We start from the raw sequence: 72,089 nt of genomic DNA on the forward strand, positions 1-72,089 counted from the left end.
GAAATCCTCTCTTCACCATCCAGAAGGCTGCAGACTCCTCCTCGACGCGCTCGGGACCGAGCACCATCGCGCAGCGCAGCAAGAAGCGGAGGACGCCGACGCCGGAGCCGCTCGGCGCCGAAGGTCGCAAGCTCCTCCTCTGACTCCTCCTCTAGCTCCTCCCCCTTGAGGAAGCAAAGTAAGATGGGGAGGGCTCAGAATGGCCCAGGAAGTAACGCCCGCACATCCAGATGGATGGATGTGCAGGGTCAGCCCTCAACCACAGATATAAGTCAAGGAAGCCAAGGCTGGAGGAATGATATCCACACAAACCAATGCCAGCCACTGCCTCCATTTATGTCTTATGGGGGTATTAGCCAAGGGGGTCAAACCCAGCCTCCTATTCCATTTATGAATCAAGGAGGCATGATTTAAGGAAATCAATGCCAGCCCTCCCAAATGTTTTTGAACCAGGCAGGGGTGATACAAGGAGGGCCATTTCAACCCCCACCTCCTTTTATAAACCAAGGAGGTTTTTGGCAGATGGCACCAAATGGACAATTGTTTTATTGTGGAGCACCTATGCTCACGCAATGGCCTTCATCTAATACCAATGTGAATACTGGGTCCGCTGTTGGACAGACTCAGAAGAAGAAAACACATTCTGCTAGGGCTAAGAAAACTCACACTCTAGCCTCTGAGCCAGTAGTTCCGCAGGACCAGTTGTCACCTCTTATACATACTGAATGGATGAATTTCCATCCTCTGAAGAAGATGTTACCATTCAAGATAATTATGGTGAAATGGAGCAGGATGCTCTCAATGAGGAATACACGAAATTCACCTCGTTAATAAATAGAATGGTCCGTGCACTTGAACTTCCAACTCCGAAACAACCGGAGTCAGTGGAAGACCCAATGTTCCCTGCAGAACAACAGGAATCGGTGACTTCAACCGCTCTTCCAGCACTACCTTACTTGCTAAAACTTACTAAAACACCTGAAGGTTCTCCTTCATTGACCCCTGCAATTCCAAGAAAGGTGGACAACCTTTATAGAATTGATGTATCCTCATCAAACTGGATAGCTAGACCGCCTATCCCTAATACGGTTATAGCTGAAGTAGTGAATGGTCAAAAAGGCAAGAAATTAAATCCTACACCTTCTGATAAGGAAGGAAGAAAAGTGGATGCCATGGGTAAAAAGGCCCACATGGCCGCTGGACTCTTCACTAGGATGGCTCATTACGCCACTTACATGAGCGCTTATCAGACTCATTTATGGAATAAAGTGATCCCATACATAGACCTCATTCCAGAAAACGAACAACGTTTTCCACGGGCATTCCACTCAGAAGCATTGCTGTTAGCGAAGTTCCAGAAGGACTTCGCCAAGCATATGGCTGAAACTGCTGGGAAACTTTTCAGTAATGCTACATCAATAAGAAGACACGCTTGGCTACGTGCATCAGCTCTGTCCGAGGAAGGGCGCTCTTTAGCGGAACACCTACCTCTCCACGAAGACGGCCTTTTTCATCCAACAACGGATGAGAGACTGAAACATAATCAAGAAATGAAAAAAACTATGCAGATATATGGCTTCCCAAAACAGGGTTACTTTCAACAAAAACCTCGATGGCAGTCATCCCCATCATACTACAGAAGGAATTCTGGAAGTTTCTATGGAGGCCAGCAACGTCAGCGTGCGCTTCCGAATTCTAAGCCTTATGTTCCACGAAAACAAACCTATGGGCAAAGAAACAAGTTCCAGCCTTACCAGAATAAGCCTAACCGCCAAGGGGGAGGCAAGCAGCGTTTTTGACATTCCCACTGTAGACGATGGGGAGTTTAGTTTACCTGATTTAGTCCCTTCTATTTTGTTACAAAGTTGTAACTTTGCTGTTTGTGAGAATCTGAAAACTGTTAATTCAGACTTACCTTATTTTGGGGCGCGTTTAGCCCCTTTTTATGATGCATGGTCAGGCATAACTACTGACTCCTGGGTACTTCAGATTGTTAGATTTGGTTATTTGATTGAATTTGAAGATTTGCCGCCTGTAGGTCTGATTAAGACTACGCCTCCCTCTCCTGCACTTTTAGAGGAGATTGAGACTTTACTGTCTAAAGGAGCAATAAGTCCAGTATCTCCATCAGCATATGGACAATGTTTTTTCTCCCGTTATTTTTTGATATCTAAAAAGGGAGGTGGCTTACGCCCAATATTGGATTTACGAGGGGTGAATAATTTCATAAATACTAGAAAGTTTCGTATGGTTACATTGAAGATGATCCTCCCGTTGTTAAATAAAGATGTTTGGTTTGCATCGGTAGACTTAAAAGACGCTTATTTCCATATTTCCATTAATCAGCAACACCGTAGGTACCTAGCCTTTAAGGTCGGTAATCGAGCCTTCCATTTTAACGTTTTACCTTTCGGCTTGGCTACTGCACCAAGGGTCTTTACAAAATGTATGGCTACAGTAGCAGCGTACCTCCGCACATCTGGAATAACGGTTTTTCCGTACATTGATGATTGGCTGATTGTGTCAAATTCGAGAGAGAGACTCCTATTGCATATCGACAAAACGTTGTTTCTCCTCCAGTCCTTAGGTCTAATAGTGAACTGGGAGAAATCCAACCTCGTCCCATCAAGACGAATGCAGTTCATCGGAGCACTCTTGGATTCGGAGACTCAGAAGGCGTACATACCCGAAGACCGCTTCAAGAAACTGCAGAGTCTTATACTCCAGATAGTAAAAAGAAACATCGTAAAGGCCAAACAAATTCAAGTAATATTAGGGCATATGGCGTCGACAACAGCGGTGACTCCACATGCAAGACTGCATTTCAGACCCCTTCAGTCATGGTTCCTGTCGGTTTTCAACCCATTGTTACACAGTTCCAGTATGCTCCTGTCTTTGCCTGTGCAACAACGCGAACACCTTTTATGGTGGACGGAACGCCACAATGTTTGTGTTGGCCTTCCCTTTCATCAACCCAAGCCTACCAAAATATTGACAACAGACTCCTCACTCACGGGTTGGGGAGCACATGTAGATGGGTTAACAACCCAGGGGACATGGGCTGCTGTAGAAACCTCATACCATATAAATCTGTTAGAGCTGTTAGCAGTAGAGAAGGCACTGAAGGCTTTCGAGCCAATTCTGAGGCATCAGGTAGTCCAACTGGTAACAGACAATACTACAGTAATGTATTATGTGAACAAACAGGGAGGAACTCATTCAAGGGGTCTACTAGAGATAACACTCAGGGTGTGGAATTGGTGTATAGACAAGGGCATTCATCTCTTGGCAATACATCTGCCAGGGGAGCAGAATGTGTTAGCGGACTTTTTGAGCAGAAACCCCCTCACCTGCCACGAGTGGACTCTGAACAGGCAGGTTGCAGCTCTACTATTTCAAGCTTGGGGCAGACCAGAATTAGATCTATTCGCTTCAGCCCAGAACACACAGTGTCATCTATTTTGTGCCAGGAACTGCCAAAAGCTGATGCCCAATTGCTTGGGCGACGCTTTTCTACTACACTGGGGAGAGTGGGAAGTTTATGCATTCCCTCCATTTCCCCTCATACATCGGGTAGTATCGAAACTAGCCCAAGACCGGGCTCGAGGGATCCTTGTTACCCCATGGTGGCCCAGGCAACCATGGTTCTCCCTAGTACTGGAAATGTCCCAGAGAATATTCAAACCACTTCCTCAGAGGGAGGACTTACTAACAGAGAAGGACGGCCGGGTGCTGTACCCAGATGTCCAGAAGTTGAAACTAACAGCCTGGCGCATATTTCCAGCCCAGTAAGGTTAATTATGGAAGCAGCCCAAAGACAGTCTACGAGAAGGTCATACATCTATAAGTGGTCGAGATTTTCGAACTTTGTTCAAAATAAAGGGGCAGATCCCGTTAAGGCTCCAACTTCTTTGATATTGGATTTTTTGGCCCATTTAGTTGATTTGGGTTTATCTTGGTCATCTTTAAAATGCTATCTAGCAGCATTATCCTGGTTTAGGAGGAAGGCAGGTTTGCCATCATGTTTTAGTGACCCGATGGTGAACCAATTTATGAAGGGATTGAAGAATCTAAGGCCTCCAGTAGCACCAATTGCTCCTTCATGGAGCTTGGAGATAGTACTCTCGGCTTTGATCAAAGCCCCATTTGAACCACTGGCGACGGTGGATATAGCATATTTGACATGGAAAACAGCATTTTTAGTTGCTGTAACGTCAGCACGTAGGGCAGGAGAACTATGTGCCCTTAGGTGCGACGAGCCCTACATGAGAATACATAGAGATAAAGTGATTTTGAGACCTGATATATCCTTCCTTCCGAAGGCAACGAGTAAGTTCCATTTGTCACAGGAAATTATACTACCAGCTTTCTTTCAAGACCCAGCCTCTTCTTTAGAAAAGAACTTGCATATGTTAGATGTACGTAGGGCTCTGGTGTATTATATAGATAGAACAAAGGGTTGCAGAAAGACAACCAGGTTATTTTTAAAATACAGAGAGGATTCTGCAGGACTTCCTGTTTCCTCGCAGAGATTTTCATCTTGGATTGTTTCAACCATTAAACTTGCTTATCGGTTGTGTAGGAAAGACTTACCTTTATAGGTAAAGGCGCATTCCACAAGGGCAATGGCCACTTCGACAGCGTTTTTGAAAGGCGTTCCGCTTGATACTATCTGCAGAGCAGCCACTTGGTCCAGACCTACGACTTTTGTGAAACATTACAAATTGGATGTGCAGTCGAAAGCGGATGCAGCATTTGGTAGAGCGGTGCTTTTTTCGGCTGTGGCATGACGCCCTCCGTCCGGGTTGCAGGTTAGCAGCTCGCTAGTCTACCATATGTGTGTAAATTGCAGTGACCACGCAGGGAAAATATGGGTTGCTTACCTGTAAACATAGTTTCCCTAGTGGTCACCTGCAAATTTACACAACCCGCCCTTCCTCCCCTCCTGTTAGAGTGTCATGCCCCAGCTCTTCTGTTGTGATTTTAGCGGCGGAAGAACTGACCGCAGCCTCTCGGGAGGGCTATTTATAGAGGAGAGGGGGGCGGGAGGGGCTGCTCCAACGGACTTTAAAGCTCGTGAACTTTCCGTTGCTGCCGGCGCGAGCGCCGGATATTACCATATGTGTGTAAATTTGCAGGTGACCACTAGGGAAACTATGTTTACAGGTAAGCAACCCATATTTTCCTCGACTATTTTTCTTTTTAGCAGCCCATAGTATCCATAGAACTCTTCTCCTGCACAATTCAAAAGAATTGATTTTCTTCCCACCAGCTTTCTTCACCATTCAACCTATCTATCTTTTACGCCTTCTAAACAACCTACTGAAAATTTGATTTTCCCCATCACAGTATATACCAGATCCCAGCACAAGAGGGAGTACTTTAATGAAAGATCTTTCACACAGAATAGGGAAAAGTGGCATCTCAGTGACTTCAAAATGTAAACAATTAAGAATCTGAACTGGAATGGCTGGAGAAGCCACAGCTTCCTATCATCCTGTTTCTTTTTTATTTATTTTTTTCCAGTTGATAAATCTCGACATTTAACAAAGTTTTGCAATATAAACCTCATCTCAGTATACATTATTCCAAAATATTCCTTCAATGGCACTTCTTACATTCCTTGGATGTGTAATGTGTCATTAAGGAATATTTACTTTTGGAATAATGTGTACTGAGATAAGGCTTGTATGGCAAAACTTTGTTAATTGTCGAGATGTATCAACTAAAAAATAATAAAAAATCATGCTGTTTCAAAAATGCAGATAGGAATTTTGGAGATCAACAAAAGCATGAAGGCCCAGATACAACCAAAGTTGTATGTTTGTGAACAATATATAACCTCATCCACACTGTGGAGTAAATAAATATTATTCCAACATTTCTAAAGATAGTTAACAGATAGCAAACTAACATTTTATTTACATTTATTTCTGTAAAAGATGCAAGATGAATTGACTCAATTATGTCACACATACAGAACAATAATTTTTTTATCAAACTCAACATTCCCTAATGACAAAAATAGTCAATTGCTACAAAAAGGAGGTTATCTTGTACAGAATTCTTAGTTTACACAGACTAGCAAACGTGTGCAAAGAAAGGTATGCAGTACAATTCCATTAAAATTATATTTCAGAATAGTTGTCATTCTTGTCCCTTTGAGGGAAAAAAAAGATGAAAAGTAATAAAAAAATCTTAGCCTCCATCTTCCCACGAAACGAACAATCTTTTCAACAAGAATCACAGTTATGATAATCCTTTTACGCAAGGGGCTTCCTTTTTGAACTTCAGTAGACTGCAGTATGTTGGCGTGCTGAAAATTACAGTAGCTCTAATTAAATGTAATTAACAAAGTTCTCACGGGGAAAGGAATGCCTGCTAAACCTACTTAAGTCTATGAAGTGGATAATTGACTAAGCAATGCATTTGTTTTAAGCTTTGCCTGAAAAGACAACCTCATCTCAAAACACCATACATTACCAGATGGGGCCTTCAAAACATTGAACAATGTTTTTCTTAAACTAAAAGTCTTCAAATCCCCCGATGGCTGGAATATTCTGTGAAAAAAGGAACTTTTCAAAGCTCTGCACTCTGTATGGTAACATTTTGATACGCTTGTAATTGGAATATTTGTAATTGGGTGCTAGGAACATCTTTTAAGTACATCCCCATTGTGAGAACTTTCTAAATGCAAATTGTACTCATAGGTACTTCAAATGGCATGAACTTTTTTTCTTCAGCTCGTGTTTTTGATCTCTGGCAAATAGAACAAAACAAAAACTCGGATGCTGCTGGGACAAACTCTTCCCAACTTCTATTTCAACATCTCCAAAGTGTTGCCGTCTTGCTGTTCCAACGAAATACTTCAGCATTAAATGGCTAGGAATAATGTAGACAAACATGATGGAGGAACCAGAACGTAAGGCTAGTTCATATAAAGTTTTCTGAAAAGTACTGTTGTCACACAAGGAATTTTAAAGCCCCAGTTTTATAAAGGAAAACTTCAGCAAAGTCAAAAACATGCACAATTTGCAGTGTCAACCAGAAATCTTGGGAATGCATCTGTCTCTCTGATACAGTTAAGTCCACTAAATTTTACACAACATACATTATTGGTTCTGCTTAGGAAATGATATAAAACCAGTGGGAAAAGCAGGCAGAAATGAGCTGTTGGATGTGGGGACTGTATCACATCACGTTTATCTATAGACTGGGAAGAAAGGCATTTATGAACCCCTCACTGCTTAAATATTAAAAGATTGCATTTGGTAATCAAGGAAGACAGGTCATATGAAACCAATGAGCTAAAATCTCCATGTATCCTAAGAAACAACTGTATGAACTAGTGATGGTCTAATTCCACATGACGATCATCTCAGGAATTCATGTTATCAGCTTGTCCCTTGCAACTCCATCTTTAACACTGAAGTGGCACCCCAAGGCAATCTCCCAAGTTGTTGCCACATAATGCCAAACAAAACACAATTATGAAAGTTAAAGATTTATTCTGTTGGAAGTAACTACTAATTAAAAAGGCAGGTTGACCCTGGAAAATTCCAAAACAACTTTATGGATGGTTCCCCCTGCAACCGATAAAATCCCATCAAGTTAAACGGAAAGGGGGGGGGGAGCGGGACACATTTGCACGCTTTTTTGGGGGTGTGAAAAGGAAATCTTGTAATTATGTTAAAAAGACTTGGGAGGTAACCTCAAAGACAAGAAAGCAAGCAATAGTATTTGAAGGAGACTTTTCCCTTCAAGACCACTTTCCAAAATGAAAGGCATCAATGAAGTACAGGAAGATTTCCTCTACTAGTGAACAGTGCAGAAAACTTCATAGCTAAAGCAAAATAAGGCTGGAGATGGACGAGAGTGCTTTTCAGAGTTGAAGGTATTTTGCGAAGAAAGAGATAATTATTTTCTTTAGGAAGTTTTAGATCCAGGCTATTTGTCTAATTGCATCTCTCTATACATTCCATCCCATGCACTGCGGTCAACGGAGGAGGCCCTCCTCTCAGTCCCACCCCCGTCACAAGCCTGTTTGGTGGGAACGAGAGAGGGGGGCCTTCTCCGTGATCGCTCCCTGTCTCTGGAACTCCCTCTCTAGGGAGGAAGTATAAATGATCCCCATCCTTCTCCTTTAAGAAACTTCTAAAAACACATCTATGTACTTTAGCATATGGAGAGGAGGAGGACTGAGACACTTTAACTACTTGGAATGCTAGCCAGTTCCACTTGTACTATATGGCTGCCATGTTCTAATGAACACTAGCGGCAACAATTTTGAATGTAACTGTATTTTAAATTACTTTTAGGGTGTTTGTTGTAACAGTTACTTATGTTTCAGTTAACTATGTCTTATTAGATTGTTTTGTTTTATTTTTCATCACAATGCTTAAATCTTCATCATAAGCTCACTGTTATTACAGTTGCTCTACTGTGTATTATTTTGATACACTGATACTCACTTGAGGCATTGAATGCTTGCCTTTTTTGTGTATGTAAACTGCCCTGAATCCCTTCGGGGAGAGAGGGCGGTCTAGAAATAGTTTTATTATCATCATCATCATTATTGTTATTATTTATTATCTTCTACCATGACTCTATGATCAACTTTCACTGGAAGTTTGCCCCAGAATTGCACCGGAGGACCTAGATATTCCAAGAGAGATATTCTCTCTTAAAATCACGAGGTCCTCAAGCAATGACTGGAGGAAGCTGAACATAATTGACGATTAGAATTTACATATCCTAAATCATTTTAAAACTAAATCCATGAATAATCAAATCTGCAAGAGTCAAAACTTCAAATGTAGAGGGAGAACTATATAGGTATTCAAACCAGAACTTTGGGAAGAAGGTAGCAGAACTCCCATAGTTGCTCCCAACCACAATCCTTTGAGAATTTCACCCCCCACCCCAACATCTTTAAATCCTTTTGGTCAATGATAAACATTAAAAAGAAGTGAAGGAAGTTACCTTCTACAACATGAAAAGCACTGTTTTTCAAAACTATCATGTATTCCCAGTCTGAGTATATATTCAAGTTTAAATACATCTCAGTGGAAACCAATACATGTCTTTCTCCTGAATTGATTGTTATGCTTCATAGGTACTGAAATGGATACCTATGATGTAACTACTGCATGTTTTTTATGAATATAGGTAGCAGAAGAATAATAGAATTGTCTGGTTCAGCACTATTTGTGCTGCCTTTCTGTTACAGTGAATACAGCTGAATACATTTTACCACACAGAGAACCAGTTGAATGACTCTTTTTATGTGCCGTGAAGCTGGAAGCGCAACTTTTCCAAGACAGTGTTAACTCTTAACTTAATACATAACAACTTTGTGTAAGTCTAGATGTGGGACAAGAACAACGTTATTCATGTCCCAAATTTCAGCAGGCACTTCACAAAAATGACTTTTCAAAAAGACACAAAGATAATTATTCCCGTCAAATAATTCTTAATACATAACAACTTTGTGTAAGTCTAGAAGATGTGGAACAAAAACAAAGTTATTCATGTCCCAAATTTCAGCAGGCACTTCACCAAAACGACTTTTCAAAAGCAACACAAAGATAATTATTCCCTCAACCGAAGCAACCCTCAGTGTAACAGCACACACACCCCATTCCTTGCATCTATTTCTTGGCATTGGAAAGCAGACAAATATTTTTCTAAAACATTCAAGAAGACACACACAATGTTTGACATTCCCCAGATTATTAACAAAAAATATTTCCCCTCAATCCACAAAACTAAGACAAACAATCAGAGGATGTTGCTTTTGGATCCATCTTGGAAAGGAAACTGTTATTTTGTTCAGTATGGTTTGGTTCAATTCTTCTACAAAGAAAGACCACGCAATGTACAGTGAGGCAGAGGGTGAGTGTGTTGCCACAGCACTGATATTACAAGGCGTGTTTTATCGTGGAAGTGATGTCTCGAATCTTCTGTGCGTAACAGTGAAGTAGCGGCAATGTTTAACTAAGTTCTTCCCATTAAAAACATTTGCAAAAGTGGTCATTGAAAAAGGCAACAGTTGTGTAGTCTCTTTCGAGCTCTTCATCTGAAACACTCTGAAGTATCCCGATGGTGATACTCACAGTCTTGCTGGGAGGTGGACATCAAGAAACGAATTAGACACTGTAGTAAATTGTCATCAATTTTTTACATTAAGGCCTATTTTGCGGGATGCTTGTATGGGGGAGTTTCACCTTTTGTTTCTTTTGAGAACTGACTTTAAATGATGGCATCATGTTCATCACTGCAAAAAGAAAAGACAATATATTAGTATACTAGCCGTCCCCTGCCACGCGTTGCTGTGGCCCAGTCTGTGTATACGTGTGTGTATATATTTGTGTATATGTGTGCTTGCATGTATGTGTGTGTAGATATATATATATGGTTTTATGCATGCATTGTAATGTAATTTTTGTTTTTTGCCTTTTAAAATCTCTTCTGCTGTGTTTTTCAGTGTTTTTATGAGTGATGGTCACTCGTTGGCCTGATAGGTGTATTGTGTCCAAATTTGGTGTCAATTCGTCCAGTGGTTTTTGAGTTATGTTTATGCCACAAACAAACATTACATTTTTACTTATATAGATGGTAAGTAGCGCCTGAATCTTCAGTAATAACAATTGGGCAAGTGGGTTTATTAACAAAAGACCCTCCTTATAAATGCACAGCAGAGTAACATAAAAACATGACCCAGCACCAATAGCCCAAAGTGCTAAAAAGAACAAAAACACACTGACCAATGTTATCTCTTCCATAGTAGGGAAATAATATGGTTACAAAAACAATTTTTCCATAACACAAATAAAGTTCAACCTTGACAATGGAGCTTCACACGTGAGGCCTTCTCATAATGAGGCTTACCTCACACTCAGGCCTACTATCAATGAGGTCTATTCACCCACTGAGACGATCTCTCACACAGAGAAGTTTCTCTCACACAGAGAGGTCTCTCAGACTTCTTTTTTTCATGGCAGAAGTGACTTGAAAAACTACAAGTTCCTTCTGGTGTGTGAGAATTGGCCATCTGCAAGGACATTGCCCAGGGAACACCCTGATGTTTTGATGTTTCACCATCTTTGTGAGAGGCTTCTCTATAGACTGAGGAATTACTAAGCAACAGGCACACCTGCTTATATTGAACCGCAGCTTTGCTAAACCATTGCATAGATTTAACTCTTTCAGTGCTTGACTCACATTTCTGTAATTAAAAATACCTAATTAATTGTTAATATTTCTGACAATAACAAAGGTTGAAATTAATTATTACGTAGCCTCCTTGGACTTTAATCTGTTCTGGCAAAGACCTATAACTGAGATTACAATTGATAACTAGTCTTCTAGGTCTTTTTTGGACTACTACCTATATCAATCTCAGCAAATGTGGGATTATGGGAATATTAAGTCAAAAATTGAGGAGGTGGCCCATTGTTGGATCCCTAACAACTCTGGAGTTATGGTGCACATGTTAGCTTCACCACTTACAGTTTGCTACTGGGTTTGTAATGTGATCCAAAGTACTCGAAATACAAATCCTCATTCAGACACAAAGTTTGTCTTCGGCCTTTCGCTATTTCTCAGATTTGTCTACTACACAGGGCGATTAGAAGGATAAGAGTGATGAATCTACTCCAAGGTCAGGATAACTGAAGATTGTGACTGTGATGAAGCAGGGGAGTAAAAAAAAAAACAATAATGGAAAATATTGGAAATTTGCATTGGCTCCAGGAAATGATTCTGCAGAAGAGGAATATGGACAATGTTGAAGACATACATTCCTTATTTAGTGAAAGGGAGTGAGGGGATTTGACGACAATTGAAAGCTCAAAGATGCATCTACTAAAAACTACTATATTTAAGATTTCAGCTGTTCCACTCCCCACATGGTCTTTCCTTTTTATTTCCTAAGTCCTATCTGATCCTATTTATTTGAGGATAATATGCAGAGATTGGGCTGTTGAGGCTATACTAACCAATTAATGAACAGCTCTACAGACTGAGCAGATTGCAAGGAAGATGATGATAATATTTATTTATAGCTCACTTTTTCTCCCCATAGGGAGACTCAATGTGGTGATGGGCAGAATTAATCCAGGTTGACACATTAACTGCCATGACTCAATGCTATGGAATCCTGGGAGTTGCAGTTTTACAAGGTCTTTAGCCTTCACTGCCAAAGAGTCCTGGTGCTTCACCAAAGTACAAATCTCAGTGTTCCATAGAACTGAGCCATGGCAGTTAAAGTGTTGTCAAACTGCATTATTTCTAAAGTGTAGATGCATCCTAGGAGCCCCTGGTAGCGCAGTGGGTTAAACCGCTGAGCTGCTGAACTTGCCGATTGAAAGGTTGCAGGTTTGAATCCGGGAACCGGCGTGAGCTTCCGCTGTTAGGCCCAGCTTCTGCCAAACTAGCGGTTTGAAAATATGCAAATGTGAGTAAATCAATAGGTACCACTCCAGTGGGTAGGTAACGGCATGCTATGCAGTCATGCCAGTCACATGACCTAGAAGATGTCTATGGACAATGCCGGCTCTTCGGCTTAGAAATGGAGATGAGCACCAACCCCAGAGTCAGACACAACTGGACTTAATGTCAGGGGAAAATCTTTTCCTTTACATTAACCTAGATGCATCCTGAGATAGAAAAGTATATAGGTACTATAGGATGCAAAACTGTTGAAAGGAGACAAAGTAAAAGGTGTCCTACAGGACACACAATTTGGCTAGTGATTTCATCATCAATACCTCCATGATGAATGCATAGAGGTATTGCCTCTATGCATTCATCCTAACAGATATGTTGCAAGGACATGAGAGAATAGAAACAATGGGAAGACTAAAGAGCTGTTGTTAAGGAGGAAGTAGGAGATGAGACAGCTGTCTAGACAAGACAAGGAACGCAACGTCAGGTATTTATCTCAAGAACCTGCTGAATGGTTATGAGAAGTGTAGTCCAAAAGGTAATTCTCCAAGTTCTGCACAGAGTTCAACTTGAGAGCATCAACAGCAAAGCAAGACAGTCAGGAGCAGATGGACCCTGAGAATAAATCCTGCAGGTGGCCTAACATTCCTTGCAGAAATTGGAGCCTATGGCCATATGGGAATCAACAACTGCAAAAACAAAAAGATAAAACAGGATCTGAACTTCATTGTATAGAATGGAAATGCCAGTGGTATTTACTACAAGCCACTTCCTCCTCTTTTATTACAGGTATTTTAAATAAAACAAAAAACAATATAAATGAACACAAAATGAACTATTCCACCAAGATTAAAGAGCTTTCAGAATGAAAACTGAAAAGGGGAAATACTATTCCCATTTGGGATCAGACTACGTGCATAATTGTAAGATGTGTGTTTTGTCAAAAGTAGCAGGGGGTACGGAAACTTGCTGCTGATTTGCAAAGAGAAAAGGTACAAGTCTAGCAAATAGCTAAAATAGTTCAAAAGACGGGATGTTGCAGAGGATCTACACTTTACTGAGGTTGACTAAATCAAAGGAAGTCATCTCAGATCAAGAGAAAAGCTCTCATTGTTAGAAACTATTACAAAGTTAGTGCAACTTCCCCACTACTACAAGGGAGTGCTACACTTGATATAACAGGAAGACCCATCACCACAAAAAAATCACAGTTAGAAGGAAGGCAAGGAAGGACATGTAGACCATGTTCGTATGCTTTCCTGTTACAAAGACTCTCGAGGAGATGAGTAAAAGAGAACATTTGTTGCTCCAGTTTTAGAGATAAGACTTAACTTCTACTACAGCCTCTGCCGCTTGTAGCACTGTGTAAGTTTGTATGCCCATCAGCAGTTTGTGTTTTCGGTTTTACTCTGTTGTAATTTGTTGCAATTTGTTGTAATTTGGGCAAGATGGATGGATGGCATCCTTGAAGTGACTGGACTGACCTTGAAGGAGCTGGGGGTGGTGACGGCCAACAGGGAGCTCTGGCGTGGGCTGGTCCATGAGGTCACAAAGAGTCGGAGACAACTGAACGAATGAACAACAACAATTTGTTGTTTGGGCTTGGGCCCGAATCCCCAACGGGGAGATGGTGGTGGAGTATAAATAAAGATGATGTTGATGATGATGATTATTGTACAAATGTAACAAAAGGATATTTGCATATCATTGGTAGGGTACACATGGTGCTTTTGGAGTCTGCTAGAATCACAGAAGATTTATTTTACTTATTTATCATGTCAGAAGTGAATTGAGGGTACAGTTATACTGTATTTAAAAAACACAAATCAAATTAAAAACTTGGCCTTATACTCAGACTGCATTGTAAGACGACGTCTGTGGTTTGCTCTTCTCCACACACTCCCATGTCGTGGACTCCACTTTGTAGCCCCATTTCTTAAGGTTGTCTCTGCATCTCGTGGTGCCAGAGCGCAGTCTCTACAGCACCTTCCAAGTTGCCCAGTCCTCTGTGTGCCCAGTGGGGAGTTTCTCATTTGGTATCAGCCATCGATTGAAGTTTTAGCCTACCACTTTTGGACTCTTGCTTGCTGAGGTGTTCCTGTGAATATCTCTGTAAATCTTAGAAAACTATTTCTTGATTTAAAGCACTGGAGTGCTGGCTTGTATCTGAATAGGGGCTGGGACAGAGATGTCACTGTCCTGGTCCTTTCATTATTGGCTGCTACTTCCCGGTGGATGTCAGGTAGTGCAATACTGGCTAAACAGGATATTGGTGTGGTGTGTAGACATCCTGTGATAATGTGGCATGTGTCATTAAGAGCTACATCCATGGTTTTAACAAGGTGAGATGTTTTCCACACAGGGCATGCGTATACAGCAGCAGAGTAACGAAGTGCAAAGGCAGGTGTCTTCACTGTATCTGGTTGTGATCCCCAGATTGTGCCAGTCAGCTTTCGTATGATATTACTTTTAGCACCCACTTTTTGCTTGATATTCAAGCAGTGCTTCTTATAAGTCAAAGCAAGGTCCAGAGTAACTCCCAGGTATTTTGGTCTTCAGCAATGCTCCAGTGGGAATCTTCCTAGGTAATCCTCAGTTTGAGATGCTTGGCTTTTCTTAAGGTGAAAATCACATGGCTGCATTTAAATGGATTAGGAATCAACTAGTTTTCCCTGCAATAGGCAGTAAGAGAACCTAAAGCTTCAGAGAGGTTCTGTTTAACCATTTTAAAGCTCCCTGCTTGGGCGTTGATGGCAGTGGCTGTTCATTTGTGTAAATATTAAACATGGATGGAGCAAGCACGCTCCCCTGAGACTACAAAACAGGAGCTTTTTTTGCTGAGTTTTGTTTTCTGGTGAAAACAGAAAAACAGCCTGCCTCAGGGGATCACAGAAGATAGGAACATAGGAGAAAGCTTTCTAGCAAGTGAGGTCATAGAATCATGGAATCATGGAGTGGAAGCCATCCCCTGCTATGCACATAACCAACACATAATCAAAGCACTCCCAACAGATGACCACTAAGCCCCTGTTTAAAAATCTCCACAGAAGGAGCCTCCAACATACTTCAAGGCAGCATATTTCACTGCTGAACAGCTCTTACCATAAGGAAGCTCTTCATAAACTCTTTTCTGCAATGTGAATCCGTTGTTCCATGCCCAATACTCCAGAGCATCAGAAAACAAGCATGCCCCCCTTCCTCAATATGACATCCTTTCAAATACAGTAGTTAAACATGGCTAACATGTCCCCTCTCAGCCTTCTCTTCTCCAAGTTAAAACATACCCATATCTTGAAGCTGCTCCTTATAAGAATTGGCTTCTAGACCTTTGACTATTTTGGTCACCCTTTTCTAGACACATTCTAGCTTGTCAATCATTGCTCAATCTAGCTCAGGTGGTGGAGACGTGCATTTAGTGGGAGCGGTGGTGATGATGATAAAGATGATGGTGTATCATCTTTGTGCTTACGGTATCTGTCAACAAAGAACCTCCCACACCAACTTACATGGTCCGATACTGAACACCCCTTTTGGAATGGTAGGTTTTGCATCCAACGTAGCCAATCGCCAGAAGTCCTAATGTCAGCAGAATGCCTCCTATAAAGCTGGCGGCACTGAAACCTGATTGCGATGCTTGAGCGGCAGCAGCTTTTGGAGTTACTAAAAAAAGACACACAAACATACAAGCATCAATACATTTCTGCTGCAGTGTATATCTTCCAGCACATTCAACGAACTCAGCCCATTTAATTCCCTTCAACAAAAACCCTGTATCATGCTTGATAGAACTTGCAGAAAAAAACCTACTCAGTTCAGTTCAGACTATTATTTTTTTTAAAAGGGATCTCATTAACCTCCTTTTAACTTTGTAGTAGCTCAGACTGTTTTGGGGACATTCTTACCTTACTATACTTTGATTTGGGAGTTCAATCAGTTGTAAAAGTATCTTCCAAAATCTGATTTCTCTCTCTCTATGGCAGTGGTTATCAACCTGGAGTCCCCAGATATTTCTGGCCTACAACTCCCAGAAATCCCAGCCAATTTACCAGCTGTTAGGATTTCTGGGAGTTGAAGGCCAAAACCATCAGGTTGAGAACCAATGCTTTATAGGGCAGGTAAGTTCCAGTACATCTTAGGTGGCTATTAGGAGGTAATTCCCATCTTCTTTATATATGTTAGTGGGGATCTACTAGTTGCTTCTTTTCAAAGAAACAGCATCAACCCTCTTAAGTTGGAGGCTGGTGAAACCTTTATTTACGTTGGTCTCTATAACCCTTGAGCAAGTGTTGGGATACTTGGCTCTTGACCACAATGAATAGTTTGTGTGTTTTCTTTATTCACAATTTTGTTTTTATAGTGCCTTTGAAATAACAATGCAGTTTTCTATTAAGTCTCTTCCTGTGCACATGTTAAGACACCAACTCAAAAATGAATGTGAAGTGTAAACCTACACCCATATAGTTACTTAGTGGTTGCAACATACCATCTGTTGCATACTGACATTGTGCAATCAACTGTCCTTCTTTTTCTTGCTGCATTCTATACTTTGGAATATACATGGGTTATTTCTCCATTCCCATTGAACCAAGTGGTACAGCTAAACAGCTACACACAATTCAAGAAGGTGCAACTGTGTAGGTGGTCAATACTATCTAAAGAAGATCCACTGAATGGTGAGTCAACCTTGGTAAATTTGATTGATTTAAAGCTTCTAGTTCAGTGGTTCTCAACCTGTGGGTCCCCAGATGTTTTGGCCTTCAACTCCCAGAAGTCCTAACAGCTAGTAAACTGGCTGGGATTTCTGGGACTTGTAGACCAAAACACCTGGCGACTCATAGGTTGAAAATCACTGCTCTAATTGGAACTGAGCAACAGGATTTCTGCCCATATGCAGCTAATGCATAAGAACCAGCATGGAGTATGATTGGAGTGTTGGACTAGGAAACTGGGAGACCAGGCTTCTAATCTCCATTTAGCCATACAAAACCCACGGGGTGACCTTAGGTCAGTCACACTCTCTCAGCCAGTAACACCTTTGCTTTCTGATGGTTTGATGTACATATATTTTGTTTCATATACAAAATTATTCAAAATATTGTATAAAATTATCTTCAGTGCTGTATATAAGGTGTAAATGCATCATGGCTCACCTCCAAGATATGCAAATACATGTATTTCAAACATTGAAATCTCAAACAGTCCTGGTTCCAAGCATATTGGATCAGGGAAATGCAAAATTAAAATGTGTTTTAATTTTGAGGGATTTTCCCCCCTACTGTTTAAAACAAACAACCCCTAAACAGCATCAAACTGAACTTCCAAACAGATTGGCACAAAGCAAATGTCATTCAAATAACAACACATAAAACACTTTTGAACTCAATAGGAAGGGAAAGATCAGCACATACCTATCACAGTTACAGAAGGCAATACTGGCTTCGGAGTTGTGATGGTCACATTAGGCTTCGCTGGTGTGGGTTTTACAGCTTCAGTAGAGACATCTTTGGAAGGAGATGTGGGTTTGGAGGTTGCAGTGGTCTTGGCAACAGTTGTGGGTTTGGCTGTGGAATTAGAAATCACAGAAGGGGCACCTGTGGTGTCCGCTGCTGGTGGAGTGGGCTTGAAAGTAGCATTGCTTGTTGAAATTGAAGGACCTGTCAACGTTACACAACAAAGGTCAGATTACTCTGTAGCACATAGGAAAAAGAATTGCACAACACAGATATTTCAGAAAAATAACAATATAAGTTAATTAAGTATGAGAATTCAAAGGAGTTATATATCCCTTGTCTTGCAACAAAACTTATATAAAGCAGAAAACACTTGAACAGGGTTATACAGGAATATATGTATCTGTGAGCAGAGAGGAATATATGAGAGGAAACATGATGGCCATGTATAAATATGTGAGGGGAAGTCATAGGGAGGAGGGGGCAAGCTTGTTTTCTGCTGCCCTGGAAACTAAGATGCAGAACAATGGCTTCAAACTATAAGAAAGAAGATGCCACCTAAAAATCAAGAAGAATTTCCTAAGTGAGAGCTGTTCAGCAGTGGAACTCTCTGCCCCGAAGTGTGGTGGAGGCTCCTTCTTTGGAGGCTTTTAAACAGATGGTGGATGGCCATCTGTTGGGGGGTGCTTTGAATGCAATTTTCTTGCTTCTTGGGAGGGGGTTGGATTGGATGACCCACAAGGTCTCTTCCAACTCTATGATTCTATATCAAATGTGCTGCTTCTTAAAAAAAATCAGAAAATACATGCCAAATGTAGAGACTTGGAACTAGGGCACCATTACCAAGAAAGTTCCAAAATTGAGCTACTATCTCCCCAAAGCAGAGATATCTCCAGATTACCTTAAAGAATAGGCAAGTTATATGGAGATGCTAATACCGATCTGCCTTATAGAACCGTAACGATAAGACGATGTGTAGAAAACAATTATCTTGCCAGACATTGTCAGCCTGCAACTTCTGTCAGGTTAAGCCCATGTCTCCTCTCAGCCTTCTCTTCTTCAGGCTAAATGTGCCCAGATCTTTAAGCCTCTCCTCATAGGACTTGTTCTCAAAGTCACACTGGAAGTCTTAGAGAGATACTCTCTCAGGTTAAAAATATTATGTTTTTTTATTTGCAAAGACTTTTGTGGGGATTCTGTGTCCTAACCTAACAAAGTTTGTTTTCTGCTGCCCCGGAGACTAGGATGCAGAAGGATGGCTTCAAACTACAGGAAAGGAAATTCCACCTTAACATGAGGAAGAACATCCTGTGAGAGCTGTTTAGCAGTGGAACTCTCTGCTCCAAAGTGTGGTGGAGGCTCCTTCTTTGGAGGCTTTTAAACAGAGGGTGGATGGCCATCTGTCAGGGGTGCTTTGAATGCGATTTTCCTGCTTCTTGGCAGGAAATTGGACTAGATTGCACCATGAGGTAATGGTAAATATTATTGGAATGTGTTGTTGTAGGTTTTTCCGGGCTATATGGCCATGTTCTGGAGGCAATTTTTCTCCTGACGTTTCGCCTGCATCTATGGCAAGCATCCTCCGAGGTAGTGAGGTCTGTTGGAAGTTCCAACAGACCTCACTACCTCTGAGGATGCTTGCCATAGATGCAGGCGAAACGTCAGGAGAAAAATTGCCTCCAGAACATGGCCATATAGCCCGGAAAAACCTACAACAACCCAGTGATCCCGGCCATGAAAGCCCTCGACAATACATTATTGGAATGCCTAGCATAACTCAAGAAAGAATATGCTTTGCACTTGAGGCCTCAGAAACCATGGATAAATATTTTAGTTCCAGTTTCACATTTTTCAACCTAAAATCTGTTCCTGTGGTTCCAGTTTCTGAACTTCTAAAACTCTTGACAGGATTTCAGGGGTTTACATACCTTTCTCCTATGATATGACATTTTATCTCATATATTTCTGTATGAAAATCTCCTAAATATAATGAAGAGCTGCATGTTATGTTTCACTAATGTATTCATTTGATTCCTTTAATACCAATAAGCCACCCTTGAAACTTCAGAAAACTGCAAACGTGTGTGTTTCACTTCATGCTCTGTTCCAGAAAGTCTGAACCAGGCAGTTTCACATTAAAATGCACAAATGTCTCCCCAACTTGTGATCGGACATGTGCCTACTCCCTCTGATATGCACATATAAAACTGCTGATTATAATTTAAGATGAGGGGAAAAAAAACCCTGCACTTAACATTATCAGTTTCAAAGATGAGAAAAAAGCAAGGTGTCAGCTAGAACTTGTGAAGCCACATTCCATTCTCTCTTTCATCCTTGGCAAGCCAAACTTTGTCTCATAGTCCTCCCCATCCTTTTTGGCCCCTGTCAAATTTGTACCAAGGAGAAAAAGAAAGCATGAGGTGGGGTTACAAACATATTAAATGCAGATTTATTGATGAAGACAGCCTCATTATTTAAATGAAAAGCATGCCCTGATATCAAAAAGAGGCTTAGAGAAAAAGTATGCAAGCAGAAAACTAGCAGATTAAGGGAGATGTGCTCCAGCACAATTACGAGGGTTGAATGAAAAGTAATGCCTCCACCTTCATAACTCCTCAACAGATGGCAGTACTGGTATGCAGCAGGTACTGGCTTGTTCTGTAGACTCTCCTCTACAGTTCCATTTTGACGGGAAGCCTTAGCATTGAACGGTTGTGTTGTTAAAGTGTAAAGTATGGAACCCTGCACAGATGGTTGATTAACGTGACTTAAGCAACATGCAGTCATTGAATTCTTGACAGCAGAAGGTGTCACCCCAAAGAAGATTAATCAGAGAATGCAAGCTGTTCATGGTGATTGTGTTGATGTGAGTACTGTGCACCGTTGGGCGAGTAAGTTTAAAGCTGTTGAGGTGGGAACATCTGATTTGCGTGATAAACAAAGAGTTGGACGTCTTGTGATAGCAACCACAAGCAAAAGGTTGACAGACTGATCGTTGACAGGATGATTGTCGTATCACTCAGAGAGAAATTTCAAGCATAATCGGCATTTCACAAGAATGTGTGTGTCACATTATTTTTTTGCTTGGTTGTTGGAAGATCTGTTCATGATGGGTACCCAGAATGCTGATGCCTAACATGAAAGCGCACAGACGTCTTCCATGACGGCTTCAGAAAACTTCTTCATTGCTGGAAGAAATGTATCCAATTGTCTGTGATTATGTGGAAAAGTGAATAGTGGTAGTTAAAGAGCACATTATAAGGATTATTTCTGTGTTTGATTTATTAAAATATTCCCATCCAAACCCAAGTAATGAAGGTGGAGGCATTTATTTTCATTCAACAACCATATTTCCTCGTGCTACTTGACAAACACACAGCAAGGACTTGTGAGTTCTTATAGCCCAATTTTGTGGTTTATGTAAAACAGTGGTTCCCAACCTTTTTTTTTTTTTTTTTTTTGACCAGGGACCACTCTCCAACATTACTACCAAAAGGTTTACAAATCTGTTTTGGACAACTTTTGATTCAGTTTGGTTATTTGGGGTGCTGATTCAGAAAATTGCATTGGATAGACCCACATCAGCTCTAGTTTCTGATACAGAACATATGCCTTCCAGTAATCGCCATCTGCTCACCCACAGAAACCAAATTTGATAATCTAGAGCAGATGTGGTAGTAGCAATCTTTCATGGACAGTCAACCTCTTCCCTCCCAACATCCCTGTTGCCTTGGCACTATAAGAGGATTTCGCAAGACCAGTTGCTCATGTTGTTGTATGGTTTCGAAGCAATCATATAGAAATGGTGAGACCACTGACCATATTTTCGTTCTTACAGACTACTGGTGGTCCACAGACCACAGGTTGGGAACCACTGATGCAAAACATGCAAATCCAGAGTATTCAAAAAGTTGGGTCTTCAACTTCCATTTGCAAAGAGTCAGTGTGGTGGAGTGGTTTGATCATTTGAATCCCAATTCGGATATGGAAACCTATCTGCTTTCTCCTTTTCTCTCTACTTTGCCAGTCCTTCATGCACAGCAAGGGATTCTGGAGGCAGCCTATGTTTATTTTGAGTGTTTTAGGTAAGCATGCACAAGAGTAGAATTGGCTAGAGCAAATCTATTTTCCACAACTCATGCACTGTAGACACAAAAGGTCTTCATTCCTTCAGCCAGTCTTCTTTTACTGTTCTCCCAGTGCCAAATGCTGCTAGAAAGCTTCCAGCTAGACAAGACGACAAGGAGAAAAGTGGAGCCCAAGGACTTAAAAACACTTTGTAAAAAGGGGCTTCTTTGCCAGAGGTTTTGTTAACAGAGGTATGCAAATGAAGAGTACATCTGCACCCGGTAAGAGCCAACTTGGGCCCTCCAGGTGTTTTGGACTTCAACTCCCACAATTCCTAATAGTTGGTAGCCTGTTAGAGATTATGGAAGTTGAAGTCCAAAACACCTGGAGGGCCAAAGTTTTTCCATGCCTGATCTATACTGTGGAAACAATGCAGTTTGACATGACTTTAACTGCCATGGCTCAATGCTTTGGAATCCTGGTATGTGCAGTTTGATGAGGCACCAGCACTCTTTGACAGAGAAGGCCAAAAACCATGTGAAACTGCAGCTCCCATGCCTTCACAGCATTGAGCTATGGCAATCAAAGTAGTAATTCTGCAGTGTAGATGCACCCTAATTCATCATTAACAGAAACCATGTTTTTTTTTTTAAAAAAAGAGTTTTTCACATGACAATGTTGTCATACATTTCACAACAGTTGTCACGTATATAGGAATGTTAGTTTCAATCTGGAAAAGCAATGTTAAACCACAATCTTCATTTGCAGTTGGAAAACGGGAATTACAGTTGAAATGGGGGCACTGACACTAAAGTGTTGCTGCAAAATGCAACTCTAGTGCATTTTTCAGCAGCTTTTTGATTTTCAAAAAGGAAGTTGTGGAGAACATTGTAAACAGAACAGCTGCGGTTTCAGAAATGAAACTGCACGCATCCCCAAACAGGTTTCATCATGTTCTTTTGATGCAAGCACTTGTTTAATGGCCTCCAAAATGTAGTTCAAACCAGTATTGCTTAATACTGAAACACCGCAGGGCTTTTTCATTGAAGTACTCACCTTGTCGCAAGTAGGAATGTCAGCTCCTTTGCAAAGCATGGATGAAATACAGGAATACATGAAACACATTTGCCAATCAGAGTTTAAAGGCAGATAAAGCAACCCCCCAAAAGAGGACAGACTTGACTGAGTTTTATTGAACACATGATTTCAATACTTTCTTTTATATACATATACATATACATATGCATATACATACATACATACATAAGAATGTAATGTTTGTTTGTGGGATTAACAGAACTCAAAAACCACTGGACGAATTGGCACCAAATTTGGACAGCATACACCTAACAACCCAATGTATGTCCTTCACTCAAAAAGTTTTGATTTTTTCATTTGGGAGTTGTAGTTGCTGGGATTTATAGTTCACCTACAATCAAAGAGCATTTTCAACTCCACCAACGATGGAACTGAACCAAACTTGGCAACAGGACTCCCATGTCTAATAGAAAACACTAGAAGGGTTTGGTGGGCATTGACCTTGAGTTTGGGAATTGTAGTTCACCTACATCCAGAGAGCACTTTGGACTCAAACAATGATGGATTGGCACAAATACTCCATATGCCCAAATATGAACACAGATGGAGTTTGGGGGAAAAGATATCTTGACATTTTGATTTTGAAATTTTGATTTTGTCATTTGGGAGTTGTAGTTGCTGGGATTTATAGTTCACCTACAATCAAAGAGCATTCTGAACCCCACCAATGACAGATCTGGGCCAAACTTCCCACAAAGAATCCCCATGACCAAGAGAAAATACTTAAGGCCATCCAATCCAACTCCCTTCACCAGGGCAAAAAAACATAATCAAAGCCCTCCTGATGAAGAGCTATCCAGCCACTGATATAGATAGATATGATTCACACACACACACACACACACACAGACATAGTATCATAGAATTGAAAGGGACCCCTAAAGAAGGACAATTATATGTTACATGTTCCAGAGTATGCAAACCAGACAATCTTTACCTCAACACTAACAAAGAAACAACAAGAAATACCTACAAGCATAATGAAGTTACATATATTAGAAACCGACACTTTATTTTCCAGATCACTAGACTGGGCCACAGCAACGCGTGGCAGGGGACAACTAGTATATATATAAAAGTTAAACTCACAACTCATTTTCTTAGTTTACAATTACCAGAATCCAGTATGAGCAAGTAGCCTTGCTGGGCAAGACTACCGGCTTGAGAGTTGTGGTCCTTTATCGCAGGTTTTCTAAGCTTGAACACATACCTCACACGAAACAGACCTGTAGACATATCTGTTGCACAAACAAGAAAATTGGTTTTGGATCTCCATAAAACTAGTTTCTGCTTTACCATGATACCTTTTGGGCTGCCATACTTTTGTAACTTTTTGTTTACACCAAAACAAGAAAGTTGACTTTGATATCGTCTGGGACAACCACCTGCAGGAAGGGAAGCAATAACAATATCCTTCTCAGCGGTTCCTTGCCAAGTTCCCATTCCCTACGGGATTTTGGCACTAATATAAAACTTCCATAAAATACTGATGAACTGCATATTATGTAGCACTAAGTGGCATCTTCCAGGCCCCAAATTTATTTCCAAAAACTGCTTGTGGGATACATCACATACCAAAATGAAATTAAGTGAAATTGTTTAAAAAATAAATTACATAGTTTAAGTCAGTGGTTCTCAGACTTCCTAATGCCGTGACCCCTTAATACAGTTCCTCATGTTGTGATGGCCCCCAACCATAAAAGTATTTTTGTTGCTACTTTATAACTGTAATTTTGCTACTGTTATGAATTGTAATGTAAATATCTGATATGCAGGATGTATTTTCATTAACTGGACCAAATTTGGCACAAATACTCGATATGCCCAAATTTGAATAGTGGTGGGGTTGGGTGGTGGTGGTGGTATTTGATTTTGTTATTTGGGAGTTGTAGTTGTTGGGATTTATAGTTAAGCTACAATCAAAGAGCATCCTGAACTTCAACGACTGAACTGAACCAAACTTGGCACACAGAACTCCCACTGATGGGCAGTGGTCTTGAGTTTTGGAGTTGTAGTTCACTTGCATCCAGACAGCACTGTGGACTCAAACAATGATGGATCTTGACCAAACTTGGCATGAATACTCAATATACACAAATGTGAACACTGGTGGAGTTTGGGGAAAATATACCTTGACATTTGGGAGTTGCAGTTGCTGGGATTTATTGTTCACCTGGAATCAAACAGCATTCTGAACCCCACTAACAATAGAATTGGGCCAATTTTTCCACACAGAACCCCCATGACCAACAGAAAATACTGTGTTTTCTGATGGTATTTGGTGACCCCTCTGACACCCTCGCGACCTCCCCCAGGGGACCCGACCCCCAGGTTGAGAAATGCTGCTTTAAGTTATTTAAGTCTATGTCTGATTTGTCCCTCTATATCCACAGTTTCAGTATCCACGGATTCAGCCATCCATGACTAGAAAATACATCTTTTTTCACAATCAATCCCCAAAGGAAACCCTGACTTTGCCATTTTATATAAGGGACACATGGCTATCAGCTCCCCTTCTTAATCTTATTTAAGCTAACCATACCCATCTCCCTAATGTGGATTTTAAGAACAGTAGCATAAATCAAAATATGTTTTCAAAAACAACATTTTAAATCTGCACGACGCCATTTATGAATTCATCCAGAGTGCTGAGCTGTTTTCAAAGAGAAAGGTAAATAAAAAATAGGGAAACATGAATGACTCCAAAATAGAAGTCAACTAGTTTTTTCTGGGAAAAGGGAAAGGAATGATCAACCGCACCATGACTTGCTCTGACTTGCATGTGGCACACTGCCTGACCGTGGCTCTTTCCAAGCATATAATGAATCCATGATGAAACACTTATGTGTGGTTTCCTTTTGCCTTCGATCTCTTTGTTGTACATCCAAATGCAGAAATCGGAGATATATGTTTGGGCACTGATCAACAAAATAAATAATAACTGTTTGTCAAAGCAAGCCAAACAACCAACAGCCCCTTTTTGCTCATAATGCAATAGCCTTGGCATAAAGGGTTCAATAAACACATACAGAACTGGAGAGAGAAAGAGTCAATCTTTCAGCAAATGAATCATAACATTAATTATGCTTTTTCTACTAACAACAAAGCAGGAATCTAATCTGTGATTTTTCACTGAGTATCAAACAGAATAATATCTTGGTGATTTGCAACAAGAGATTTATGTCAAGTCGTATTCTTAACATTCTAACAGGAAGGCAGGTCCAAAAAATACATCGGAAAGGAGCTTAATTTGTTTTTTTGATGCATACCAAATGAATCACCCATGATGTTTTCCCCCCAATTCAACCTACCGCCTTCTACTCTACTGAGCATTATTCTGTCTGATCTCAAAACCATGCAGAATCAGTCCTGGTTAGTACTTGGAAGGGAGACCACCAAGGGATACCACAACATCAGGTGCTGGAGGCTGTATCTTCATCTATATCTGTAGGCCATTCATCTTCTGGTCCCAATTCAAGGTGCAGGTTATTACCTATAAAGCCCTGAACGGTTTGGGATCCGCCTAACTTCGTGACCACATCTCCCTCCACCAACCTGTACGATCCCTTCGATCCTCTGGGGAGGCTCTCCTCTCGCCCCTTCCTCTATCACAGGCACGACTTGTGGGAACAAGGGAGAAAGACTTTGGAATTCACTACCTGGTGAGATTAGGCAAGCCCCCACCCTAGAAGCCTTTAAGAAAGATCTGAAAACTTAGCTCTTCTGATGTGCCTTTGGAGGGTGACCATTCACCCCATTTCTGTTGTTCTACCTACAGTGTTGCCCCTATGATGCACTAAGTAAGTAAGTTTCTTTTCTCTAAAATCCTTGGGGCTCAGCTTAACTTGCCCACAACCTATTCTGAGTATGCAGACTTCAAGACTTCAATCTCAAGTCAGCCCATTTCCCCTCCTTCCATCTCCCCCTGGTTTACTTAAGATCCAGTTAAGAGAATGTGAAAGCTATAAATACTTTTTGGCAACTTTTAAATTGGAGTACAAAATATTACACTAATACAGATTTTTCTTCTTCTTCTTTCAGCCAACAGAATTATCTTGGCGCCTTCTGTGATTTGACCAAGGCTGAAGAAGACCAGATCAATATCATCTTGTATTTATTTATTTATTTATCTATCTATCGTGTCAGGAGCAACAAGACATTTATATTACATTTTTAACAAAACAAACAGACAAAACACAAAGTTTGCAAGCTTGGTAGTTGATTAAATGTCCTTTGACCAGTATCTGGCCACTTGGAGTGCCTCTGGTGTTGCCCCAAGGAGGTCCTCCATTGTGCATGTAGCAGGGCTCAGGTTGCATTGCAGCAGGTAGTCAGTGTAATAATGCAGAAGTTGGCTAGCTAACCAAATCCAAGACTGTAGTCACTTCTGCTAAGCCATGGGGTAGTCCAAATTCAAGAGTAAGATATGATAATAAGTAATGTATTCTTAGACATGCCCCAACCACGAGTTCTTGACATCTAAAACAAGGAGGGATGGTGGCTTGATTTTAACAGGGAAGGGAGAAATTTAAAGGCACTGCTGGAGATTTTGCTTAATGGTAAAGTATATACAACCAAAAGTCCCAAACTGCCAAATTTTGTGGCTGCAGCTCATGATCACTTAGGAGCTTGGAAGTAAAAAATAAAATAAAATCCAAAATCTGCCTGTTGGGAACTGCAGCACAAAACCACCTGAAGATCTGCACCTGTCAGCAAGGGTAGTCTTAAAATGGAACCCCCCAAAAGCATGTGTCCTAATGTAGCTTTTTAAAAAAAGTTTCCACAATTTGAATTTCCAGTTAGGCTGTCATTGAAAAAAAAGCTTTTATTAGTTAGTTATTAATTAATTATTATTCTACTAGTTTGTATTAGTACATACAGATACAGGTTGTGCCTGGAGACACTGGAATGGGAAGGAACAGAGGCTAAGAAATGACTTACCTGTTATTGAAGAATTTGAAGGAAGCGCAGGAGGGGTCTCAGGATTATTTTCATCAGATTTTACTGAAACAACACACAAATATAGATGTTATATAGTAGCATTACTTTCCCCATTCAAAGGTCTGAATCTTGATGCTCCTAACAATTTCTACAGAACTATTTGAGAGCTCCACAAACATTTCAAACACCATACATTATATTTACACAACTCAAAAATTACTAACAATCGCCTCGGTGACTATCCCCTACATACACAAAATTTGGCATTTCTTTCTTTAATATCTTGTATTTCTCCCAATTACAGAAGCCAAGGGAACTTACAGTGTAAGTTAAAAACAACATACAGACGAAACAATTTGTCATACTAAAGTGAAAAATAAATCAAAATCAATCAATTATGTGCTGGCCCACAATGTTAAAACATTGAGGATGGTTTCTATTAATTTGATAGGTTGCTGTTCTTATATTGATTCATTGTTTTTATTGATGAGTGTTTTTTGTTGATTTAATTTGTTTCTGTTGTTACGTAATGATTTTGTTCATTGTCTGCACTGTTATTGTGGGTAAGCCTCTCTGAGTCTCTTAAGGGAGATGGTGGTGAGATAAAAATAAATTATTATTATTATTATTATTATTATTACTACTACTACTAAAACTTTTAAAAAATAAAGCAAAGTAATGATAATATAACTATAACATTACGAAGGGACAAAATACAATACAGTTCCTGTATCAACGGGAAATATGTTCCCAAATATGCAAATCATGGGTAACAGTAAACCCTACTGAAATGAAGGACTTCCGGTCTGAAAATGCCAAGGGTTGCCCTGGATGCAGGAGTCATACTGTTTTTCGCACTCAGCTATCCACTACTAATTGGAGATGTCTCCTGAGTAACACTCACCCAATTGAGGAGAAGAAAGGAAGTCCCACTAAGGTCAGTGGGGCTAAAAATCAGAGCAGGGAATAAGAAATTTTTTGGACTACAACTCCCAAAGTTTTCCCAGCTACCAGACACATAAGTACATTTTCAAGTTCTGCTAAAACGACTCTTTTCTATATTCCTTCTATACTTAGTGAAACCTGGAGTATCCACATTTATCTCCACTAGCTTGGATTTAAAGTAACCAACATCAAGCTATCTGACTGAAAGAATGACAGCCTCATGCTTCCACCCTAGAACATCTTCATGACTTAGCTGAAAGGCTGTGCTTAAATCTGAATGGGATTTCCACACCACCATGCACAATGCCTTTGATGACAAAACTGTCTGGAAAAGAATCAGTTCTACTACATGCAACCAAGTTTCTTTCGGAAGATGTGTATGACATGCTTTTTGACCAAAACTATACAATCTAAGGTTTCTTTCACACTGTACATTTATAATAATTTGATACTACAATATGACCTCCGTATCTGTGAGGATATATTTCAAGACCCCTTGTTGAATACCTGAAACTGTGGATAATAGTGAGTCTATATTTTGACTATACTTGAACCAGAAGTCTAGATCTAGGGAAGTAATGCTACCCCTCTATTCTGCTTTGGTTAGACCACACCTGGAATATTGTGTCCAATTCTGGGCACCACAATTCAAGAGAGATATTGACAAGCTGGAATGTGTCCAGAGGAGGGTGACTAAAATGATCAAGGGTCTGGAGAACAAGCCCTATGATGTGTGGCTTAAGGAGCTGGGCATGTTTAGCCTGAAGAAGAGAAGGCTGAGAAGGGATATGATAGCCATGTATAAACATGTGAAATGAAGTTACAGGGAGGAACAAGCTTGTTTTCTGTTTCCCTGGAGACTAGGACGTGGAACAATGGCTTCAAACTACAAGAGAGGAGATTCCACCTGAACATGAGGAAGAACTTCCTGACTGTGAGAGCCGTTCAACAGTGGAACTCTCTGCCCCGGGGTGTGGTGGAGGCTCCTTCTTTGGAAGCTTTTAAACAGAGGCTGGATGGCTATCTGTCAGGGGTGATTTGAATGCAATATTCCTGCTTCTTGACAGGGGGTTGGACTAGATGGCCCATGAGGTCTCTTCCAACTCTTTGATTCTATGATTCTATAAGCATACCATTGAACTGCACTGGAAGACTTAGAGAAGCCTACAAAAACTTTCAGGAATGGATTTTTTTTGGAGCATTCATAAGTGAAAACATGGATATCCAATCCGTAGATAAGGGAGTCATGTTGTACTTCAATTTGTATACACCCCATGCAATCTTGGGATTTGTAGTTTTGTGAGGGTATTTAGACGTTTCTGGCGGATAGCTCTACCATCTCACCAAACTACAAATTCTAGGATAAAATAATGAAAATAAAAGTGTTATAAAATGTTCAAATTGTGCAGTGTGAAAGAGACCTTGTGCAAACTTTTTTTGGAGTAGATCTCAGTGACATCCGACTTACTTATCTGCTTCGTCTCAGCTATGTCAGCAGAATTTCAGCCAAACAATCACTTAGAAGGCCAATTGTGATCCTTGTGTCTTCATGGCCTCTCCTTGCCCTTCCTTTTATAATCTTGGCTTCATGGAATGTCTCCTAGTTTGTGATGACATATGAACTAGGAATTAAATCACATCCTAGTTTTATATCTTGGTCTGCAAGCAGTACTCAAAGCATCTAGCTCTTCTGGTTTTGTTGTACTGGATAAACCTTTGCCAGCAGTGGAGATTTACAAGACAATATCCATCAACACTTGGAACTGCAACACTTTCTCTATCTCTGTCTTAAAACATTTTCTCTATCCTGTCTTAAACCAGAAATCATAGCTTAATGAGCAATAGTTTACAGATTCACCACAAATGATATCAATCTGCTAGTGTTCAAGAACCAACTACACACAATTTCTGTACCACAACTCTGCACAGAACAGTATACTTGGATAGTTGCCAAAAATGTCTGTAACCTACCACTGGTATATGGTAAGTTCGCTGATAAAGCTGACCCAAAAACAGAACAGGAAAAAAACATGAATGTAAGATAAAGAGATATGAAGAGGTCGTGTAAGAAAGGAAATCAACAAGTGCGACTCACTGGTATCTTTGCTCTTTGGCAACTAAGCAAGGGAAGAGTTTATTTTGCTCCTACCTGGCCATTCCTTTGCCTCTTCACTGCCTTTCTTCTGAGTATTTGAAATTTTAGGCATTTATGTATTGTGTTTGCAACATTTTTGTCTTGGGGGCAGCTCTGAGTCTTTTAAGAGTAGGACAATTATTTTGCACAGAACCTGCAAGCACTATTACAAAATAAAGGAAGTACAACTGCTAGATTCACTCGATAGCAGTGCATTGGTTTTAAAAACTCAGTTAAACAGAAATTCAACAAGTTCTTTTGTCACTACAGAAAAGCTGCACATGAGACGATCTTTTCTGCAAGTCCAAAATTATAAGAAACCTGCTCTCCTCTACATGCTAAGACATAATTCAAAACTATCCCACCCTCATATAATGTGCTCATACAATGCCTTCATGCTATCTGCATTTTATTCCAGAATTCCAGCAAGGGATCAGTGTTCAATTGCTGCAGGACACATGAAGATTGCAAGGTCTTAAGCTCAATTTCTAAACCACCCTTCTGAAATACCTTTGAAGTTCTTCAGATATCTTTTGTAATATTTATGACATTTTGAAAATCTCTCCCTATTACTTTCCTCTCTTGCTTCAATTCAGGAATTTCCACCATTGATAAACAAACTACGCTCTGATGACTTTATGAAGCAAACTGATTACTCTAATTTTAAAGAGAAGTCTTCCCAAATTTCCAGTAAAATTCTGGAGAGGGTTCAGCAAGTAGAATTTAGCTTATTACACAATGTTATTATAAATTACCTGCAAACATGGGAATGGAGTCAGTACACCAAAACTCTAACACACATCTTTTTATTTTCTATTATTTGACTCTGACACCTTTATAAATAACAAATGCACATCAATCTGTAATAACTGTAATAACTATGCACTATGGTAAATTTGTAGCAGAATGCACACACATTAAGCTTAATCAGACATGAAATTAGTTCCAGCAGGTAAACTCCACTGGAGTCAGAAATTAGGATCGTAGAGTACATCTACACCAGTGGTTCCCAACCTGTGGTCTGTGGACAACCAGTGGTCCACAAAAACTAAAATATGGTCCATGGCCTCACCGTTACCACACAGTTGCAACGAGAGTAACTGGTGTCGCAAAAATCTCTTATAGTGCCAAGGTTTATTAAATATGCTTTTATGTGGGCAAGCAGATAGTGACTACTGGATGGCATATGTTCTGTATCAGAAACTAGAGCTGATATGGTCTAACTAATGCAATTTTCTGAATCAGTGCTCTAAATAACCAAACTGAATATAAAGTTAACCAAAAACTGATTCGTAACCCTTTTGGTACTAATGTTGGACAGTGGTCCCTGGTCAAAAAAAGGTTGGGAACCACTGATATACACTGTAGAATTAATGCAGTTCAACATCATTTTAATTGCCATGGTTCAGTGCTATGGGACCTGTGATTTGTAGTTTGGCACCAACACTCTTTGGCAGAGAATGTATTTATTTACCATATTTATACCCCATACTTCTCAACCCCGAGGGGACTCATAGCGTTTTCACATACTGGCAACAATTCAATGTCTTAATAACATACAATTGATAAAAACATCTACATTAAAAACAATGAATTAAAACACATAAAAACAATTATTAAAATCACATAATCCAATGTCGTAGTCCAGGGCCATTCCAAAATGTTATTGCACAGATTCTTTGTTCATTTATTGCACTGAAGTTAATTCCCAAAAGCTTGGGCCCATAGCTATGTGTTAATTTTCTTCCTGAAGGCTAAAAGGGAAGGAGCTGATCAAATATTTCTGGGGAGGGAGCTCCACAGCCAAGGGGCCTCCACTGAGAAGGCCTTGTCTCTCATCCTCACCAACCATACCTGCGAAGGAGGTGGGACCAAGAGCAGGGCCTTAATATCTTAATATCTGTGATGGTTCATAGAGCGAGATAACTTCGGATAGGTAAGTTGAGCTGGAAGGTTAGATACCTTGCAAAACTACGACTCCTGTGAAGCCGCAACAGTTGAAGTGGGGTCAAGCTGCATTAATTCTACAGTATACAGATGCACCCTCAGTTAACTTCCAAAGTCCTTCTGCATCTGTTGAAGTGGCCTGTACTCTGGTACAGGCCACTTCAACAGATGCAGAAGGACTTTTTTATTTGTTTTCCCACAAGAGACTCACATGGCCGTGCCCTTGGAAATGCATGCCTACAAAATACAAGCTGTATGAAATATAACTTGATCCTTAGGGTTAGGCCATGAATCAGCTTAGACACAGGTACAAGTTATATTTACATCTAGAAAGTGCTTCAGTTGCCTAAATAAACCATAAGATGTTGTAAAGCTGCAAAATAACCCAGAGCCGATAGTGCCCATGACCTTGCTAAGAATAAACCTCAGCTGCAGTGCATTCCAGTACAGGTTAGAATTTTACACAATTTCTTCAAGGGTTAAGAGAAAGGGTGATATATTGCTGAAAGAGGGAGAACATAAAGCAGAAGCCATTTTCTTAGAGCATACAGTAAAAAATTTCTAGCTAATGTCTTAACAGTGTCACGCACTCTATTACAAAATAAGTCCTCTGGAATTGGAAAAGGTTAATTTCTTAGAAGCCTCTTCAGAGTAAGGATAATTCATTTTGGCAAAAGCCCTTCCAATGACTTAATGGATGCTTGTATCTTGACACAACTAGTAGCAAAGACACCAAAAATGAATTAATCAAATTTATGAATGTATATGTATGTTCCTTTAAGCTGCCATCGATTCATGGCAACCCATGAAGTTCATAGGGTTTTCTTAGACAATAAATACATAATGAGAAGACAGGAAAGCTTGGAGAAGACAATGATGCTGGGGGAAATGGAAGGGAAAAGGAAGAGGGGCCAAACAAGGGCAAGATGGATGGATGGCATCCTTGAAGTGACTGGCTTGACTTTGAAGGAACTGGGGGTGGCCAGAAGCAACTGAACGTATAAACAACAAAAAGGCAATAAATAAGAGGTGATTTTGTGCCAAAACATAACCGTCAGCATCTAATATTCATAGGCAGTCTCCCATCTGAGGACAACCAAGACTCATCCTGCTTAGCTTCCAAGATCAGATGAGATCTGGTGCCTTTAGGCTTGGGTCAAGTATAATTGAAAAGTAGTGGTGCTTTGCGTTCCTAGAATGCACCTGAAGTTAAGATATAGGTTACATTAACCTTGGTGTGTGCCTTTTAGGCTTGATTTGTTCTGCAGATAACTATCCAATTCTCAATTTGTTTTTCCTAATTTTTGGTCTGCTTCTTTTCATTTTGTAAGCATGGATACATGAGAAACAAAGTAAGATTCAGGTTCAAAATAGGAGTATGCCATGGTAAAAACAAAACAAGGTTTAATAGTCAACAAGGTTGCTAGGATTCACAAGCCAGAGTTCAACCAACTGTAACTTACTGCTGTGTAAACTCACTGCATTTCCTACTGAAGACGCTCTTAGCTCAATGATGTTTTATGACTGAGATGCAATGAAAACTACATAGACCCTTCCCCTCTTCTTATCTCTTAAGGCTTCCTTTCAAAATTAGAATCAAGGGGCTCATGACTGTGAGTTACAATTTAGTTCAAATTATTCCCTAGTTCAGCATTTCTTAACCCTGGGGTCGGGACCCCTGGGGAAGTCATGATGGGGTGTCAGAGGGGTCGCCAGAGACCATCAGAAAACACAGTATTTTCTGTTGGTCATCGGGTTTCTGTGTGGAAAGTTTGGCCCAATTCTATCATGGGGGTGGGGGCTCAGAATGCTATTTGATTGTAGGTGAACTATAAATTCCAGCAACTACAACTCCCAAATGTCAAGCTCTATTTTCTCCAAACTCCACCAGTGTTTACATTTGGGCATATTGAGGATTCATGCCAAGTTTGGTCCAGATCCATCATTGTTTGAGTCCATTGTGCTCTCGGGATGTAGGTGAACTTCAACTCCAAAACTGAACACCAAAGCCCGCCAAACCTTCCAGTATTTTCTGTTGTTCATCGAAGTTCTGTGTGTCAAGTTTGGTTCAATTCTATCATTGGTGGGGTTCAGAATGCTCTTTTTTGATTGTAGGTGAACTATAAATCCCAGCAACTACAACTCTCAAATGACAAAATCAATCCCCCCCCCCAAACCCCACCAGTATTCAAATTGGGGCGTATTGCAGATTTGTGCCGAATTTGGTTCAATTAATGAAAATACATTCTGTATATCAGATATTTACATTATGATTCATAACAGTAACAAAATTAGAGTTATGAAGTAGCAATGAAAATAATTTTATTGGGGGAGTCATGATAACATGAGGAACTGTATTAAGGGTTTGTGGCATTAGGAAGGTTGAGAAACACTCCTCTAGCTTGATCCACTCTGTGTGCTCCAGTTTGTACCCAGTCTAGAATGACAGAGAAATCACAAAGGGGATCCAGCCCAGCTACCTGCCACACAGAAAAACACAATCAAGGCACTCCAGACAGGTGGCCACCTGGTCTCTGATTAAAAACCTCCAAAAGAGGAGGCTCGATGGCTATTGAACTTTTACCCTCAAGAAGTTCTTCCTAATGTTTCAGTTGGTTGCTATGTGTCCTAGAGTGTATCTACACTATAGAATTAATGCAGTTTGACATCACTTTCACTGCCTTGGTTCAATGCTATGGAATTATTGGAGATGACCTATAAAGTCCTAAATGGTTCAGGCCCCGCCTATCTCCGCAATTTCATCTCCTTCTATGAACTAGCATGAACTCTAAGATCTTACAAGGAGGCCCTCCTCTTGGTCCCACCTCTGTCACAAGCACGGTTGGTGGGGAAGAGAGAAAGGGCCTTTTCGGTGGTGACCCCCCGTCTCTGGAACGCCCTTCCAAGGGAAATAAGACAGGCCTCATCCCTCCCCACCCTTCCGTAAGAGCTTGAAGACCAGTTCTAACTCAGTCTTACACATTGTCAAATACGGCCTTATTCTTCCTACCAATTACCCAGATCACTTTCTCTAATCGGCCCTGGAATGAACAGCCACAGACCCGTACCTAATATAATTGTTGCCTGCCATAGCATTGCACTTAATTCCCAGGCCCCCTAGAATTTTTGGGCTTGCACAAGTCTTGTCCTGGCATTTTAAATTTTTTAATTGACTTGAACAGGCAGGATTGCTTTTAATATATGTGTGTGATGGCAACAATTTTTATGCTTACATTGTTTTGTTAATCTTGTGGTTATGTTGTTTTACTTTGTATGTTTTGTGATGTTACTTGGGAACCGCTCTGCGTCCCTTCGGGGAGATGGAGCAGTATATAAATAAAGTTTTTACTGTTGTTGTAGCAGTAGTTTTACAAGGTCTTCAGTATTTTCTGCCAACATGTACTGTTGCCTGACCAAATTTATAATCCCCAGGATTCCATAGAACTGAGCCATGGTAGTGAAAGTTGTGTCATACCAGATTAATTCTACGATGTAGCCACACCCCTGGTCTCTGGAGCATCAGAAAACAAGCTTGCTGCATCTTCTACAACATTTGCACTTTGTCCATAACTGGGGCACCTTGGGCTGGCTTTACTAAACTAATATCTTTCAGAAGTGCTGGTCTACATCTCTTGCCAGCCCCAGCCAACATGGCAACTGACTATACTGACTGGGTTGTTGTAGGTTTTTCCGGTCTATATGGCCATGTTCTAGAAGCATTATCTCCTGACGTTTCACCTGCATCTATGGCAAGAATCCTTAGAGGTAGTGAGGACCTCACTACCTCTGAGGATGCTTGCCATAGATGCAGGCGAAATAAAAAACCTACAACAACCCAGTGATTCCGGCCATGAAAGCCTTCAACAATACATATGTTGTTGTTCATTCGTTCAGTTGTCTCCGACTCTTTGTGACCTCATGGACCAGCCCACGCCAGAGCTCCCTGTCGGCCGTCACTACCCCCAGCTCCTTCAAGGTGAGTCCAGTCACTTCAAGGATGCCATCCATCCATCTTGCCCTTGGTCGGCCCCTCTTCCTTTTACCTTCCACTTTCCCCAGCATCATTGTCTTCTCTAGGCTTTCCTGTCTCCTCATGATGTGGCCAAAGTACTTCAACTTTGTCTCTAGTATCCTTCCCTCCAATGAGCAGTCGGGCTTTATTTCCTGGAGGATGGACTGGTTGGATCTTCTCGCAGTCCTACATATACTGACTTGGTATGATGGGAAGTGTAGTCCAGCTCATTTGGAAGGCATGAGGCTAATGAAGACTACTTTTGGCACAAAAATGGATATGTTTCTGGGAACTGAAGGAGTTTGCTTCCAAGTCACATTATTCCCCATATGACCAGCTTTGTGTACAAACTCTGGCCTTTGCTTTGATTTCATAAGAACTGTTTGCTGGAATTGCCACTTCAAACCTCCTCACCAGAGGCAACAGAATGTAACAATCCTTTATTTTTATGTTACTGCTCTTCAAAAAAAAGGCACTGTTTATGACTGGCGGCATGGTTAATAAATACGCAGCACAGACACCCCCACTCTGAACAAATTGTGACTCAATAAGCTCCAAACTTGTTTTGCAACAAGTACAAAACAACATTTGCTGCTGTAAAATTTAAGGCCATGGTCTCTCTGCTTTACAACAAAAGTTAACAAAGCAAAACAAGTGGGACCACTAAAAACTAAAAACAGCACAATGTTCCTATTCCATGTTCCAGCCAGCCATGCCTTTTTCATGGTAACTCAATTCCATTTTTCTCCCATAGTTTTCATTTCCTCCCTCCCCAATGGGAAATCACCATTTCATGACCACTTAAAATGTCCATTAATTAGATAAATAGCAGCTGGGTGGCTATCTTGGGAGGGGGGGGGGGGGAGACTATTCCTGCAGGGAAAGGGGTTGGACTGGATGGCCCACGTGGTCTTTTTCAATTCTATTATTGTATGGCTTTGTATTTTGAGGTTTCCCTGAGACATTTCCTCTCTCGTTTCCAGTGATTCTTTCATTTATTTACTTATCCTATTTATATCCTGGAGCCCCCAGTGGCACAGTGGGTTAAACCCCTGTGCCGACAGGACTGAAGACCGACAGGTTGCAGGTTCAAATCCGGGGAGAGGCGGATGAGCTCCCTCTATCAGCTCAAGCTCCTCATGCGGGGACATGCGAGAAGCCTCCCACAAGGATGATAAAAACATCAAAAAAACATCCAGGCGTCCCCTGGGCAACGTCCTTGCAGACGGCCAATTCTCTCACACCAGAAGCAACTTGCAGTTTCTCAAGTCGCTCCTGACACAACAAAAAAATAAATAAAATTATATCCTGCCTTTCTCTACCCTGAAAGGGACTTAAGGCGGCTTACACGGAGGCAATTACTCAATGCCTTAAAATGCATACAATTCCAAAAAAATAAAATTAAATTACAATTAAAAACATATTAAACATTTAAAAACATTCAATTCCATATTAAAATCATGCCATCCATAGTTGTAGTTCAAGTCGTTCCATATATTCCAGATCTGTTAATTGCACTGCACAATTTTCCAAAGGCCACAGACACGTTTTTACCTTTTTTTTCTGAATCCCCACAAAACTACTGTCCAATCAGCTTACTTAACATCACCTCGAAGCTATACGCTCAAAACCTGCTACATAAAACTGACAGACTGGTTACAAGAAAATATATTCCATATCTATTATTGCACTGCAATTATTCTCCGAAGGCTTGAACCCAAAGCCACGTTTTCACTTTCCTTCTGAAAGCCAAGAGGGTGGGGGCTGTTTTAATGTCACTGGGGAGAGAGTTCCATAGCTGAGGGGCCACCACTGAGAAGGCCCTGTATGTTGTTCCTGCGAAGAAGGTGGGACTGAGAGCAGGGTCTCCCCAGACAATCTTAATCTCTGAGATGGTTCATAGGGGGAGATACATTCAGACAGGTAAGCTGGGCCGAAACTGCTTAGAGCTTTATAGACTAAAGTCAGCACTTTGAATTGTGCTTGGAAGTAGACTGGCAGGCAGTCGAACTGGCGTAACAGGGGGGTTATACGTTCCCTTTACATTGCTCCGGTCAGCAATCTGGCTGGGACTACTGATAACATTTTGGATACATAAGCAAAAGCATCCATATCTGAATATGTACCAAAAGGGATATGAGTACAGTATGACCCACAGATCTGACACCCATCATTTCAATTAGCTATGCTGGGGGATTGTGCAAGGATATATCTGCACTGTAAAATTAATGCAGTCTGGCACCATTTTAATTGCCATGTCTCCGACAATAATGCTGGTGGTTCACCAGATGAAAACTGCCATGATTCCATAGCATTAAGCCATGGCAGTTAAAGGGTTTTTTTGGTGTGTGTCAGGAGCGACTTGAGAAGCTGCAAGTCGCTTCTGCTGTGAGAGAATTGGCCACCTGCAAGGATGTTGTCCTGGATGTTTGATGTTTTACCATCCTGTGGGAGGCTTCTCTCATGTCCCCACATGGGAAGCTAGAGCTGACAGACATGAGCTCACCCTACTCCCAGATTTGAACTGCTTTCGGTCAGCATTCCTGCCAGCACATTAACCCATTCTGCCACAGGGGGCTCTGGCAGTTAAAGTGATGTCAAACTATATTCATTCTGTGTTGATGGACCCAGTCAGGGACTGTGGAGATCTCTGAAATCTGAAACAGATGGACCGAGGGTTCAATACAATTGATCTAAATGCAGAAGTGGAAAACGTTATCTACCGGAATCCTTCAGCCTCAGAGTTAGGGGATGAGAAGGGCAGGGTAAAAACGCTGTAAATAAATAAATAAATAAGTCCAAGCTAGCAACTTCTGCCCAAAGTCCCCTTCCTACTAAGCTGCATCCCTCTAAAGCAGTGTTTTTCAACCTAGGGGTCAGGACCCCTGGTGGGGGGGGGGCACAAGGGGGTGCCAGAGGGGTCACCAAAGACCATCAGAAAACACAGTATTTTCTATTGGACAAGGGGGTGCTGTGTGGGAAGTTTGGCCCAATTCTATCATTGGTGGGGTTCAGAATGCTCTTTGACTGTAGGTGATCTATAAATCCCAGCAACTCCAAATCCCAAATGCCAAGGCCTATTTTCCCCAAACCCCACCAGCATTCACATTTGTGCATATTGAGTATTTGTGCCAAGTTTGGTCCAGATCTATCATTGTTTGAGTCCACAGTGCTTTCTGGATGTAGGTGAACTACAACTCCAAAACTCAAGATCAATGCCCACCAAACCCTTCCAGTATTTTCTGTTGGTCCTGGGAGTTCTATGTGCCAAGTTTGATTCAATTTCATTATTGGTGGAATTCAGAATGCTCTTTGATTGTACGTTAACTCTAAATCCCAGCAACTACAACTCCCAAATGACAAAATTAATCCCCCCCCCCCAACCCCACCAGTATTCAAATTTGGGTGTATTGGGTATTTGTGCCAATGAATGAAAATACATCCTGCATATCAGATATTGACATTATGATTCATAACAGTAGCCAAATGAAAGTTGCGAAGTATCAACGAAAATAATGTTATGGTTGGGGGTGGGGGTGGGGGGTCACCACAACATGAGGAATTGCATTAAGGACATTAGGAAGAATGTATTGTCGAAGGCTTTCATAGCCGGAATCACTGGGTTGTTGTAGGTTTTTCAGGCTATATGGCCATGTTCTAGAGGCATTCCCTCCTGATGTTTTGCCTGCATCTATGGGAAATTGGAGTTATATATCTGTGGAATGAGCAGGATGGGACAAAGAACTCTTGTCTGTTGGAGTTAGGTGTGAATGTTTCAACTGACCACCTTGATCAGCATTTGATTGCATCAATAGAAGCATGGTGTCTAGATCTAGGGAAGTAATGCTACCCCTCTATTCCGCTTTGGTTAGACCAAACCTGGAATATTGTGTCCAATTCTGGGCACCACAATTCAAGAGAGATATTGACAAGCTGGAATGTGTCCAGAGGAGGGCGACTAAAATGATCAAGGGTCTGGAGAACAAGCCCTATGAGGAGCAGCTTAAGGAGCTGGGCATGTTTAGCCTGAAGAAGAGAAGGCTGCGAGGAGATATGATAGCCATGGATAAATATGTGAGAGGAAGCCATAGGGAGGAGGGAGCAAGCTTGTTTTCTGCTTCCTTGGAGACTAGGACACGAAACAATGGCTTCAAACTACAAGAAAGGAGATTCCATCTGAACATGAGGAAGAACTTCCTGACTGTGAGAGCTGTTCAGCAGTGGAACTCTCTGCTCCGGAGTGTGGTGGAGGCGCCTTCTTTGGAAGCTTTTAAGCAGAGGCTGGATGGCCATCTGTCAGGAGTGATTTGAATGCAATATTCCTGCTTCTTGGCAAAAGGTTGGACTGGATGACCCAACTCTATGATTTTATGATGGCCTGGCATTTATTTTTTTAGTGTGGTTTGTTAGTACCTGGGGGAATCTTTTGTTGGAAGGTGATTAGCTGTCCTTGATTGTTTCCTCTCTGTTGTTTTGCTGTTCCAATTTTAGAGTTTTTTAATACTGGTACATTAGGAAGGTTGAGAACCACTGCTCTGATGGCGCATCAACTGTGGAATTAGCTTCTCTGGCTCAATGCAATGGAATCATGGGAATTGTAGTTTTACAAAGTCGTAGCCCAATGTTTCTCAACCTTCCTAATGCTGCGACCCCTTAATACAGTTCGTCATGTTGTAGTGACCCCCAACCATAACATTATTTTCATTGCTACTTCATAACTGTAATTTGCTACTGTTATGAATCGTCATGTAAATATCCAACATGAACAATGTATTTTCCTTCACTGAACCAAATTTGGCACAAATACTCGATACGTTCAAATTTGAATGCTGGTGGGGTTGGGGGGTGGTATTTTGACATTTCGGAGTTGTAATTGCAGGGATTTATAGTTAACCTACAATCAAAGAGCATTCTGAACTTCGCCAATAATGGAATTGAACCAAACTTGGCACACAGAACTCCCTTGACCAACAGAAAATACTGGAAGGGTCTGTTGGGCACTGACCTTGAGTTTTGGAGTTGTAGTTCAATTACATTCAGAGAGCAATGTGCACTCAAACATTTATGGATCTGGACCAAAGCTGACATGAATACTCAATATGCCCAAATGTGAAAATTGGTGGAGTTTGGGGGAAATAGACCTTGACATTTGGGAGTTGTAATTGGTGGGACTTAATAGTTCACCTACAATCAAAGAACATTTGGAATCCCACGGACAAGAGAATTGGGCCAAACTTCCCACACATGACCAACATAAAATACTGTGTTTTCTGATGGTCTTTGGTGACCCCTTTGACACCCCTTCGTGACCCCTCCAGGGGTCCCGACCCCCCAGGTTGAGAAACACTGTCGTAGCCCATGAGTGCTGGTGCCTCACCCAACCTAGGAGTCCCATGATCCCATAGCACTGGGCCATAAGTGATGCCAAACGGCGTGGATTCTGCAAAGTCTACAAGACGCAAACCATGCGCTCTTTCTTCCAAGTTTGCATCCCTCCAGCTTGTGGTGGGAAGAGTGGGAATCTATTGCCAGTAAGATGAAAAAATATATTCACTTTAACCAGCATCAGTGAGGCATTCATGCATTCATTCTGCAAAGAACAGAACTTTAAAAAACCCAACTTTTGGTTATGTTTTGTTTTTCGCCTGGGAGAGGAAGCGTTTGCTGAGCGAGACTTACCCAACGGGAGAGAAAGGCAGGCGAAGAGGGCGAGCCAAAGGGGCAGAAGCAGGGGCTTCATGGTGTCCTCCAGGAGAAGAAGGGCGCTCCCTTACAAGGCGATGGACTGAGCCCGAAGGCGGCTTCCCAAATCAGGAGGAGAAGGAGGGAAGGCAGGGAAGGAAGGGGAGAGGAGGCGCAACCCACGCGGAGGCAGCAGTGTTTCTCTTCCGTGCGTAAAGAGGCGCGCTGAGAGCGAACCCGGGTTCTTTTCCCACGTGACGGAGAGAAAGAGGAAGGGAGGGCGAGGCCGGCTGGGGAGGAGAGGCCTCCCAGGACATGCCATTGGCCCTTTGTCTCTACCACGCTTTGCCTTTGTGTTCGGGGCATCTCCACCCACAACCCAAGTTTCCTGTGTTTTAGCAAAACAGCAAAGAAGGCAAAGAAACAGGAAGAAAACAGAAAGAGAGATAGATGTAGAGTGAACAGTCTCTACCAGCGGTTCTCAACCTTCCTAATGCAGTGGGTTGTTGGAGGTTTTCGGGGCTATATAGCCATGTTCTAGAAGTATTCTCTCCTGACATTTCGCCTGCATCTATGGCAAGCATCCTCAAGAGTTGTGAGGTGAGGATGCTTGCCATAGATGCAGGCAAAACATCAGGAGAGAATGCTTCTAGAGCATGGCCATATAGCCCGAAAAGCCATCAACAACCCAGTGATTCTTCAAACTACAAGAAAGGAGATTCCATCTGAACATGTGGAAGAACTTCCTGACAGTGAGAGCCGTTCAGTAGTGGAACTCTCTGCCCTGGAGTATGGTGGGAGCTCCTTCTTTGGAAGCTTTTAAGCAAAGGCTGGATGGCCATCTGTAATATGCAATATTCCTGCTTCTTGGCAGGGGGTTGGACTGGATGGCCCATGAGGTCTCTTCCAACTCTATGATTCTACGATTCCAGACATGAAAGCCTTCCACAATACTTCCTAATGCAGTTCTGCATGTTGTGGTGACCCCCAGCCATAAAATTATTTTCGTTACTACTTCATAACTGTAATTTTGCTACTGTTATGAATCGTAATGTAAATATCTGATATGCAGGTAGTATTTTCATTCACTTGACCAAATTTGGCACAAATACCCGATAAGTCCAAATTTGAATACTGGTGGGGTTGGAGGGAGGATTGATTTTGTCATTTGGGAGTTGTAGTTGCTGGGATTTATAGTTCATCTACAATCGAAGAGCATTCTGAATTCCACCAACAATGGAATTGAAACAAACTTGGCATACAGATCTTCCATGACCAACAGAAAATACTGGAAGGGTTTCGTGGGCATTGACTTTGAGTTTTTGAGTTGTAGTTCATGTACATCCAGAGAACACTGTGGATTCGCAATCTCTGAGGATGCCTGCCATAGATGCAGGCAAAACATCAAGAGAGAATGGTTCAGGAATATGGCCAAACAGCCCGAAAAACTTACAGCAGCCCAATACTGGAAGGGTTTGCTGGACCTTGAATTTTTGAGGTGTAGTTCACCTACCTCCAGAGAGCACTGTGGATTCAAATGATGATTTTGGACCAAAATTGGCATGAATACTCAATATGCCCAAATGTGAATGCTGGTGGAGTTTGGGGAAAATAGACCTTGACATTTGGGAGTTGTAGTTGCTGGAATTTATAATTCACCTACATTCAAAAAGCATTCTGAAACCCACCAATGATAGAATTGGGCCAAACTTCCAACACAGAACCCCCATAACCAACAGAAAACACTGTGTTTTCTGATGGTCTTTGGTGACCCCTCTGGCACCCCCTCACAAGCCCCCCAGGTTTAGAAGTGCTGCCTCAATAAGTTCCTCGTGTTGTGGTGACTGTCAACCATGAAATTATTTTTGTTGCTACTTCATAACTCTAATTTTGCTGCTGAATTCCAGTGATGGAACTAAACCAAACTTGGCACACAGAAACAACAATCTATACCCATCTTTATTATGACCATCTTCCAGTCTTAGGATGCCTCCAACATTGCATGGGCAGACTTGGGTCCTTCAGGTGTTTTGGACTTCAACTCCCTCTTGACCAACAGAAAATATTGGAAGGTATTGTTGAAGGCTTTCATAGCTGGAATCACTGGGTTGTTGTAAGTTTTTCAGGCTGTATGGCCATGTTCTAGAAGCATTCTCTCCTGGCGTTTTGCCTGATTCTTTGGCTGGTATCCTCAGAGGTTGTGAGGTGATCTCATAACCTCTGAGGATGCCTGCCATAGATGCAGGCAAAACGTCAGGAGAGAATGCTTCTTGAACATGGCTATACAGCCTGAAAAACTTATAGAAACTCAATACTGAAAGGGTTTGGTGGGCAATGACCTCGAGTTTTGGAGTTGCAGTTCACCTACATCCAGAGAGCATTGTGGACTCAAATGATGATTCTGGACCAAATATGGTACAAGTACTCAAAATGCCCAAATGTGAACACTGGTGGAGTTTGGGGAAAATAGACCTTGACATTTGGGAGTTGTTGTTGCTGGGATTTCTACTTCACCTACAATCAAAGAGCATTCTGAACACCCCACCCCCCATTATAGAATTGGGCCAAACTTTCCACACAGAACCCCCATGACTAACCATGCTGTGTTTTCTGATGGTCTTTCTGAGCCCTTTGACACCTCCTTGCAATCCCCCCCCCCCAGGGGTCCCGAGCCCCCCAGGTTGAGAAACACTGATATATACCCATCTTTATTATGACCATCTTCCAGTCTTAGGATGCCTTCAACACGGTACAAAGGCATGGGCAGACTTGGGCCCTTCAGACTTGGGCCAGTAGGCTGTTAGGAAATGTGGGAGTTGAAGTCCAAAACACTTGAAGGGCCCAAGTCTGCCCATGTCTGCTGTAAAGCATGTCCCAAAAGTGGTCATACATAGAGGAAATGGAAAATTGTAGCTAAATGTACATTTATTTAGAAAATATCCACAACAAATTTTACAAAGAGCTTTTGAAACATTTCATGTTGGTGATACACTTTGTAGACATGCATTATCACTCAGCCTGACTTTAAAGTATTATATGCAAAAGTAGATAGATTTGTACATGTTCTTGCAAGGCATAACTGGCAACTCAATAATTTCTTAGTAAATTATGAAAATATCAGGCAAGTCTAGATATTTGGAGACCCTCTCTGTGTCCATCTCCTAATGGCAAGAACTGATCTTTTTCCTGCTCTCTGCATTCCATTTCAAAACAACCTATAATATGACTTTTTTTTTCTCAAGACAGTAAAGTTTGCTCAGAAGTCTCTAGTGAAAGACTTTGTTCAAAGCTTTTTTGGAAGTCCAAATAAACAATATCTACTGGACAACTTGTGATCACATGTTTATTTACATTTCCAAAGAACTCTGAAAGGTTAGTAGGACAGGAATTACTTAGGAGCGAGTGCACAATCCCTATAGGCAATTTGGGAAAGAAAAGGAAGTCTTGCTTACTGATGGGAAGGAGGAAACAGGATGGGGACAATGGCAGCAGTAAAATAGAGAAAACACACTTTACACCAGCCAGAATCAGTATGTTTTTGCTGGCCTAAGAAATCATCTACACTTTGACCCAACTTTAATTGTAGTGGTTCAATGATATAGAATTGATATAACCCAGTCATGTGAGTTATAGTTTGGTGAGGTACCAGCACTCCTTCATAGTAGCACTCCTAAAGGCCTTGTGAAAATATAACTCCAATGTTCCCATAGTATTGAGCCATGGCAGTTAAAGTGGTATCAAACTGCATTAATTCCACAATGCAGAGGCACCCTAAGTGTAAACATTCGGATTAAATAAGTGAGTTTAAAAATTGCAGGACCTGACAGCAAGTCCAGACTCACACCTGTGAGTCCTGGTAAATGGTCCCTTGCCATCCTGACACTTTCCTTTGTAGTGGATTTTACAAATCCGCATGATAGCTGGGGGACATCTGGTGCAAGTTTTTTTTTAATTCCCTCTGAGATGTTCTGGATTGTATAAACCGCCTCGACTTGCCTTCGAATTGAGAGGGGAGGTATATAAATATGGTAAATAAATAAATGAATAAATAAATAAATAAATAAAATATGTGCTCATGTGGATAACTCAATGTACACAAAAGCAGATTTGTTATTCTTTTTCCTCCTCGACTCGCCTTCAAATTGAGAGGGGATGTATATAAATATGGTAAATAAATAAATAAAATATGTGCTCATGTGGATAGCTCAATGTACACAAAAGCCGATTTGTTATTCTTTCTCTTCGCCTAACTGTAAATTCAATCTCTGTTTAATGTCATAAACATCAGAAAAAAAATGAATGGTTGTAGAGAGTTCTAATTGTAATTGCTTTCCATTTGTGCTTCCTTTTAGCCACCTGTGTGTCCATGGCTCCATTTTTGACAGCCTCATTAGCTGTTTTGGGTTTTTAAAATGTGCACATGCTTCAGAGCAGTCTACACCATGTTTTCCATGACTGCAGGAATATACACAGTCATGCCAAGGTGTTCAAATTTTTTTGGCTGGAATCACACCTTTTTAACATGCTATTTTCAGCTGTTAACCCAATTCAGCACACACTTTTGAGAAACATCATGTAATACCCCCCCCCCCCAATCCTAGTTTTTTCCAGGTTTTAATGCATGTGAAGAAGGGCCCTAAGATCCACTGCTTTGTATTCTGCTGATGAACTCTCTCATATATTTCACATATGCTTAGCTTTGGGGAAGGGGTGTATGTCTACACCGCCTTATAATCCAGTTGAAAGCCTCAGGCCCTTTCCACATAGCTGAATGAAATCCCACATTTTCTGCTTTGAACTGGAATATATGACAGTGTGGACTCAGATAACCCAGTTCAAAGCAGCTATTGTGGGATTTTCTGCCTTGATATTCTGGGTTATATGGCTGTGTGGAAGGGCCCTTAATCAGGTGAATGTGTTAAAGCTGGTATTGACACAAAGGTCAATTTTACAGTCAGCAAGCTATATTATCCTTCCTTTTCTTTTTGGATGCAGATTTCACCATAACATCTCTCCCTATGCCTTGTAGAATAGAGCTGAACTGGCTGAAAGGTTTGCAGACTTTCCTTATAATAATTTCACATTTATTTGTCCTATTATTTGGCGAGTAATTTTCCATCATACAGAAAAATCTATACTGTACTCAGTCCAGCTGAGCTTGCCCTGATTATGTAGAGGACACAAAGTAGCACTAGGGGGCAGCAGAGCTGCCATTTTCAAAAGTTTGGAAGAAAGTTCAGGAACTACAAAGGCTGGATCTATATTGCCATATAATTTAGATTATCAAAGCAGATAACCCACACTATCTGCTTTGAACTGGATTATATGAGTCTACACTACCATATAATCTAGTTCAAGAAGATACTCATTGTAGATCCAGTATAGATCCAGCCAAAGTGTGTACATGTGTGTGGACATGGTCTGCCCCAAAAGTAAGTAGAATGTGGGTTGTTGTAGGTTTTTTGGGCTATATGACCATGTTCTAGAAGCATTCTCTCCTGAAGTTTCGCCTGCATCTATGGTAAGCATCCTCTGAGGTTTGATAATCTGGATTATATAGCAGTGTAGAAGAGCCCTTAGACTCCTGGGATGACTTGATTAGAATATTATGTGATTACAAGCCAACCCTTTCACAGAGATACTTTTGTAAACAAAAGGAGCATTCTTCAATGGTTCCTTGCATGTGCCAAAACCTTTATGCAATCTATTTGGTACATACATTTCATAAATTCACAGAAAACTTGAAGTCTATAGTAAGAAAAAAAGGAAAGCAAGCAAATACATGTTTGGGAAAGACAAGTGCAAGAACAAGCTAGAGAAAGTTGCCATTAAGTCTTCTTCTTCTTCTTTCTTCATAGGTGATCCCTCGTAGTCCGAGGATGATGGTCCTCCAAGTTCAATGTTCTGGCGGTGGGTTCATAGGTGACTGTGGAGCCCTATTCTTGATCTGCATCTTCTACCACAGTGAAGGCATCGGTTTCCAGGTGGAAGGTGGTCCTGGTCGGGCTCGACACGCCTTTCTCTTGGCAATTTTCTCTCTCTTTTTAAATCATTCTAAGGTAAGACAACATACATTTTAAAAATACTGAACAGGTCAGCTCTAGCCCGGAGAACAAACAAACAGAGAAAATTACAATATTCACCTCCACTATGAGAGACAGATAAGCACAGCCCTATATGTTGCAAAATTAAAAGCTTGCATTTGGAGTCAGGTATTATTACATTACATAATTGTATTCCAATGCTGTCTTTCCTCTAAGTGGGAGTACCTTTCACTGCAAATGAAACATAGTGCCTACTTTTCCTATTGCCAGTATGAAAACTAGATAGGAAATTCATGCTAATGGAAACATGGGGTTACACATACATCTGGCTTAAATGAGGGCATATTCTCTCTGCTATATCACAATTTATAGCAGTTGGGGGTTTTTGGGTAGGAATGGGGAATTTAGCATCTATTGGCAAATGCTCCTTAACAAAACACCTCACCTGTCATTAAGCTGCCTACAAGAAGATCGTTATCTGATGCATGCCCTTGAGTTGTTATTCTGTGCCTTCAAGTAGTTTCTGACTTATACCAACCTTAGGGTGACATTGGCAAGATGTCTTCATATAAGGTTTGCCACTGTTTTCCTTTCAGGCTGGGAGAGCATGGCTTACCTAGGATCATCCAGTGACTTTTCATAACCAAATAGGGATCTGAACACTAATCTCCTGAATCCAATAGAGAAACAACTCCAGAATCCTAGGGCCCTTCCACACAGCCCTATATCCCGGGATATCAAGGCAGAAAATCCCACAATATCTGATTTGAACTGGGTTATCTGGGGGCCTGTCCAGACAGTACCTTCATTGTATTGTCAAAGGCTTTCATGGCCAGAATCACTGGGTTGTTGTAGGTTTTTTCGGGCTATATGGCCATGTTCTAGAGGCATTCTCTCCTGATGTTTCGCCTGCATCTATGGCAAACATCCTCAGGGGTAGTGAGGTCTGTTGGAACTAGGAAAAAGGGTTTATATATCTGTGGAAGGATCAGGGTGGGACAAAGGACTCTTGTCTGCTGGAGCTAGGTGTGAATGTTTCAACTGACCACCTTGATTAGCATTTGATGGCCTGGAAGTGCCTGGAGCAATCTTGTTGAGAGGTGATTAGATGTCCCTGATTGTTTTCCCTCTGCTGTTTTGCTGTTTTAATTTTAGAGTTTTTTAAATACTGCCAGCCAGATTTTGTTCATTTTAATGATTTCCTCCTTTCTGTCCACATGCTTGTGGATTTCAATGGCTTCTCTGTGTAGTCTGACATGGTGGTTGTGAGAGTGGTTCAGCATTTTTTTGTTCTCAAATAATATGCTGTGTCCAGGTTGGTTCATCAGGTGCTCTGCTATGGCTGACAGTAGTCTGCAGTGCCTTTCATGTTCCTTGATTCGTGTTTGGGCAATGTTGCGTTTGGTGGTCCCTATGTAGACTTGTCCACAGATGCATGGTATACGGTAGACTCCTGCAGAAGTGAGAGGTCCCCTTTTGTCCTTTGCTGAACATAGCATTTGTTGGATTTTCTGTAGATAGTTTGTATGTTGTTGTTTCCTCATCAGCTTCCCTATGTGGTCAGTGGTTCCCTTGTTGTTTAAAAGCTTCCAAAGAAGGGGCCTCCACCACACTCCGGGGCAGAAAGTTCCACTGCTGAACAGCTCTCACAGTCAGGAAGTTCTTCCTAATGTTCAGGTGGAATGTCCTTTCTTGTAGTTTGAAGCCATTTTTCCACGTCCTAGTCCCCAGGACAGCAGAAAACAAGTTCGCTCCCTCCTCCCTATGACTTTCTCTCACATACTTATATATGACTATCATGTCTCTTCTTAGCCTTCTTTTCTTCAGATTAAACATGTCCAGCAATTTAAGCCACTCCTGATAGGGCTTGTTCTCCAGACCCTTGATCATTTTAGTTGTCCTCCTCTGGACACATTCCAGCTTGTCAGCATCTCCCTTCAATTGTGGTGCCCAGAATTGGACACAACAGGGGAGAGTGTTCCTTTAATCTCATATTATTTTCACTCTCATTTTTGTACATTTCACCTTTAAGACTCCTATGGTGTTTTGCAAGAAAAACCAGTTAATATTAAAAGTGCTGTCACAGTTTTTCCTTTTCTTCCCTTCTTCCTTTTTATACCACAAGAGCGTAACATGCCTGCTTTCATGAACATTATCCACCAGATGGCAGACTGAGCCTTGAGAAGCTCCTACAGACTGAATATTCCTTATCTGAAGTTCTTGAGACCAGATGTGTTTTTAAGATTTTGTAATACCTGTATTTGCATAGATGTACACACAATACGATATTTTGGAAATGGCACCCAAATCTAGGCATGACATTTATTAATGCTTCATAGACACTTTATATGCCATAGCTAGAAGGTAATTTCAGACAATATTTATAATATTCATAGAGTTGAGACCTTGTGGGCCAACCAGTCCAACCCCCTGCCAAGAAGCAGAAAAATTGCATTCAAAGCACTCCCGACAGATGGCCATCCAGCTTCTACTTAAAAGCCTCCAAAGAAGGAGCCTCCACCACACTCCAAGGCAGAGAGTTCCACTGCTGAACAGCTCTCACGCTTAGGATGTTCTTCCTAATGTTCAGGTGGAATCTCCTTTCCTGTAGTTTGAAGCCATTGCTCTGCTTCCTAGTCTCCAAGGTAGCAGAAAACAAGCCTGCTCTTTCCTCCTTAATGTTATGCATGAAATAAAGTTTGTGAAATTGAACCATCAGAAAGCAAAGGGGTCACTAATTTAGCCACCTACATGGATGACTTTGGATTTTGGAGTATTTTAAATTTTGGAATTCTGGATAAAGGATGCTTTATCCATACTATACTTTTGAAAAGTACCTAGTTTCCACTCTCTAGGACTGTTTTGGGCCCCTTCTACACTGTCATATAATCCAGATTATCAAATCAGGTAATCCACATTATCTGATTTGAACTGGATTATATGGGTTTACACTGCTATATAAGCCGGTTCAAATCAGATAATTTGGATTTTCTATGCCAGTGTAGAAGGGGCCTCAGCTAGTTTATTTTGCTTCCAGGAGAAACTCTGCTAAACAAATTCAAAAATTGTCTGGACAAATAAAGTGGAAACTCATGCTCAAAGCAGTACCCATTTTATACGCTGAATGGAAGAGTACTAAGTTGATCTCAGGAGAAGAAAAACATGAAATGAATGTAAATCCTTCTTCTCATAATCTAATACAGTGGTTCCTTTTTTTGACCAGGGACCACTTTGACCAGGAACCATTCTTCAACATTAGTACCAAAAGGGTTACAAATCAGTTTTTGGTCAACTTTAGATTTAGTTTGGTTATTTGGGGTGTGGATTCAGAAAATTGCATTCTATAGACTACATCATCTCTAGTTTCTGATACAGAACATATGCCATTGAGTAGTCGCCATCTTCTCCCATAGAAAACCATATTTAATAAGTCTCGGCACTATAAGAGGGTTTCATGAGACCAGTCGCTCCTGTTGCAACGATGTAGTAACAGTGAGGCTGTGGACCATATTTTAGTTCTTGTGGACCACTCATGGTCCATGGACCACAGGTTGGGAACCACTGATCTAACAGCAAAACCCTTGTATCCACTCAGTTCTGGTTCTAGGACCCCTGCGGGTGCTAGAATGAGTGGACTTGTAAGTCCCATGATTGTTGTTGTTCATTTGTTCAGTCATTTCTGACTCTCCGTGACTTCATGGACCAGTCCACGCCAGATCTCCCTGTCGGTCGTCACCACCCCCAGCTCCTTCAAGGTCAATCCAGTCACTTCAAGGATACCATCCATCCATCTTGCCCTTGGTCAGCCCCTCTTCTTTTTTCCTTCCTTTCTCCCTAGCATAATTGTCTTCTCTAAGCTTTCCTTTCTTCTCATGATGTGGTCAAAGTACTTCATCTTGGCCTCTAATATTCTTCCCTCCAATGAGCAGTCAGGCTTTATTTCTTGAAGTCCCATGATATACAATGGCAAAGTAAAATTGTGTCTTTTATATAAGATTGCAAAATCAAGGTTTGCTTATTTGGAATTTATTTGGGTGGGATATTTTCAAGTTGTGAAGCTTAAGTTTTGATGACTGATGACTCAGAAGAAGAGACATTGAATGAGTTGTCATGATTAGTTCTTGTTTATCCAATAGTCTTGCTGTTATCTGATTTTAATTCTATTCTCATATTAATAATATTGTTTTGTTATTATTTTAGTTTCTCACCCTTTCTCCTTCTTGAAGAGAACTCATGTATTAGCTGTGAGAGCTGGCAAGTGCATAATTTTTCACGTTCCTAAAAAGGGCTAGTCAAAACAGCTTTTTGATTTTTTCCAAACCAATGATATTTGGACCGGTTTCGATAACAATACTTATGCTGTTCTTCAGCTGTGTAACACAGAACACTGCTCTCGATTAATCACAACCAAAATACCAGAATGTCAATCATAGTTTTCCTCTTGACCTGTTACTGTTTTGTACCACATGCTGGGATGTTTTATGGAGAAGCATGCAAACATGTAACATCATTTAATGTGACATACTTGCGATGTTATGCTTCTACCTTAATCTCCATAGCTCCATGCTGTGGAGTCCAGAAATTTCCAGTTTAAGGATGGGTTTTGTGAATTCTTGACCAGGGAGCTTTAGTAATGCCTCAACAGACTACAAATTAAATGATTCTATAGGATTTAACCAAGGCAGTTAAAGTGCAATGCAACACTACCATTGTGTAAGGTGAAGGCCCGTACTAGTCAGTCTTCCCCTTTCAGTATCTGACGTAATACAGTCTGAAAAGCCTGCTTGCTGCAATTCTGCTGACTACGTAAATGTTCTAAAAATGGGAAGACACATTAAAAAGGCCTGCTTGTGGTTAGTATGCTTGACTCAGGCCCCTTTTATATTGCCATATAATTCAGATTATAAAATCAGATAATTAATACTATCTTCTATGAACTAGATTAAATGACACCTTAAGTGCTGGTCTTAACTTTTAAAGCCCTAAACTGTTCTGGCCCAGACTACCTGTCTGAACGTATCTCCTGGTACGAACCATCACGAAATTGTATTGTCGAAAGCTTTCATGGCCGGAATCACTGGGTTTTTGTAGGTTTTTTCAGGCTATATGGCCATGTTCTAGAGGCATTCTCTCCTGATGTTTTGCCTGCATCTATGGCAAGCATCCTCAGAGGTAGTGAGGATGGCTGCGTGCCAGCAGGTTGAGGGTGAATCCAGCAAAGATGGAGATCCTATGGCTGGGTCAACCAGGCAATGGGCATATCCAGCTGCCTACCCTGGATGGCGAGGCGCTACGCCCGTCATCATTGGTAAAAAGTCTGGGAGTCCTTTTGTACCCTCTGCTGATGATGGAGGCCCAGGTCTCCGCTGTTAGCAGAACTGTCTTGTTTAATCTGCGGCAGGCTAGACAGCTGGCCCCCTACCTATCCAGGGATGACCTAGCTACGGTGATCCAGGCTACGGTCATCTCAAGACTGGACTACTGTAACACCCTCTACATTGGCCTTCCTCTGTTGGTGATCCGAAAGCTCAAGTTGGTACAAAATGCAGCTGCTCAGCTTCTTGCGGGAATTTGATGAGATGCCACATAACACCAAAATTGTGTTAGATTTTAGCCTGTTCTTGTAAGCCGCTCCAAGCCCCAGGGGAGTGGCGGCATATATTTTGAATAATAAATAAAAATAAATACATAATGAAATGTATGGGTTAAGCCTTTCATTTATATTTTTAAAATATGTGATTTGTAAGATAATAACATAAACCTCCATGATTTTTTGTCATATGTTAGCAGCAATTTGTAAATATGTGCAAGGATTTTAAAAAGGCACAACACTCATGAAATAATTACTTACCATTTTAATGAGATGTATGAGGTTGATGGGAGGGATACAGCTTTTGAATATTCAGTGGACTATTGATCATGACACTTGTAATTCTTCATCAAACATTTCTAAGCTTCCACGGTTTATAAGTATTGCTTATTTCACATAGACTCATACATTTCTTGTTACATTGGCACAACACACGTCCACACTGCAACTGACTGTCCAATGTGTTGTGACACACAGTTTGGAACGCTCTGCTTTACCACATCCTTTTTCTTGCTGTCACTGTCTGGAATGAGTAACACAACCAAGTTGTTCTGACTGCTTGTTCGTATTTCACACCTCATGTCCTGGGATAAACTGAGACTGAATCAACACAAAATCTGTATCCCAGTTCCTGCCTCAGTTTGATCTTTTTAACATCACACAGTTCCTCTATCGTGATGTCATCTTGATACAAAAAAATGTGTCTACCATGTTCACATGTTCACAGTACTGCATTGTTTTAGGTTACATTAGGATAGTGGCTGCATTTCTCCCAGTTCCCATGCATGCAAATAAATGTATATCCAGATATCCATATAAACCCGTGGTTCCCAACCTGTGGTCCACGGATCACTCGTGGTCTGCAAGAATGAAAATATAGTCCGCGGCTTCACCATTACTACACCATTGCCTCAAAACCACACGGCAATGAGAGCGACTGGCCTCGTGAAACCCTCTTATAGTGCCGAGGCAACAAGGATGTTGGGAGAGGATGACTACCCACGAAAGATTACTACTCCACATCAGCTCTAGATTATTAATATGGTTTCTGTGGGCGAGCATATGCCGATTACTAGATGGCATATGTTTTGTATCAGAAACTAGAGCTGATGTGGTCTATCCAATGCAATTTTCTGAATCAGCACCCCAAATAATCAAACCAAATCTAAAGTTGACCAAAAACTGATTTGTAACCCTTTTAGTACTAATGTTGGAGAGTGGTCCCTGTTCAAGTGGCCCCGTCACAGTGGTCCCTAATCAAGTAGTCCCTGGTCAAGTGGTCCCTCATAAAAAAGCCATCATTCTTACTGCCCACCTGCTCTCCTAATGGGAGAGGTGTATTCTAGCAGGACCATACCTGAGCAATCCATTAACCACTTTAGCTGAAGAATTCTTGGAACATCTTTCCATCTGTAATACTAGGAATGTGTGGGAACAAAAATGAAACTTTGGAAATCTGAGCTTTTTTTAGGGTGGAAGGGAGTGCATATCATTGCCTAGAATTAAGCTAAGAAGGAAATGGAGGAAAATAACCAGCTTTAGTTCTTGGCTTCTGTGCAGAATGGATAAGGAAGAAACAAATTCTGTCATCCCATTGCCCCCCTCCCCCAGATGTGACAGCTATTGGCCATGTTAGGTGAGGATGATGACATATTTGGTGGCATCAGGTTGGAGAAGGTTGGACAAAAGATTGGCTAGCAGCAGCTATTTACTTCACTGGGCATCATGGGGCATTGGGAGGAATCCAAAGAGAGCAGAAATGATCACTGAACTCTTGATCGATATACACTACAAATTTCAAAGAGGACCTGTTTGCTTTAGATGAAGATTGATCCAGAAGAGCAGCAGAATCTATCAGGAGGTAGACTGATTTGGGCATCTGTCTCAATCCAGAGATGACAGAGGATAAAAGGGCTAAAAGAAATCCTGAAGAACTATGGGAGAGGAAGTAAATCTAGCAATACATCTGAAAACATTTTAAAAATCTAATTAAAATGGAGGGATCTGTTTTCCCTTGAGGAGTTTGGAGAATAATAATAATAATAATAATAATAATAATAATAATAGAATATTGTGGGGCGCAACCTGCTGTAGGGTAATTGTGGGCAATCTCTTTCAACCTGAAAGTCATATTCAATTTAAAGGAAAGTACTTTGGGTCCACATTGCAGTGATGGTAGAGCAAAATCTAACTGGACTCTTATGGAAGCCAATAACTAACTTGAGGAGAGGCATTCCAACCTTTTACAGAGAAGTATGGAACCACATACCAAGAAGGACATTGGAGGACAACACAAGAAAGCATCAAATCATAGCTTCAAAAAGGCTGACTTTCTGGAGAAATCCAGATGGAAGCCTCCAGGTTACTCTTCCCTTAAGTAGCCTTTGTGTTCCTGAGTCTCCTGCTTATCCCATCCCACAAGTGTAATAAACCCACCGATAATATTAACAGTTTTAGCTATGTTCTTTCTGACCTCCCTACGTCTCTCTGGTAGCAGGATATTCAGAAAGCCAGGATCTTCCCAACAGTTGACCTTTCCTGGAGGCTGGGCATGTTTAGCCTGAAGAAGAGAAGGCTGAGAGGAGATATGATAGCCATGTATAAATATGTGAGAGAGGGAGGAGGGAGCAAGCTTGTTTTTTGCTTCCTTGGAGACTAGGACACGGAACAATGGCTTCAAACTACAGGAAAGGAGATTCCATCTGAACACGAGGAAGAACTTCCTGACTATGAGAGCCATTCAGCAGTGGAACTCTCTGCCTCGGAGTGTGGTGGAGGCTCCTTCTTTGGAAGCTTTTAAACAGAGACTGGATGGCCATCTGTCAGGGGGGATTTGAATGCAATATTCCTGCTTCTTGGCAGGGGGTTGGACTGGATGGCCCATGAAGTCTCTTCCAACTCTTTGATTCTATGATTCTATATGTAGTCTATGCAGCTTAATTGACTGGCTGCTTCAGGAAATCACTTACCGTCACCCAAGTGAAGGATGTATGTCGTATCCCAGAAATCTTAATGAAAGCCCAAGATATACAAAATATCTCTGTGATATAACACAGTATCCTTGTGTAACTCCTTCTCCATCCCATACAAGCACCTCAGAGCAGCAGCTTGACAACACAGTGATAGACCTATTGCCACATACTCAAATCTTAAAGCTCTTTCTTTGTCCGCTTAATCCTTTCCGGGTACATTTAGTGTGTAGGTACTGGCATGCTTTACTCCAATGTTTCCAACTGATTGAAACTATTTCAATGTAGTAGAAGGGGGAGGGGGGAACTATAGGAAGCCAATGCGTGGGAATTTGGAAGATGTCTATTTGAAACTAAAGGTAAGCAAGCAAAGAAGCAAGACAGGTTGGTAAAGATTTATTTGTATATAGTATCTAAAGCAATTCCTGTCCTCATATGTTCCCTTTTAAATATTAAAATCTGCATCAGATAACCTTTTACAAATACCCAGGGGTTGCTTACCTGCCAATGTGTCATGAGTTGTTACCAGAGGGAAAGTGTCTTTAAGTGGTGGTATCTTGTATTGCAAATACCCTTTTTCTCCAAAAAAGGCTAATCTGGAGTTTGGTAGGTGTAGTGTGAGAACACGGGACTGGGATTTGGGGGATGCAAATTCATTCCTCACTTATGTATGAACACTGCTGGAGAATCGTGGGCCAGTAGGTTGCCAACGTGGAAACTGGAGATGCCTCCTGTCCCATTGATGGCTGTGTAAAGGTAAAGGTTTCCCCTTGACATTAAGTGTAGTTGTGACTGACTCTGGGGTGTGGTGCTCATCTCCATTTCTAAGACAAAGAGCCAGCATTGTCCATAGATGCCTCAGAGGTCATGTGGCCAGCATGACTTCATGGAACACCATTACCTTCCCACTGTAGTGGTACCTATTGATCTACTCACATTTGCATGTTTTTGAATTGCTAGATTGGCAGAAGCTGGGGCCAACAATAGGAGCTCACCCCATCCCACAGATTTGAACTGCTGACCTTCTGGTCAGCAAGTTCTGTAGCTTAGCAGTTTAACCTGCTGCACCACCATAGCCCCTCTAATGATTGTGTAGAACAAGTAATTTAAGCAGGCATTGATTGTTGTATAACTAGGTAACATAAAACACTTGTTGAATTCCCTCAAATAGTGGTAGTGCATGCACTGGTAACCTCAAGGTTGAACTTCTGCAATGCTCTTTACATTGGGCTACTTTTGCACCAAGTTCAGAAACTCCAGTTGGTTCAATATATGGCAGCCAGTTTGGTTATAGGAACATCCAGGAGTGGGGATATTATACCTATACTGAAGTCACTCCACTGGCTGCCAATTAGTTTTCAGGCAAAATATAAAGTGATGTATTTGACCTTTTAAGCCCTACGTGGTTTGGGTCCAGGTTATCTACAGGATCACCTTCTCCTGTACTGTCTGCCCTGAACACTGAGGGCCTCTGATGGGTGTCTGCTCCAGCAACCATCACCCAGAGGACCTTTTCATCAGCTGCCCCAAGACTATAAGATGATCTGCCAGTGGAACTCCAACAAATAAATGAGCTGTCAGAATTTAAAACCCATCTAAAGACCTATATCTGTGATGGTGAATCTATGACCTGTGAAGGTGACCCCCCCCCCCCCAAATTTCTCAGGGTGTTCCACGAGAAGGCCTTACTGGTACATTATTTAAACTGTTATGTTTATTCATATCATGATCTGATCACCATGCTCAATATATCCCATATGCATGGGGGTATTGGGATAACAATACAAAAGTTTTGCTAGGATAGATCCTCAGCCTCCCCCCCCCCCGAATCAAACTCAGCCCCCCCTCCCCGAATCAAACTCAGCACCCCCGAATCAAAATCCTGGCTACGGGCCTGCCAGGTGCAGTAGCCAAGGGTGAAATATTTGCTGTAGTGTAGTGTAGACACTCTGTGCCAGAACTCTGTAGGCCAAAACAACAGAACACTAACACAGAGCATCTAGTTCTGGGACTTTCAGTTAGGCCGTTAGGGGATCTTTGGCCTCACTTCTAGCCAGTGGATAAGGGAGCAGCGGAATGCCATGGGAGATGCATATCTGGGGGCCCTGTGATCGCCATTACCAGAAACCACATAACCATAGCAACCATCATCCAGTCTACTGTTCAGGGGTGTGGATTTATAAACAAACATCCAAAAGAAACAGATTGACAGATGAAGTTAGTAGCGCTTGCTTATGTTTGAAGTGTACAGAATACCAACCTTCAATTGAAGATTTAGCAAATGAAATTCAGCAACAAAAAAGTCACTGAAAAGCAGGTTGGTTAAAGAATTCCCCCTTTCCCTTACTTATCTTAGTTCACAGCACCGCACACAAGTTAAATAATATCACAGCACCCCGCACAAGTTAAGTAATATCCCTGTTGGTTCTGCTGGACCTCTCAGAGGCCTTCGATGCCGTCGACCACGGTATCCTTTTGGGATGCCTCAGGGATATGGGACTTGGAGATGCTGTTTTGCAGTGGCTCTGGTGCTTCCTTGAGGGTTGTTCCCAGAAGGTGTTGCTGGGGGACACCTGCTCGTCCTCACAACCTTTGAGTTGTGGGGTCCCGCAGGAATCAGTACTGTCTCCCATGTTGTTTAACATTTACATGAAGCCGCTGGGAGAGATCATCCTGAGTTTTGGGGTTAGATGTCATCTGTATGCAGATGATGCTCAGCTCTATCACTCCTTCCCACCTGTGACTAAGGAGGCTGTGCAAGTCCTGAACCGGTGTTTGGCTGCTGTGTCGGTCTGGATGAGGGCGAACAAATTGAAATTGAATCCAGACAAGAGAGAGGTACTCCTGGTCAGTCAAAAGGCTGAACAGGGCATAGGGTTACAGTATGTGTTGGATGGGGTTACACTCCCCCTGAAGTCGCAGGTTCGCAGCTTGGGAGTGATCCTAGATTAATTGTTGAGCCTGGAACCCCAGGTCTCAGTCGTGGCTAGAGGAGCTTTTGCACAATTAAAACCTGTGCCCATACCTTGGGAAGTCTGACTTGGCCACAGTGGTCCATGCTCTTGTTATATCCTGAATAGACTACTGCAACACGCTCTACATGGGGCTGCCTTTGTAGACTGCCAGGAAACTTCAATTAGTCCAACAATCAGCAGCCAAGTTGCTCACCGGAGTGTCATACAGGGAGCATACAACTCTGTTACACCAGCTCCACGGGCTGCCAATCTGCTACCAAGCACAATTCAAAGTGCTGGTTTTAACCTGTAAAGCCCTAAACAGTTCTGGCCCAGATTACCTGTCCAAACGTATCTCCTGTTACAAATCATCACAAAGTTTAAGATCATATGGAGAGGCCCTGCTCTCGATCCCACCGCTGTCGCAAACACAATTGGTGGGGATGAGGGATAGGGCCTTCTCAGAAGTGGCCCCCTGCCTGTGGAATTCCCTCCCCAGGAACATCAGATTGGCCACCTTCTCCTGCCCTTTAGAAGGAAACTCAAGCCTTGGTTGTGGGACCAAGTGTTTGATCATTGAATAGCGGCAAGTGAGAAGAAGACATAAGCAATTTGAAGTGACAATGGTGCTTGCTGTGAGGCCGCCCTGAATACCCCCTTGGGGATGAGAAGGGTAGGATACAAGTGTATGAAATAAAATAATAATAAATAAATAAGCCCAACAAAAGAAACCGACTAATGAATGAAGAAAGAGGTCATTAAGCAGGTAAGTTAATTAATTGGTTTTTGGTTTATTAAATGTAGTTATATATTGCAATTATACATTTCTGTAATTTGAACTATAAATATCGTGAAGTTATTATTTTTTTCTCAAAGTGACACCCTACCAAGCTCAAAAGGTTGCCCATCACTGACCTATATCTTCTGGCAGGCCTACCCAGTCAGTTTTAAGCATAAAATTTAAACTTGTGTCCTGTGTTTTAATTTCTGTTGTATTTAATATGTATTTTGTATAAATATGTTTTAGAATGTGTATTTTGTAGTATGTTTTTAGATGATTGCATTTTTAGCGATGTTGTAACCCACCTAAAACCATGAGGAGGTGTGGGTAAGAAATACAATTATAATCATCATCATAATTTTGTTATAGGTATTTTAATAACATTGTGTTTTATCTCTATTGTAATCCTGTTGTACCCTACCTTGAGCCACAAGAAGATGCAGGTAATAATGTTATTACTGCTACTACGACTACAGAGTCCTTATGCTGACAACACAATGGGTCAGACACATCACATGTCAAGCTAACAAACTTCACAGGGAAAAATATGGAGAAGGATAGCTCTGTATCCAGGGGTTTTGCTCATTGGAGGAAACGTGGGATATAAATTGATTTTTCTTTTTTAAAAAGAGGACTAGATAAGATACCTCTGACCTATTTATAAGATATCTTAGCTTCAGATCTTTCCATTTTTTATTTCTATGAAAGTGTGTGATTTTATAATGGTTGAATGTATTTTGTTGTGAGTGGTGTCACTAGTGGAGTGTGAAGAATACATGGCATAATTAGAGGGGAAAACACCATCCATGTGGGTTGGGAAAGAGGTGGTTGAGGAGGGAAGAGAAGCAGCTGAGTAATGCTGAACTGATGTCTTTATGGTGATTCAACACACTTGCACCCTCTCCTTTGTGCATGCTCAGATGGGCTTCTCCAATCCTGCCACCTCATACATTTACACATGATGTTTTCCTGCTTTGTCTTCCCTCCTTTGACATTGCCTTCTTGTTTCTCCCATGCAAGATTTTAGGAAATCCTCTCTCAGCAGCTAAAATGACATTGACTCCAACAACAGCTCCTTGGGTTTCCCCCACTGTATACCAAAACACATGTTTTTGTGTGGCATGCTTTGATTTATGAAAATTAAATAAGGACAAGTTGCCCTTCTGATTGCAAAGAGACACATTTCCTGCTGCTAAATGGGCTAACTATACATTTTGGATATCTGGATTTTTCCGTGCTCTCTTGTGGGATGACTGAACTTTACTGCCCCGTCTTTCATTTCTGGGTACCACGAGAAGCAAGGAACCAGGACTGTGTGTGTGTGGACACAATTGACGATGCAGAAAACGGCACTTGAAGATTCTGGTATTTTACTAAAATATTGCGGTCTGTTTTTGTTTGGGAGGACCTCATGGGGATGATACCATGAGTTCCCACACTGGGTGACACACACGTTAACGAGGACACTGTTTGTTGTTAACATGTTTTTATATTTTTAAATGTATTTAAATGTATTTTAAGCACCTTTTCATTTTCATGCTTACTGCTTTGATAATTTGTTGAGGGGTGGGATATAGATGTTGAAATAAAGCAAAGATAAGGGCAGATGAGGAATATGCTTGAGGTATTACAGTCTTAAAGATTTATTGTTCACTTATATTGTTTAAACTAACATGTGGAGTTGTAGGTTTCTTCGGGCTATATGGCCATGGTCTAGAGGCATTCTCTCCTGACATTTTGCCTGCATCTATGGCAAGCATCCTCAGAGGTAGTGAGGTCTGTTGGAACTAGGAAAATGGGTTTATATATCTGTGGAATGACCAGGGTGAGACAAAGAACTCTTGTCTGCTGGAGCTAGTTTCAACTGTTTCAACTGTTGAAACATTCACACCTAGCTCCAGCAGACAAGAGACCTTTGTCTCACCCTGGTCATTCCACAGATATATAAACCCTTTTTCCTAGTTCCAACAGACCTCGCTACCTCTGAGGATGCTTGCCATAGATGCAGGCGAAACGTCAGGAGAGAATGGCTCTAGACCATGGCCATATAGCCCGAAAAAACCTTCAACAACCCAGTGATTCCGGCCATGAAAGCCTTCAACAATACATTTAACATGTGGAGATCTTAACCCTAACTGTTCTTCTTCAGTTTATAATCGAATATCCTGCACTGCCAATATATAAGATTTTCTACCCATTTAAGAAAATGAAATGGCAGGGTTCTGAGGTGGTAGCATTCATACGTCGCAATTCTATAGGTATTTTGGGTTATACATTTTGTGCAGGAACAGAACAAATGGGATATAAATACAGTGCATATCTTCTGGATGTGAATTTTTTTTCCTAGCAAAGGGTTTTTACTGATGTAACCAAACTTTTAGAATGTTACTCCACACTTCCACTCTCAAGTGGTGCAGGTCACTATTCTGCTGCTTGTGTAATTTAATTTGGCAACACATGCGTGTGCATACATTCCTCAAGCCACCACTTCCCATGCCAAAATGCTAAACCACTCTTAAGACCAAGGAAATCTCCTACAGGCAGCTTTGTTTGTTGTTAAAAGTGTTTTATTTGAAGAATTCATAATTTTAATAAGAGCAGTACCCCCACCAGCATTTCATTCTTTACTCATTTGAGACACCGCCACAATCTTCACTTGCATAGAGTTACAAGAAATCAGATTCATTGAGAATGTAATACACAACAGATTACATACTTTTAATAACCTTTCCCAAGGGCTTTTTTAAAACTTGGTTAAAATATAAATATAAAGATGGATCTAGATAAGCAGACCTCTCTTTTGCAGTAGAGTTTTCCTGGCATTCCAAAAGCTGCTCATGGGGTTCCAGAACAACTCCCAGAAATCCCTGCCAGTTTACCAGCTGTTAGGATTTCTAGGAGTTGAAGGCCAAAACATTTGGGGACCCACAGGTTGAAAACCACTGTTCTAGAAGCTTTCTGGAATGGCATGGAATTATCTTTACTCAGAATTACTAAAGTGCAGCTTGACCACAGGACCAGTACCTGTAGTTTCATGAGTCCATGTCTGACAAAATATGTCCTTTCTAGACATTTTCTAGGTCCTCTAGTGTTATTTTATGGTATTCTTGGTCTGGAGGTCTTTCACTTCAATAGGAGTTGCTACAGAGGCGGCCCTAGGTAATTTTCAATGGTAAGCAAACAGTATTTTGGTGCCCCCCCCCCAACCAATCACTGATATATATTTTCTGTTCGTCGTGGGGGTTCTGTGTGTCATATTTGGTTCAATTCCATCATTGGTGGAGTTCCGAATGCTCTTTGATTGTAGGTGAACTATACATCCCAGTAACTACAACTCACATATGTCAAGGTCTATTTTCCCCCAAGAGCGCCTCAAGAGTGCCCCTGGGCGAAACCAACTATACTGCAAATGCTTACTTTGCGTAATGGTTGAACCACCCCTGGGTTGCTATTATCTGTGGTATTGCATATCCCTTGTGGATACAGGGGTCATACCGTGTCTCTTTGAATATTGGCCGATAGAACTAATATGAATAATATGTACTGGCAGATCATTCCTGCTCCAAAACTGTTTCATTCTGTCCTATCTTCCTACTGAGTTAACTGAATGCAAAATACTTTTGCACTACTTTTGAACTCAATTTACAGCAATTGAAGTAATCCGAAGACAAAGAAGGAAAGCGGGAGGAGAGAGAAACTGGAACTTTTTAAGAGCAGCTAATAAAAATGGAATGGCAGAGTCAGAACTTTGCCTGACAAACTGGGAAAGCTGGAAGGTGTGTGTGGAGGAAGCCTGGCAATGTCTTTGCTTCATGTGCTATGGTTCTCTGTGTCTGAAACTATTTCATTTTTAAAAAAAATCTTTGTGCAGTACTTCTCAAACAGCCATTTCATAAAGCTTAATCTGATTATTTGCTTATGATTTCATTTCACTAGCCTCCAATTTAAATTTCAGATATTTTTGCCATTTTGTATTATTAAAAAGATAATATATATTGTAAAGTGAATATAAATACAAATAGGTCTGTTTTATTTCTTCGGAAGCACACACGCCAGGATTGTTCAGGTTCTCTTTCCTGTGTGAAAGAAAAGAAGAAGAAATAAGAAAGTACGCATTGCAGGCAAGACTATCTCAAGTGTGAATTCCATATATGTCTATCCAAAAAGAGATCAGTGAGAATCAGTGAGATTATATGTCTATCCGAAATGAGATAAGTGAGATTAATTTTACGTTAATGGTAATTTTTACTGGTACAAGGAGCAACCTTGGCTACTAGAAGTGGCAGCAAGAAGTTGGTGAAGATTATTGCAATTTATCCCACAAGGAACTGCCTTTGAAAATAGTTTGGAAATGTTGTTTAGCACTTACGTTATGAAAATGCTAACTGGGACTGGGTGGCAGGACTGCCTTATGCCATTACTTTTTTATCTATGAACCTGTGAGGACTTTAAGATCATCTGGAGAGGCCCTGCTCTTGGTCCCACCATCATCACAAGTATGGTTGGCGGGAACGAGAGACAGGGCCTTCTCAGTGGTGGCCCCTCGGCTATGGAATGCCCTTCTTAGGGAGATTGGATTGGCTTCCTCGCTCCTATCATTCCGGAAGAATCTTAAGACATGGCTATTTGAGCAGGCATTTGAAAATACGGAGTAATGGATATAATAACGGAATAACTATGTGGTGGAACTGGACATTGTTTTAATGATTATCGATTGAAGTATGTTTCATTATAATGTTTGATTTTATTGTTGCTGATGTTTTTATATTGTTTATTGTAATTGTGTCCTTGGAGACATTGAATTCTTGCCTTGTAAACCGCCTCGAGACTCCGGAAGACTGAGAGGGGCCGTATAGAAAAGAAATGAAATAAATAAATAAATAATTGCTGTTTTGTCATCTGCAATCCATTTGAAAATGTATTTTTGTTCAGTCATTTGTTGAGTTAACTTTAGAGTTCAATAAAATCATACTGAAATATTCTTTCCCATTCCTGCTCCTTCTCATTCCAATGGTATATCACAGAGACAAAATGTAGCACCAGTTGTAAAAGCTCTGCGCTGGCTGCCCATTCACTTCTGGTCTGAATTCAAGGTGTTGGTTATGACATTCAAAACCCTGGAAGAGCACTTCACCCTATACCAGTGGTTCTCTACCTGTGAGTCCCCAGGTCTACCTGTGAGTCCCCAGTTATCAAGATTTCTGGGAGTTTAAGGCCAAAACACCTGGGCACCCATAGGTTAAGAACCACTGCCCTATACAGTAGGTCTTTGGTATCTGCTAGGGTTTGGTTCCAGGACCCCATGTGGATAGTTTTTAGATGATCCACTAATACACAATTAGTTAAAATAGTAGGGGATGAACTTCATAGAGAATCTGGATCCACACCCCATCTTTCTTAAGTCCCCACAACCCCCCAATGAGAATGGAAAAGGGAATCACTACACTCTTTACTCTCAAGTCAGGAGTCATCTTCTATTCCCTCCTAAGTCAGATGTTCTTGTATTGCTGAGATGTATATGTATAATTCCTATGGCTATTGTGTATTATATTAATTTTTATTACAGATAGCCGACCGGCAGGTTCTACTGCATTTGAGAAATTTTATAATTTTCAAATGTTTATAATTTTATTAATGACATTTTTATGTGCTGTTGATTATACTTATGTCATTGTATTTATACTTATGTATTGTTGTCTGCATGTGGCACTTGGAGTGCTCCTTTGGGGAGATGGTGGCAGAATACAAATAAAGATTATTATTATTATTATTATTATTATTATTATTATTATTATTTTCTTAGTCTCAAAAGGTTAGGCAATGATGGAGACAGTAGGGTCCATTTTTCACTAGTGGTTCTGAATCAATGGGAAGTGATGTCATATCACTTATACACATGTTAACTGATTTTTGACCAACATTTGGTTGGGTTTAGTTCAAACATTTGTGGATTTTCTGTGTAATCTAGAAGCTAGTTTTTAAAGGATATTTTTCTGTCATGGGGGAAAGAAATCCCTATTTATAAATGGTAGATCTGGGGTTCATGGGGGGGGGGGCTTCAGGATTTGCATAATGTGGCTTTCCCACATGTGGCTTTACACATCCCAATTATATTGAGTTTTAGCAACCTTGAGGATACCATGGACCAATATCAGGAGGAGCACATTTCAATGTGAAATAGGATAAATACCAAATTGCCACTTTGTTAAGTCAATTATAATAATAATCTGCTTTTAAATCCTCTTCCCAATATTTTATGGCATATAGAGTTCATTGAGATCTGTGCAAACTTGGGCAGACTGGGAGAAATTTCAGGTCAGACTGGTCATCCATTTAAGTACTAAGCTAACTATGATTCTTGAAAAAATAATACCCTAAATTCTGCTGTTAGTCCTAATTACCAATAGTCATTGTACCCACTGGATTTACTTATGAGTTGGTTCATCAGCCAACAATTAATTGAATGGATAAAACTGGCCAAAAAAGAGTCCAGTAAATGTGTTTTCTGCACAGTGATAATTTTCTTGAATTTTCTTGTCCATATATCCATACAGAAATATCTTACGAGTTATTTGGTACCTAGTTTTTGTTTTTGTTGTGTCAGAAGCAACTTGCGAAACTGTAAGTCACTTCTGGTGTGAGAGAATTGGCTGTCTGCAAGGACATTGCCCAGGGGATGCCCGGATGTTTTTGATGTTTTACCATCCTTGTGGAAGGCTTCTCTCATGTCCCCACATGAGGAGCTGGAGCTGATAGAGGGAGCTCATCTGCACTCTCCCTGGATTCGAACCTGCGACCTGTCAGTCTTCAGTCCTGCCGGCACAGGGGTTTAACCCACTGTGCCACTGGGGGCTCCTTTTTGCTACCTAGACTTGACCTGTTTATGAAATGCTCAGACACCTAATGAGTCAGATCCTTTCTCACACTGTTATGTTTCCTTAGTATTTTCAGGTCTTAAAAATGGAAACAATCATATTAATTGTAGATACCCTCCCACCATTAATTTATCAAAAGTGAAAGTTCTCCCCAATGAGATTACCATATAATGACTGTATTCCTTTTTTATCATCTTCTGGAAGTCGATAGTTTTTTTTGTCTATATACTGATAGGTAGGATACATCAAAGCACCACGGACGTTTGAGTGATCCATGCCCAAGGAATGACCAACCTCATGTGCAACAACAGTGAAAAAATTGGTTCCTGAAACATAAAAAGTAAAGCTGACAAATCATGACTACATGTTAAACATTTTGTAAGCATTGCAAATTTCAGAAATATCGGTAATTAAGAGGAGAGATGGATGATACATTACATGGAATATTTTGATAAATATAATGTACAAGTACTTACAACCTTATCTACTACCATCCTAGGACATACAGAACCTTGTATACTGTTGCTGTAGTAGCATTTAGACAATATAGTGCATGTGTTTGAGCATGTTATGCAAACAGGAAGCTAGATGTTGGTTCATAGGATGTACCCCCACTCCCGTCCCCAAGATCTACAGTTGGTTTTTATTGGTATACTGTATGTAGAATATTTCCTTTTTTGTACTGCTATTTAATTGTCTCCGATTTCATAGCAATTATTTTGATAACTTCTCTGTAATGTAGTGGTTTGGATGTTGGACTAGGATTCTGAAGGCCAGGGTTCAGTACCTCCTTAGCTATGGAAACCCATAGGCTCACCTTGGGCAAGTCACATACTTTCAGCCTCAGATGGCAATAATGGAAAACTTCCTCTGAAAAAATACTGCTATGAAAAATCCCTAATAGGTGTAACCTAGGTTTGCCATAAGCTGGAAATGACTTGAAGGCGAAAAACAAAGGGACAAGCCTGAAAATAAAAAAATAAAAACATAGCACTCTTCAATAAAATTGCCTGCTGAGTGGTGGTTGTAGCCCGCAACACAGACACAAGACTATCCTGGTAAAGAATGTGCCTTTTAATGTATGGTATGACCCTCCCTCCACACACACACACACACACACACACACACACACACATTTGCAGTCTCAAAAAGGAGCCCTGACGGTGCAGTGATTTAAACCCTTGTGCTGGCAGGACTTGTTGGCCGACAGGTTGGCAGTTCGAATCCAGGGAGTGGGGTAAGCTCTCATCTGTTGAGCTCTAGCTTCTCATGCGGGGACATGAGAGAAGCCTCCCACAGGATGGAAAAACATCAATCATCTGGGCTTCCCCTGGGCAACACCACTTCTGACACATACACACACACACACACACACACACACACACTTTTGGTCCTCTAGAAGTTTTGAACTTCAGCTTCCAGAAATTCCAGCCAATATAGCAAGAGATGTCATTCTTTGAGATCTTCTGGGGAGGCCCTGCCCTCGAACCCGCCTGCTTCTCAAGCATGGCTGGCGGGGACGAGAGATAGGGCCTTCTCGGTGGTGGCTCCTCGGCTGTGGAACGCCCTTCCTACGGACATTAGACTAGCACCATCTCTAATGGTATTCTGCAGGAAAGTGAAGACCTGGCTGTTTGAGCAGGCGTTCGAATAATTAGTGCAATGATTGGTTAATGAACATTGGAACGGAATAATGGATGACGAATCTGGATCATGTTTTTGATGATGAGACGATAGTGAATAGTGAATGGTTATTGTAGTAATTGTTTATTAATTATGTAATATGTTAGGTTGTTAACTGTTTTTACACTGTAGCATTGAATTTTTGCTGTTCTTATTTGTTGTGAACCGCTGTGAGTCGCCTTCAGGCTGAGAACAGCGGTATATAAGTAAAGTAAGTAAATAAATTAATTAATACATTACATTTTTCCCCAAAGAGGCAGCAATGAGTAATTTCAGCAATCCACTCCCTGCTGAGAGAAAGTATTGGAAAACCACAGTTTTGAGTATTTTTTGTAATATTTTAAATATTATTTCTATCTCCAAAACAATGAATGGACAGAGATTCTGGAAGGTCATATTATAAAACATCTAGAAGAACAAAGATTGAGAACCAATGGCAAACAATAACTGATATAGAAAAGGAGTCCCATGTGTTTGCCTGCCAAGTGGGAGAAATAATTGATTGCAGTTTGCACTCCCATGTTCGGTAATAATGTAAGAAATACTTTAAATTAGGGAGCAGAGGGACTCACCACCTGTATTTTAATGGAATTACATTACCTCTGTTACTTGATGACCATTTCTCATCATTATCAAAGTGGGCATCTCCTCCTAGGCCTTCTCCAGGAGCAAAAGCGTGACCTAGAGTTCCATATTCCCCATCAAAAGGGAAGGAGTCGCCATGTTCTGAATAGGATGAAAAAATGCTAGTATTACCACCAATGCAAGGAATTCCCATTCTCATCTACCAATACCTTGAAGCCTCTTCATATTCTGTGTTAGAGCTTGTTAGATTACAGCTTATGCTAAAACTAAAGGCAACAGTTTCCTGAATTTTGGACTTTCCTTTGGAATATCTTTATGAGGACTGACAACCTGAGAGCCTACAGTTTAAAATTTACTACCACACTACTGAGAACAATGCAATCAGGAGCCCCACTGAGCCCAAAGGGACTCACCACCTGTATTATCTTTCTTTCTTCTCTTTCTTTCTCATTTATAAAATCAAGTGCTAGTAACCTTCACCTCAAAATCATTACTCTTGGAAAAAATCTATATGCCCCCAACTAATGTTGAGATTTCAGCTAAATTCAGAGGAAATAGGAGTATCCCATGGAAATGGCAGAGATTCAGGCCTCTTCCACACTGCCCCTATATCCCAGGATCTGATCCCAGGTTATCTGCTTATCCTACATTACCTGGCTATGTAGGCTCATATAATCCAGTTTAAAGCAGATAATCTGGGATCAGAGTCTGGTATATAGGGTAGCGTAGATCCCGCCTCTGGGCTCTTGAATCTGGATTTAAGAAATTTGGTTTGCTTTGGAGTGTCCACAGGCACCCATAGAACCTGTTCAAAACTGTCATTGATTCTGGTTCAAACTGAATCCAGAATTTTTAAAAAGCTTCTCCAGCAAAAAATGCTGGTTGAAAACAGCTGATTAGCATCTGAGTTAAAGCAGAGAAAGCCAAGCCATTCAAATCTAGAGCCCTTAAACACAGCCATATAACCCAGAATATCATGACAGAATAATCCACAATATCTACCTTGAATTGGATTATCTGAGTCCACACTGCCATATATCCCAGTTCAGAGCAGATAATGTGTGGAAGTGGACATGTAGCCGGGGGGGGGGGGGCGCTTGGGGGGCTTCAGCTTCATGGTGGTCTGCGAAAAGGCCTTACTGGTACATTATTTAAACTGTTATGTTTATTCATATCATGATCTGATCACCATGCGCAATATATCCCATATGCATGGGGGTATTGGGGCAATGATACAAAAGGTTTGCTAGGGTAGACCCTCCCCCACCCAGACTCAGCCCCCCCCCCCTTAAATCAAAATCCTGGCTATGGGCCTGTGTGGAAGGGGCCCTAGTGTTCCCATGGGAACTTTGTCCTTTCCTTACAGGATGGAAGGTATTTATTTACCCTTATGCTACATACTTAACTGGACTTCCACCTGCGACTCCTGGAGTTTAAACCTGTCCTGATAAGTGCTTTGCACTTGCAGCATTGTACTATTCATACAGTGATTGATTTCAGCACATTTTATAGTGTGATCCAGAATTTCTGGTGAGTTTTTTTAAACATGTGGTTTCTGGCAGGATACTGCTCAGGGATGTAGCCAGGGGGTGGGTTTGAGGGGCTTCAGCCCCCCCACCCCGAAATTCTCATGGTGGTTCACAAAAAGGCCTTACTGGTGCATTATTTAAACTGTTATGTTTATTCATATCATGATCTGATCACCATACTCAATATATCCCGTATGCATGGGGGTATTGGGGTAATGATAGAAAAGGTTTGCTAGGATAGACCCTCTTTCACTCAGACTCAGACCCCCCCCCCCGAAACTCAGCCCCCCCGAAACCCCCTCTGAAAAAAATTCAGCCCCCCCCCCTTGAAATGAAATCCTGGCTACGGGCCTGA

General features: G+C 41.1%; 2 protein-coding genes across 2 annotated transcripts in view; both read right to left on the reverse strand.

Annotated features, from left to right (window-relative positions):
* Window positions 1-9,263: 9,263 nt before the first annotated feature.
* On the reverse strand, window positions 9,264-43,001 carry TMEM123 (transmembrane protein 123). The gene is made up of 5 exons (XM_060771052.2): window positions 42,722-43,001; window positions 28,005-28,067; window positions 17,856-18,101; window positions 15,954-16,107; window positions 9,264-10,276 (listed from the first exon to the last, which is right to left on the reverse strand). Exons 1-5 carry the CDS (start codon window positions 42,780-42,782, stop codon window positions 10,252-10,254), a joined length of 549 nt encoding a protein of 182 aa, XP_060627035.2. The 5' UTR covers window positions 42,783-43,001; the 3' UTR covers window positions 9,264-10,251.
* Window positions 43,002-64,510: 21,509 nt separating this feature from the next.
* LOC132770078 (matrilysin-like) overlaps window positions 64,511-72,089 on the reverse strand; it is a 10,426-nt gene continuing 2,847 nt past the window's right edge. The window contains exons 4-6 of the mRNA XM_060766963.2: window positions 70,221-70,346; window positions 68,102-68,263; window positions 64,511-65,138 (exon numbers count right to left, since the gene is read on the reverse strand). Of these exons, the coding sequence (XP_060622946.2) occupies window positions 65,125-65,138; window positions 68,102-68,263; window positions 70,221-70,346 (302 nt within the window). The 3' untranslated portion in view covers window positions 64,511-65,124. The remainder of the gene's footprint in view (window positions 65,139-68,101; window positions 68,264-70,220; window positions 70,347-72,089) is intronic.

This window comes from Anolis sagrei, chromosome 3 (genome assembly GCF_037176765.1).
Source record: "Anolis sagrei isolate rAnoSag1 chromosome 3, rAnoSag1.mat, whole genome shotgun sequence".
Lineage (NCBI taxonomy): Eukaryota > Metazoa > Chordata > Lepidosauria > Squamata > Dactyloidae > Anolis > Anolis sagrei.

Excerpts from the sequence above, each read along its gene's own strand:
- TMEM123 (XM_060771052.2), bottom strand. The coding sequence starts at position 42,782 with ATGAAGCCCCTGCTTCTGCCCCTTTGGCTCGCCCTCTTCGCCTGCCTT. Across the intron at positions 28,068-42,721 it reads CTGCCTTTCTCTCCCGTTGG|TAAAATCTGATGAAAATAAT; the intron begins GTAAGTCTCGCT and ends GTGTTGTTTCAG. Across the intron at positions 18,102-28,004 it reads TTCAAATTCTTCAATAACAG|GTCCTTCAATTTCAACAAGC; the intron begins GTAAGTCATTTC and ends TAACGTTGACAG.